A 60,948-nucleotide genomic window follows, 5' to 3' on the forward strand; every position below is an offset into this window, starting at 1 on the left:
GGCTGCAGCCGCTGGCCGGCCAGGCTGCCCACCCGCCAGCAGGGGCTTCTGTCCACGGACCCTGCTGCCTGTGACCTCTGAGCAGAGCCACGTCGCCACGCAGTCGGCTGCGTTAGCCGGCGAGGCCTCTGGCCTCTGCTGGAGTGAGCGGGGCTTGCGAGGCGCCAGCTCGTGTCCGAAACACATCCAATCTGCCTGATTCTGCATTTTGTAATTGGAGTAGCATTCATAGCTATTTGAATGCAGAAATACTCAGAAATGCAGTTTTGAGTGAAGTTTTGTCAAGATATGTCCTCTAACAGCAAAACAATCCTACATGAACCTCAGGATTTTCATCGGCGGGGGTCTTTAAGTTTGAATCACCAAAGACACAATTTAATGCCAGGTGAAAATAGGGCCTGGTGATCGTAGTTGGACACAGTTTGCTCACATTAGAGGGCAAAGGTCACAGGTAGGAGTAGAACAAACGGTGCTCACCAGACCAGCAGACTACTGTGACAAAGAATTATAGTTTCTCCTGGAAAACCGTGGAAAACCAGACTTACTCATCAATGACGAACATCAAACCCAAAGAAAAGAAGACTGACAGGACGCTGTTTGGGAGATTAACTGAGATTGGTGTGTGTGTGTGTGTGTGTGCCTCCGTGTGTGTCTGTCTGTCCCTGTCCTCTTCCATGTGTATGTGCCCCTGTGTGTGTGTGTGTGTGTGTGTGTGTGTGTGTGTGTGTGTGTGTGTGTGTGTGTGTGTGTGTGTGTGTGTGTGTGTGTGTGTGTGTGTGTCTGCCTCACCCGTGTGTGTCCGGATGTGTCCCTGCAGCAGCCAGGGCCTGGAGAAGGCCTTCCCGCAGATCTTGCAGACGCAGGGCAGCGTGTGCGTCCTGATGTGCATCTTGAGCGCTCCCAGACTCACGTACTGCTTGTCGCAGAACTTGCAGCTGAAGTTCTTCCGGGCCTGGTCGCAGTGCAGCTGCTTGTGCTTCAGCAGTCCGGAGTAGGTGGAGTAGGCTTTGCCGCACACGGCGCACTGGAACTTCTCCGCCTCCGCTCCGTGCGCCTCCGCCAGCTTCCCCGGCAGCCGCTCGTCCTCGTCGCTCCGCGGACTCTCCGAGCCGCTGTGGTCCTTGGAGGAAGCGTCGGACAGCGAGGACGGGTATCCGGACACGGGGGACAGCGGCAAGCTGCTGGTGGTCCAGACGGGGATGGGGCTGTAGGCGGCCGGGCTCCGGACCTCCGGCAGCGGCAGCGGCAGGCCGTGATAGATGTGCGGGGAGATGAACACTGAAATGCAGAAACCAGACGCGTTACGACATGCTGGAGAGCCGCGGGGCGTCCTGCGGGGCCGCGCGGTACCTGCGGGGCCCTCCAGCTCGCTGTAGTTGGGCTTCTTGGCCGAGTTGGAGTGTTTCTTCACCAGGAAGGAGCGCGGCATCCTGGAAACTTCAGGACAACTTTCCGTGGAGAGACAGCCCGAGCGGCTCAGCTCGGCTCGGTCCGGTTCAGCTCGGCTCGGTCCGGTTCAGCTCGGCTCGGCTCGGCTCCGTTTCTCCTGGGCTCGTCTCGGCTGTGCGCGGCTCGGCTCGCTCCGGTTCAGGTCCGGTCCGGGGTCATGATGCTCCGCCGCTCCTGGCTAAACTGATGCAGACAGCTGCAGGCGCCTTAAATACTCGCGCTCCGCGGCGGGGGGCGGGGCCAACAGCTGGAATCGAACAGCGACTGACACCACGTCCAATCGGATACCAGCTTTACCGCAGAGCCAAGAAAAACGTGCTCTCAGCCAATCGGGGCAGGGTGGGGGCGGGGCTTAGCTGCGGACCAACAGGTGCTCAAAGGAAGTTCGTGCACGTGTTATTCAGCCCAAACTGTGTTGTCATGAAAGTTCTGCCCGGGATCCAGAAATAAATACTTTAATAAAACAAAGAAAAAAAGAGCACAACAACATGGAACCTCAGAGAACACAGAATGGAACAGAACATTTCATTAATCCTCGGTGAAAATTCTTCAACACAGATTATAGAGCATGTTCTTCCTCTGGCATCCAGATTATGGAGCATCTTTTTCCTGTAACATCCATATTATAGAGCATCTTCCTCCTTTAAAATCCACACTATAGGACATCTCCCTCCTCCAGTATGAAGATGATAGCGCAACTTCCTCCTCTTACATCCAGATTATAGAATATTTTCCTCTTCTATAATCCAGACCATAGAGCATCTTCGTCCTTGAGCATCCAGATTATTGCATCTTCCTCCACAAACACCCAGGGTTATGTTTGATCAGATCAGGTGAGTGACATGCCCCCTGTGAGATGACAGATTAAAGCGATGCATGCTCAAAGATCCATTCATTCACTGAACTGTATTATTTTCACTAACCCGGCTCTCAAAGCTTTGGAAAGTAGAGTAATCAGCGTGTTTTAGGTTCACCCTGGAGCACAGCGAAGAGGATTCGGCCTACCTGACGGACTACATAGATCATTTGACGGGATCGTCATGGGGAAGCCGAACCAAACATCCACCCTCTCTACCGCTTCCTCGTCTAAAGCCAACAGACAACAAAATGATACAGGAGCCATGACCAGGAGCCTGCAGCATGAGGGACAACTTGGTTTTCTCTAGAATCCCAGAACAGATGGAGGAAGACCCCAAGGCGAAGGTGAAAAGTTTCATTAAAATGCACCTGAAGCTCCTGGAGGAAGCGATGAAAAACATCTCCTTCCACAGGGGGAACGTCTGGAAGGTAAAAGACCCGGCGAGCACAGACCCAGACCCATCGAGACTGTTTGTCAACTTTAAACACAAGGAGCAGGTTAAAGTCGGGACTGAAGGGTTCAGATCAACCATCAGTTTTCAAAAAGATCCTGGATCAGAGCAGAGTTCTGTTCCCCATCAGAAAAAAGTCTCTGACGGCTCCCTACTGTTATCACCGTGGATAAATTATTGATCAACGGCCAGCTGTTCCAAGACCTGAACATCACTCTGTGGCTCTACTGATCTCAGCTGCTGAACTCTCACTGTCCATGTGTAAAGATGTTTACTGAACCGCTGGCAGCTGCTAGAAGACATAATGAAGGCACCAGAGGATCCTGACCAACAACAATATAGAACATATAATGAGTTTTTATGCAGATGATGTGTTACTTTTCCTGCAGAACTCTCAAACCTCTGTCTCCCAGACAATCACACTAATTGACAAATTCTCATTAATATCTGACTACTCTATCAATGGCGTAAGACAACAGCCATCCCTATAAACTGTGAGCTACAAAGCATACCCAACATCTCAATACAGTCTGGAAACATTAGATATTTAGGTAGAAACATTTCTCCCAGGGTATCAGAACTTTCAAAACTAAATCATGTTCAGGTATTGAAAACAATGGAGGATGACCTCTTACGGTGGAGATGCTTACGCTTAACGGCTTGGTGGGAATTTCTAAAACTGAGTCTTCACTGATCCCATGTAAATTCACCCCCGTCTGGAACAACCCGGACATCCTGCAAAACAAACAGATGATGAACTTCACTCAGTGGAGAAATAAAAGAATTAGACGGTTTGAAAATATCATTGAAAACAGCAACTTTCTATCATTTAATACTCTCGCCTCACAATATGGAATCAGCAGCACAACATATTTAGAATATCATCAACTTACGGTAACTCTATGATCGGTAAAAAATATACCCTCAACAAGTTCCACTGGCAGCTACGTCTCAGAGTTGAAGAATTCCTAAACCTTGGTTCCCCAGAGTTGTTATCAAATATAGATAGAATATTATGAAAGCCAGAAGATACAATCTTCTTTCCAATTTGAAAATGGGAAGCTGACCTATCCGATGACTTTGTCATTTTAAATGTATTTAAACATATCTTTGACCATGCATTTTGAACAAAGAACTCAAATATACAACTAATACAATTCAAATCTCTGCATAGAATTCATTGTACGGGACAAAGGATGTTGAAGACGGTTCTGTCACAATCTGATATCTGCTCACATTGGAATGATAACATGATTGACAGCTCCCTCCATGCCTTGTGGTCCTGCACACCAGTGAAAAGGTTCTGTCTTCAGGTGTGTGAGGACCTGTCAACATGGTTCACATGCAATATTCCTGCAACTCCCACACTGTGAAATTATCATGACGTTTGGGGTGTGCACTGGCGCATGCGGAGCAGCCGCCCTTGGGGAACTGGTCCTCCTGGGTATGGTCGTGGCCCTCTGCCTGAGGAGGAGGGGTCCGCTCAGCCCACCCTGGGCTCCTGCCGGTTTTCCGTCGTGCAGGAGAAGGCGTTCAGCTGCATCAGCCTAAAGCCCTGGTAGCACAGGATCAGAATGGCCTCAGGACCTCTGATGGTTCGTCATAATTACTGAGGACGTCTGTCACTGTAGTGCCGTCTGAATGCGCCATGTCTGTAATCTTTGGAGTAATAATTCACCAAACACCGACGTCCTGGGATAATAATGCTTCCCAATCATAATATCTAATCAATAAAAAAATCTGTACACACACATATGCATACAATCGAGTCAGTAATGAGTGACTGGTCTGATTTGTGTTCATCTGATTGGTCAAGATTACACTCGCTCTGCCTTCTCTCCTTTTTGACACTCAGGCCAGTAGGAGGGACGGAGGCATTGATGGAGCGAGGGATGGAGGCGTGGATGGAAAGATGGATGGAGGTGTGGATGGAGGGACAGATGAAGGTGTGGATTGAGGGAGGGATGGAGGTGTAGATGGAATGACAGATGGAGTAGAAATGAACAATTCAATGTTCTTGTTTTGATTTTATGACTTTTTTCCCCGATCAATAAATGTGAAATTGTTCTTTAGTTTGGTGCAAAATTAACGGTGTTTACTGAGGCAAATTTTAAAACCACCCCCACTCCATTAATCTTGAGTGTCCTGAAAGTAAAATGTAATACTGAAATCATCGATCAATATGCTGTTTTGTATAGAATTTTAAAGCATCATTTAGATGAATGCGTCTTGTTTTAAAAGACAAAATTAATCATTCATCAACCCATACCTATCTGCCAAAGGATCAGCCTCATAGGATGAAAATAGCAAAAATTTACAGACCTGTCTCACTTCTTCCACAGTTCTCTGAGATTCTTGAAAAATGATTTGACAACAGGTTAGGAAAATTTATCAAAAAATATAACTTACTTAATGACTGCCAGTATGGATTTATGAAAGGAAGGAGAAGAACACTGGCAAAATTAGACTCAACTGAGCACGTCACAAATGCCATCGGAAAAAAAAAAGAAAAAAAAAGCACTGGATTAACTGGGTGAATAACTGGATTATTCGTTGAAAATGCATTTGATACCATAGACCACAAAATAATAATGAAAAAAATGATATGGAATCGGGGATGGGGGTGGGAGGGGGTAGTTCTGGACTGGATTAGCAGCTGTTTGAGTAATAAAAAACAACATGTTGGGGAGACACCAGCTCATCATGTCTGGACATTGTTTGTGGAGTCCCCCAGGGGTCAGTGTTGGGTCCCAAACTATTCATTAAAGCTAGGGTAGGGATGTTGTCCAAAAGCACTTTCTGTCATACTGAGTGAAATGCTCCTCGCCCCCTGGGAGAAGTCAATACATTATATGGACGGAAAAAGGTGCGGAAAAAATCTGACCACTGTAGCGGCCAAAGGACAGCAAAAACTCCGACCAATCGCAAGGCGCGGACCGCTCTTAAGGAACCAATCAAATCCCTTCGCCGTTCTACCAGCCCCCTGCGCGTACATTTCAGTGGCGTGCACTGGCCCTGGTTCAGTGCACGTGCATTGCCCACGGCGCTCGCGGCTCGCGTGAAAAATAGAAGGAAGCGGAGCGGGGGCGCTGCGCTCCTGTGCACGTTGTGTGCAGGCAGTCAGAAAAGGTTAATAACATTGGAGGCCATCACAAACTCTGTGCGCATGGCGCTTCCGCTCGCGCGTGCGCGGCACTTCCGTGTCCAGTGCGTTCGCTCCCAACGGGAGCTCCTCCAATGGGGTGAGAGCTGGGGAGCCATCTTCACATATTGTGACGTCAATATGGGTTAACAGACCGTTTTCACACGGGAGGGGCTGCCTCTCTGAGCAGCAGAAAAACGAGGAAAGCTCAAACACAGCAAAAAAAAAAACGCTTCGGGGTGTTTGTGATGAGAGCATAACAAGGTTAAAACATACAAAAAGTGAATTTTACATGATACAGCCCCTTTAATGATATATGTAATGTTTCTAGAGTTTCAAAACTAGTTTTGTTTGCAGATGATATAGATATATTTTGGTCTCTATATTCAGGTCATGGTCTGAATTAAGTAGTTCAACAGGTTAACTTAGAAATGAATAAATTAAAATTGTGGTCTAATGTGAATAAATTATCATTAGATATGAGCATAACGAAAATTATGCTATTTGGGATCTTTGCTAGTTAATTACCGGGCATGGCGTGGCCGGCGGATGTTCCCGCGGTTGGTTGGGGATTCTGGTCGAATGCATAAACACTGTAAACGTTATTATTGACAAGTAAATGATATGAAAACACAATGGAAGCAGTTCACAGCAGACCTGCATATTATCACTCAACTCCTGGGCTCTCAGTCAGCCCCGCCCCTTGTCGCTGTTCGGCCCCGCCCCCTTGCTGTCTTTTTTTTAGTCTCTGGCTCCATAACTCCATCATGTCAGCCCCAGAGCTTCAGTTTATGATGATAGAAACAAACGGGTGACGTCACGAATGGTTGCCACTTGGTTCAGACTGTCGCCTCAGGCCACGCCCACCTGCTCCTGCAGAGGAAGAAAACTATAAAGTTAGAAGTCGGTCAGTTGGTGGACTGCTTCAGGTTATTGTGTTTAATAATGTGTACACTAAATATTTACAGGACACACACACACACACACACACACACACACACACACACACACACGTCTCTCAGGGATAGAAGTGCTGCAGGTCCTCACAAGGATGTATGTTTGGGTCAGCAGAGATGAAACTGGTGACAGACGGGAAAAAGCAGGACAGGTCTCTTACAGCAGATTCATGGAGCTGAGTTCTGTGGGGCGGGCACGCGGCGGACGGCGGGAGCGCGCATTGAATCAGCAGCCTAACACACACACACACACACACACACACACACACACACACACACACACACACACACACACACACACACACACGGGGTTGGGCGAGGAGCGCGCATTGAATCAGCAGCGTGACACACACACGTACACACACGCGCGCGCGCACACACACACCGGGGGTTGGGCGAGGAGCACGCATTGAATCAGCAACGTGACACACACACTCAGACACACACAGACACACACACACACACACACGCGCACCGAGGAAGGGGGGGCAGGGGGGGTGGCGCAGCTGCCGCTGCTGCTGCTGGGATGGATCCGTGAAAACGCAGAGCCGCTTCGGCTCGTTCCCGTCGGTGGAGCTTTTTTCTGCTCGTGGAGGTTTATACCGAGCCCCGGATAAGGGGTAACCGGAGCGTCGGAGACTCGATCCCCGATCCCCGGATCGTCGGAGCCGCGGTGCAGGACGCCGAATGGCCGAAGCTGCAGCCATGAGGGGAGCGTTGTGATCGGAGCCGCAGCTTGGATCACAAACGGAGGACAGACTGCAGCTGCTCCTCCACACCTGGATCAGACTGTCCTGGACCACAGGTAGGACCCATACTGCCCCTCATCCAGCATCCAACATCCTGAACCACATCCAGCATCCAACACCCTGTACCACATCCAGCACCCAGCTCCACATCCAGCACCCAGCATCCAACATCCTGTACCACATCCAGTATCCAACATCCTGTACCACATCCAGCACCCAGCTCCACATCCAGCACCCAGCATCCAACATTCTGTACCACATCCAGCACCCAGCTCCTCATCCATCATCCAGCTCTTCATCCAGCATCCAACATTCTGTAACACATCCAGCATCCAGCTCCACATTCAGCATCTAGCATCCAACACCCAGCTCCAAATCTAGCATCCCTCTCGACATCCATCATCCAGGTGCACATCCAGCATCCAGCATCAAACATCCTGTACCATATCCGGCATCCAGCTCCAAGTCCAGCATCCAACTACCTATCCAGCATCCAACATCTTGTACCACTACCAGCATCCAACTCCATATCCAGCATCCAGCTCAACATCCAGCATCCAGCATCCAGCATTCTCTACCACATCCACCATCCAACATCCTGTACCACATCCAGCACCCAGCTCCACATCCAGCATCCAACATCTTGTACCACTACCAAAATCCAACTCCATATCCAGCATCCAGCTCAACATCCAGCATCCAACATCCTGTACCACATTCAACATCCAGCTCCTCACTCAGCATCCAGCATCCAGCTCCAAATCTAAAATCCAGATCATCCAACATCCAGCATCCAGCTCCACATCCAGCATCCAAGTCCTCATCCAACATCCTGTATGACATCCAGCCTCCAGCATCAAGGTTCTCAGCCAACATCCACCGTGCAGCTTCACATTCCAGAATCCAGCGCCACATCCAACATCCAGGTCCACATCCAACAGCCGGTCCTCATTCATCATCCAGTTCCACATCCAGTATCCAGCTCCTCATCCAACAGCCGGTCCTCATTCATCATCCAGTTCCACATCCAGTATCCAGCTCCTCATCCAACAGCCGGTCCTCATCCATCATCCAGTTCCACATCCAGCATCCAGCAACACATCCAGTATCCAGCTGCAGATCCAACATCCAACATCCTGTACTACATTGAGCAACCAGGTCCACATCCAGCATCAAGGCCCTCATACAAAATCCAGCATCCAGCTTGAAATTGCAGCTTCCATTTCCACATGCAACATCAAGCTCCGCATCCATCATCTAGCTCCACATCCAGCATCAAGCATCAAGCTCCACATCCAACATCCAACATCCTGTACCACATGCAACATCCAGCTCCACATTCAACATCCATGTCCATATCTGACAACTAGCACCACATTCAGCATCGAGCAACTCATCCAACATCCAGCTCAACATCTAGCATCTAGCACTAAATCCAGCATCCGACACCACATTACGCATCCAACATCCTGTACCGCATCCAGCATCCAGCTCCACATTCAACATCCAGGTCCAGATCTAGCAACTAGTACCACATCAGCATCCAGCTTCACCTCCGGCATCCAACATTCTGTTCCACATCCAGCATCCAACATCCCGCTACTCATCCAGCATCCAACATCTGAGTCCAAATCCTGCATCCAGGTCCTCATCCAACATCCAGCTCCTCATTCAGCATCCAAAATCCTGTACCACATCCAACATCAAACTCCAAATCCAGCATCCAGCTTCCAGTTTCTCATCCAACATCTAGCATCAAACATCCAGGTCCTCATCCAACATCCAGCTCCACTTTCCGCATCCAGCTCTACATCTAGCGTCCAACATCCTGTACCACATCCAGTATCCAGCTCCACATCCAACATCCAGCTCTCTGTCCCTCTGCCTGACCTTATGGCAGGTCCAGCTCCTCATTTTTCTCTTCCTGTTCATCCCCTCCTTCTCCATCTGCTCTTCCTACCTCTTTCACCTCCTCCTCCCCCTTTCCCTCCTCCTCTACCCCCTGAATCCAAATGCAGAATATGAAGAATGATCAAAGATTAACATAATCACACAAATATCACCTCTGATCTCTAAGAAGACCAGAATGTATGAATATATAGTTGATTGGACTTTGCAGTCCTTGTCCTAAGGAGAACATGAGGCTGGTTTGATGCATGGAGTTCAGAGGTCACTTCCAGTCTCATTGATGGTTGTCTGAAGGTCTGGTTGAGATTCATCCATCATTTGATTCCCCACCTTCTGAGCTCCGAAGACATGTGTGTTTTAACACTTTAATGGGGTTCGTCAGCAGACATCAGTCTGTGTCACTTTGTGTGAGTTTGTGTCATAATGTGTCAGTTCATGTCACTCCATGTGACTCTGTGTCCCTCTGTGTGAATTTGTGCGAATTTGTCAGTATGTGTCATCTGTGTCACTCTGTATAAGTCTGTGTGACAAAGTGTCAGATTGCGTCACACACTGTCAGTTTGTATCACTCTGTGTCACACTGTGTAAGTTTGTGTCACAATGTGTCAGTTTGTTTCACTCTGAGTCAGTTTGTGTCATAATGTATCAGTTTGTGTCACATTGTGTCAGTTTTTGTTACACTCTGTCAGTTTGTGTCACACTGTGTTAATCTCTTTGGCTCAGGGTTAAAGGTTAAAAGTTACAGGAATCCAGGATCCATCAGTTAGTTTCAAACCAACAAACATTTTTTTGTCTTTAAAAGAAATTGGACTTGAAACACATGTATGATCTGAGAGATGATCTCTGTCATGTGTCCATGGGCCAAACTCATGAACACATGAAGGAATAGGCTTTTTCTCTTCTTCATTTGTTTCACAGCATGGACATTTATCCTCTGAATTAGAAATGGAATCATCCAGTCTGAAATCGTTGAAAAACCTGAACGTTCTCAGATAATTCTCCTGCTCGGATGTTTGACTCCTGGCTGGCTGCATTGGACGACCAGTTTGAAACGAGTTGGATAAAAAGTTGTAAAATGTCTTGAGGACGAAAACCGGCTTCTGCAGCTCGACACTGTCGCGTTTCTTTTCAAATCCTTTAATGTCCGAAACATCCACGCTGGATAATCTGTCCCGAGGCATCTCTGCAAGCGTGCACGCACACACACACTAATGTAGCTGCAGGTCTTTTGCTGCAACAGTTACGTCAGTATGAACAGTCACAACAGCGTTAACACCTCTCCAGTAACGGCACCGTTTCCAGGGACGTCAGCAGTGACAGCAACATCTGGAGCATGAACAGTAACAAGAACAACAATGACAGTCATCATGTCACCATTCTCATCTTCAGTCAGTGAAATCTCTGAAGATTCCAACTTCACTGCCATTTCCTGTTTGGTGGAGGAGTTACCTCAACAGTCACTGCCAGTAAAAACTAACGGGTTACTTTATAAAGCTCCCATGGTAATAACTTTGATAGGAATGTATTAATAAAGCAATGGAATTAGCATTATCAGTCCTGTTTGGGTCAGTCTACTAATTCAATCATTCAAATCAGCTGAAGTTACATCCGTTAGAGGAGGAAGATGCTCTGTAATGATGAAACTGGTTTACGCTGATTTTCAGCTTAACTTTTAGCTCAGACTGGTTTAAAATGGTTTTGCGTGCGAGCGTGGTTTGACTGTGAGACCGGTGACCGAGTTGTTCATTCTGGAGTACTGTTCCAGGTCATCCACCCTCCGCTCCACATCAGCAATCCATTTATCTCTAGCTCCGTTCTGGAGGCGCAGCTGTTTCACCGCCTCCGTTAAGGTCTCCCTTCTCTTCTTCTGGCTGTTGGCTCTTTAGTGACCCATTTCATCAGATGAGGCCAGTTACCTCACTCCGGCTCCTCGCTGTAGTGGCCAGATGTCTCCTGCTGCTAGCAGCTAGCCGTCATCTCAGTGCTGCGCTCCGTCCCAGTTTCAGTAGCCAGCCGCGGTAGCTCGGGAAGCTGGATTGCTGGTGGTTGTTGATTGCCCTGGGCTGCGGAAAACGACCCACCCGGGCTGCAGCGCACTCGCCAAGCGGGTGATGGCGGCTCTGCTCTGCTTCCAGTCAACTCTGCTTGATGCTGGAGACAAATGAAGCAAAGAAAAGCCTACAGCAGTGTTCATTTCAGTTTTCCTGAGCCCAGAGCCGTATTTTACTCAGCTGTTTGCACTTTATGATACATTTATCGGTTTTGTTGATGCCTGAAAAGAGTGAAATACGTTTTCAAGTATTTGTTGATATTTTGTATTTTTACAATTGCGTAGTATTTATTCATAGTGCATCGTTTTTTGTGCAATTTCACAATGTACAGATCCAGATGTTAACGGCCAGGGTTCTGCCTTCGTTTTATTCTACACCATCACATTAAAAAATGACAGAAAAGCTCCTACAAGGTGCAAAGTTAACTAAAAGTTGAATGAACTATCATCTTAAAAGTCTTAATTTTTAATTTTAGATACCGTAAACGATTCAAGCTGGAAGCATTATAATGATGGCGATATAAGAGCAGCTGCAGGACGGTGCAATAAGCTGCAGCTTACTGATAATCTGATCAGTTGATTAATGGCAAAAATAATTGGTGACTAGCCCTAAGTGATGGTGTTATTTTTATTTTTAGAAACAACAACAAAATGTGCCTCCATTACACTGCCAGAAATGGTACAGAACGCTTCCGATCATTAAATATGCACTATGGTACGCACAGAGGCTACACCAAAGCCCAGGAAAGTCGCGGCTCTATGTGGCTCAACAATTTCTTGAAGGCGGAGCCACGGTGGCTGTGCCTTAGTCTTCACGTGCAAACACAGTGTAGAACACAAGAGCAGAGACACGCAGAGACCGGAGCCCAGGCAGGGACACAGGGAGGAAAGGCAGACGAAGGGGATCATGGGAACCAGAACTAGGAAGCACAGCGACTCTGGACGGGCCAGACTGAGGACAGTGAACCTGGGAGACTCTGGATGCAGAGAAAGAGGGGGAGACAAGTCCAGTCTTTTTGATTCTGCATTTTCTGGTCGGATTATCGCTTGCAGTCATTTGAATGCAGGAATACTTAGAAATGCAATTTTGAGTGTAGTTTTCTCAACAAAAGCCATGTAGCATCAGAAAAAATGCCACATTAACATGAATTAACAGAAACAGGATTTTCATTGGAGTGGGTCTTTAAACTGATTTTTTTAGCCTGTTTTCGGACTGGTTTAAATTGGTTTTCGAGGTTGTTTTCAGGCTTGTTTTACCTGGTACCCCAGGTTGGTTTGTGACTGTTTTTTTTTTTCTTTTAACTTCTTTTGAGACTGCTGTCAAGTGGTTTTATGGGTTTGCTTTCAGACTTGTTTAACTTGGTATTCCAGGTTGTTTTCTTACAGTTTTTCTCCATTGGTTTGGCTCATTTCTTGAAACATAAACTACATTCTCAAAACAACGTGGACAAACTGCCAAACGACTTGGCAGTTGCTCACAATAGAACGGTTTTTGTCATTCACGTCATCAAATTGTAAATATCTTCGTCCATGTCTCGATGTCTCAGAACATTTTTGCAGCTGATGAAGCACAATAAGGAAAGATTTCGCACCATTTTCAAGTGAATATGTCATGTTGATCTAAACTGATTGTTCTCTCCACAGCATGTCAGCATCATTTCATTGTTTCAGTCACCTCAGGCAAAATCATCAGTTCAACTGTCAAAATTAGTCAAGAACACACTTCAGTGCCATGAACACCAGACATGGATCTGTGTATAATGAGGGCGAGGAGCCCGATCAGGGGGGTGAGGAGGACAGTCAGGGGAGGGGGAGGAGGGGGAGGAGCTTCATTTACAGCACTGTGGGCTACATACATTTATCCTTTTTGTTTGTCGCAGTATCGCAGTACGTTGAACTCTGATGGATGGAAGTTACTTTGTGTGTGAATGAAAATGATCGTTTCCTTGGTTTTTTTTTTTTTACTGTAAAATGTTTTTTTTCTCCTTCAGCTTCTTATACAATATGCATTCTGTTAGCTGAACAACTAAAAAATAAAGCTAGCACAGTTACCATTGTGAATGAAGGACTGGGCTCAGACAGAGAGACGGACTTTAGGGAAATGTCAGTGTTCCTACTAACTAAACATTTTGACTGTCAGCCACACGATGCCAAAGAGACTAAACATTTTGAGGGCCTTGACCATTTGTTTGAGAAAGAAATGTAGTGTTGTGACCTGAGTGAACTGTTTTGGAAGAGATCCGGTCTTTGACAGGTGGACCGTGGTTCTGCTGAACCGACCAGGTCGTTTCTGACAAGGGAACCAAGAGAATTGAGAAAGTTCAGTCTGTTTGGAGAAATACGCCAAAGCAACTGAGAAGAAGCATTTTGGTGCCACTGACTGTTTGTATGGGAAATAAATGTCACTGAAACATGAGTGAACAGTTTTGGGAGCGAGATGAGCTTCAGCAGGTGAACTGTGGTGTTGTGCTGAAATGTGAGACCGTTTTGCCAAATGATCTTAGTTTTGAAAATTGAACTTCTGTTTCAAGAAATGAGACAAACCAATGGACAGAAACTGTAATGGTTTAAACTGGTTCTTGAACTTGTTTTCTGACTGGCTTAAACATGTGATTTTGGGGCCGTGAGGACTTCCCGCCATTCTCCTGCAGGTCAGAAACAACCCGGTTTGTTCTCAGTTCACAGAGGTCTTGATTTACATGCAGAGCGGACCCCGGTCCATCTGATTCGAGGCTCTGAGACACAGTGGCTTACTGAGAGGAACCGGGGGCCGCTGGCGTCCTCACGCATTCACAGCACGACTTCCAAGGAGGAAACACTCTCTGGAGGATCCCTGGAGGTTTTCACCAGAACACCCGCTGGATCAGACCAGGGACTTCTCTGACACTTCTATCTTTAGTTTTGGGAGCCTTCACACTGGACTCTGAATTTGATCCTTTGTTTAGTTTGAGCTGCAGTTGGTCAGTTTCTCACACTTCTTTGATGCTTTGTGAATCTTTGTCCGTTTTTGAGCTGAGGTTCCCTCTGTGTGAAGTCAAATGTCTGAACTCCCTCCTCCACACAGTTTAGGATTAGAATTTGACTTCATATTGAGATGAATTCTGGGTTTTGCCTCATTTTCTGAATTCCTGAGCTGAGTGGAGCTGGATGGACCAGAGTCAGCTCTGAGGCTCAACCAGCAGTTGCAGGCTGGAGTGTCTCTCAGGGACAAGTCCTCCGCTTCAGGTTTCCTCTTCATAGTCTTTTCTGTGAATTTGTGTTTGTTTTTTTCTCCTGTTTGCATATTTTCAGGAGATATGAAGAATACAGTACGGTGTTTTAGTTTCTCTACTTTAATCTTGTGTTGATAAAAGGCTCAAGGAGTGACATCACGACACGAAGCAGTGAAATATCACTGTCTCTCTCTGTATCACACGTCACACATCCTTCACACATGTCTCCACCAGATGTCGCTCCATGAACCAGTCTTCTGCATGAGCATGAACCGTAGCCGGAGTCCGTCCTGGACCAGACCCCTTCTGATCAGCTCTCCTGACCCGTTTCTGCTTGCAGCATGAAGATGAGCCTGTAACTGCACCACAGCTCCCCCACAGCGCCCCCAGCAGCTCGGAGGAGGGACTCCGCCCTGCTGTGGCTCCGACCGCTTGATGGCTGACGAAGGACGGCGCCGAGGGCCTTTCTGCTGAGGTGCTGACGGACGTGTAGCTCCTCACACAGCTGAGCAGCGCTGATAAATGACTCAGTCACTTCATGAAGCCTCGGCACGCTCTGATTTGATCACAGGTGAAAAAGTTGTAGAGCTGCTGTCTCCCTCCATTCTGCTGAGTGGTCCACTGTGATTTTAAACTGATCTGAAGCTTCACTTTGAACCTGAATCACCCATCAGTCTCCTGTTTACTGCAGGTGGAGCTTCATTAGTCTGAACAGACTCATTCCTCCTGACAGCGCCAGCAAACAAGTCCCACTGCAAGACGCATGAGCGTGAGCCTGTATCCAAGGGAGCTGGGATTAGCATTAGCAGTTAGCTTCTCTTTCTACAACTGTCTGCATGTTAGAAGATTATCTGAGCTGGTTTGATAATGCATCTTCATGTGACTGGTTCATCAACCAGCTTCTTTAAAAAGAGATAAACTCCAGATTACAGAGCATCTCCCTCCTCAAACACCTGACTCTGACCTGTCTGTCCTGTTTCTGTCCGCAGTCCTCCTCACGGTGTAGCAGCACATGGAGTTCAAGACTTCAAATGAAGAGGTTGGTGGAACACAGTGAATCTGACCAGAGCCGCCTCGCGAGAGAGTTATTGCAATGACGTAACAGGCGCCGTTTTTTTTGTCAAACAAATGTTAAGTTGCATCTGTTTCAAGCCTGATATCACAAGTTCAGAATGTTATTTGAGGTTAAAATGTTGCTCTAAAAGCTTGTTTTATAAGTTAAACATGGCTCTATGGCATGATAGGAGAGCGTCCCACTCCCGTTTCCTTTTTTTCCGCTCGTTAGACAAAGCTTTTTTTCTGTCTTTTTGGTTCTGCCATCCGTGAGCACCTAAGGACGGCGTTGCTAACGCTGGCGAGGGTTTCGTGTTTGTTTTACGCGCTTTTGTTAAATCTTCTGCAGCGGCAGTTCTTCGCGCTGCCCGGGAACTTCCTGCGGTTGCTAGACATGCCTGCCTCGCACACTCAAACAAACACAACAAAAAAACAAACACTTCTATAGCGAACTCACTCGCGCTCACTTCTACGAGAGGAGGTGGCACTCCTCTTTATTTTTCAGTTACCAAACGGAAATTAGAACCAATCAACACATCATGCAAAGATCGTCTATTGCAACACAATGACAGATATCGCACTCCAACAGCTTTTATACTTGTAATTCCGTAGGAGCGCCGTGAAGCAGGTTTGTTCTCGCGAGATGTAGTCGGGTCGCTCCTCTGAAATTGCAAGCGCTGTTTTCAGGACACAGACCCCGGGGGGAGTGGAGGGACCGGCGAATCACCGTGACAAGTCTTTGTTTACCCCCACAGGGATTCTGAAACACATTTATTGCGGCAAAAAAAGTTGCAAAGTTCTGCTTTAAGATGCGCTAGAATAGCATCATACAGACATTTTTTTTTTTTTTGCCTGCAACAGATAAAATCAATCACATCATTAATAACTCCCCCCGAACAACATGCCTGGATGTTGCCTCACTTCCACGTTTTGGTGGCACTGATGTGTTAACACCACTGACTGTTTTTAAAAATGGACCAAAGTTATGTGACGTCTCCCACAGCGAAACCCACAACAAACAAAGCCTGACGTGGCTGGGTTAGAGGGGGAGGGGGGAGGGAGGGGTCACACAGCTTCTCTGTCCTCCGGTCACGTGCTCATCATGTGTTAAAGGGCAGAAGCTATTTTGAAACGCTTCAAATGAAAGTGGAACACCAAAAGGCAGACTTTATCAGCCTGCCTGCTCGTAACGTCACACTTCAAAAGAAATCAGTCTTTATCGATAACGCACTTTTCACATTGAAAAGGCAACTCAAAGTGTGTTACAGTATTAAAATAATAAAACAAAAATCAATATATAATAAAAAAAAAAGCAGCGACACCTTCACCAAAATTGCACGTGCACTCACACACACACACACACACACACACACACACACACACAGACACACACAGACACACACACTCCGTCCCACTCTCGTCACATGCATTTGTAAGACATGGCATGGCACTGAGCATCACTGGAAACACCCCCAATGGGGCCGTCCGCACCGAGAGAAGTCATGGGCCAAGGCTGCTGGGACTCCGGCACCCGGCCCCCCCACCCCACCAGACCGGGACCCCACCCCCAGACCAAGGTGTGGAGCCCCCCAGCCAGACTTGCACACAGGATCCCCCACAGTCAACCAGATCAAAGTCCCAGTGTGAAGGACCCCCCAGTGTGAAGGACCCCCCAGTGTGAAGGACCCCCTCGGGAAGTTAAACAAGTAAAAACTTATCAGCTAAATTAGAAGGAGTAAAAATGTTAAGACATTTAAAAACTAATGACAGAACCTTAAAACGCATCCTGACGCGGACAGGAAGCCAATGCAGCGTCTTTAAACCTGGTGTAATGTGGCCCCGCCCCCGGTCCTCGTGAGCACCCGTGCAGCTGAATTTTGTAATAATTGGAGGTTTGAAACACTCTTTTTGGGAAGACCAGAGAGCAAGGCATTACAGTAATCTAACTGACAGGAGATAAAGCTGAATTAGCGCCTCCTGCTGGCCTGAGAGAGAAACAGGCAGCTCTGGCTATACTCTTAAGGTGATAAAATCCAATCTTAGCTATACTTTTAATATGCGGGATAAAATTCAGCTGAAAGTCAAAAATCAAACTCAGGTTTTTAACCGATTGTGCTGGTTTAAAATCTAGTTTTGTTTAAAGTTTCTCCCTCTGGCCTTCGGGACCGATAACTAAAACCTCAGTCTTGTCCTGGTTGAGCTGCAGAAAATTCACTGCCATCCCTGACTTGATGTCTGAAATACAGTTAAAAGGGTTTCTATTGGCCCTGAGTCATCAGGAGACACGGCGATGTGACCCTGAGTATCGTCAGCGTAACCATGGAAACTGATGCCTGTCTCCTGATGACGTCCCCAAGAGGAAGCATGAAGAGGTTAAAATGAATGGGACCTGAAACTGGGCAACAATACCAGAGAGGCCCACCAGGTGTCTCAGTCTGTTTATTATGTGATGGTCGACTACTGGGTCAAAAGCAGCACTCAGGTCCAGTAGAACCAACACTGTGAGTTGGTTATTACTACAAATATGACATTTGACACAAAACACCTAAAGTGAATAAATACAGTGGAACACAGTTCAGTTCTTTCTTCTTTGAATGTTTGAATGTTTTTTTAGTCATTTTTCTCTTCCTTCCTGTTTGAATCTTGTGGAAAAGATTAATTTCCTGTGAGAGACTGTACTGAACAAAGTGTGTGTGTGTGTGTGTGTGTGTGTGTGTGTGTGTGTGTGTGTGTGTGTGTGTGTGTGTGTGTGTGTGTGTGTGTGTGTGTTCACAGATAAAGACTGGGATTTATCTGATGCAGGAAGGTAATGAGGAGCCCTTTAATGTTCGACTCCACCTGGCCAAAGATATTCTGACCATTCAGGAACAAGACGTCATCTGTGTGTCAGGAGAGCCTTTCTACTCCAGTGTAAGTCTCACACACACACACACACACACACACACACACACACACACACACACACACACACACACACACACACACACACACACACACACAGCTTGAAGGCTTCAGTCTCACTCGGGTTCACATCTTACAGCTTTCTCCTTCATGAATAAATTCTTCTTCTGAACTGCATCTTTCACGAAATGTTTAAAGGGGGGCGGGGGTGGCAGACTGCTGGACAGATGCTATTCAATATTTCAGTTGTGCTGTATTTGTGTCACGGTTGTAGTTCCAGCTGCAGTTGCCGCTGTAGTTAGAGTGTGGTTGTCAGTGTGGTATGGTTGTCCTTTTAACTGTGATGTGTTGTTATAGTTGTGGTCGCAGTGTGACTGTAGTCACGACTGTCACTGCACGTTGGTTGTTAGTTGCGACTAGTTGCTGTTGTAGTTATGCATGTAGTTACTGTCTGGCTGTTAATTCAGTCACAATTATCGTTGCAGTATGACTGTAGTTGTGGTGTGTTTGCTGTGGTGTGTTTGCTGTAGTGTGTTTGCTGTGGTGTGTTTGCTGTAGCTTTTGTTATAGTATGGTTGGCGCTGTAGCTGTAGTTGCAGTATAGTTGTTCAATTCATTTCAGTTCAGCTTTATTTGTGTTGTGCCAAATACAACACAGTCATTTCTGGACACTTTTCGAGAGAAAACCCAACAGATCCACATGAGCAAGCATAGGCCACTGTGGAAAGGAAAAACTCTCTTTTAAAAGGAAGAAACCTGCAGAACCAGGCTCAGAGGAGGAGAAACCAGCAGAACCAGGCTCAGAGGAGGAGAACCCTGCAGAACCAGGCTCAGAGGAGGAGAACCCTGCAGAACCAGGCTCAGAGGAGGAGAACCCTGCAGAACCAGGCTCAGAGGAGGAGAAACCTGCAGAACCAGGCTCAGAGGAGGAGAACCCTGCAGAACCAGGCTCAGAGGAGGAGAACCCTGCAGAACCAGGCTCAGAGGAGGAGAAACCTGCAGAACCAGGCTCAGAGGAGGAGAACCCTGCAGAACCAGGCTCAGAGGTGGCAGCTTTCTGCTATTCTGGTTGAGGTGTGGGGACAGAGAAAGAGATAGGACAGACAGATACATTTCTTGTATCAGTTCAGCAATGCTCCACTCAAGCAGGTGGATCAAGATCATGACGGTTCATAGACTACAACAGAAACAACGGTTAATCACACATAGTCATGAAGCATTGCTAGAAAGAAAGGTGAGAAGTGAAGTGAAACTGGGTAGGAGCCGGGGTTCAGTAAATGTCTTGCACCCACTGTAGGGCTGAACGATATATCATTATCATATCGATATCGCGATATGAACATTCTGGACATTAGTTTCTCAAAATCAGCGATATCAAGATTTCCCCTGCTTGCCCTGCATGTAAGCTTGCCCATGCACAGGTAAGGCCAGCCAACCACAAACCTCGTTTACTGGCTGACAGCTGATGGCAGAGGGCGGTTGCAGAATCTGCACAAACGAGTTTGGTGGTAGTGGCAGTGAGTTCTCATAAATAAAACTGCATTTTTTTTAACATCCTTTTGTATTATGATGTTTATATTTTTCTGAAAAATGCTTAACTTTCGCTGAATCCATTGTAATTTATCGTATCGATATCGAGATGTCTGGCATGGATATCGAGATATGAAATTTTGCCCATATCGTTCAGCCGTAACCCGCTGGGTCTAGCTTGTCTCATTAGATCAATGGATCAGCCGCGATTGATGTTCTGTTCGTGATCCCTCAATCATGGCTAAGGACATGATTGAGTTGTTGTTTTTATCTTCAGAGGAACAATCGAATCAAGCTGTCGTTGCAGTTGCAGTGTGGTTGTCGCCCTTGCAGCTGTAGTTGTGCTGTGGTTGTTGGTGTAGCTTTGGTTGTAGTATGGTTGCCGCTGTGTAGTTGTCATTACAGTTGCAATATGGTTGTCGTAGCTGTAATGTGGTTGTCGTCGTTGCAGCTTTAGGTGCAGTGCGATTTTCATTGCAACGGTAGTTGCGGTGTGGTTGTCATTGTAGCTTTAGTTGTAGTGTGGTTGTCATTGCAGCTGTAGTCGCAGCTTTAGTCGCAGTGTGGCTCTCATCACAGTTGCAGTGTGGATGTCATTGTTGTAGCTATAGTTGCAGTGTATCTGTCATCGCAGTTGCAGTGTGGTTGTCATTGCAGCTGTAATTGCCATGTGGCTGTCATCATAGTTGCAGTGTGGTTGCCGTGGTTGTCATAGCTTTAGTTGCAGTATATTTGTTGTTACAGTTGCAATATGGTTGTCGTTGTAGCAGCAGTACAGTTATCGTAGCAGACCTGTCTACCTGTACACATTTTGTGTAACAGGTATGCAATTTGACATCAAACTACGCTTGTATCTCTGTGAACTATACAAAAAGCAACAATCCTGGCAATGCGCGATATCTCACCCATGCACGCCGCATGCCACAATGGCAGAGCGCAAGACGCAAGACACAGGCGGTGCTCCGTGACCCGCAGGTTTGATGTCCCATAACTGTCCAAAAACAAGTAAACTCTTTCAAAGTGGCAATCTGCGCCGTGCTCTCTGCCGTCACGCAGTTCTTCATGTGTAGTTGCAGTATGGTTTTCATTGTAGTTGCAGTATTGTTTTTGTAGTAGCAGTGTAGTTGTAGTTGCAATGTGGTTGTAGATGTAGTTGCCGTCTAGTTGTAGTTGCAGTGTGGTTAATAATAATACACTGGTTTAATATAGTGCTTTATTAGACACTCAAAGACGCTTTACATTGCATTATTCATTCTCTCCATACTGGGTGGTGGTAAGCTTTTACGAGGGTGGACCCAAAAGTCCCCGGACTGTGGTTATAACTTTTTATTTTTTAATCTTCGCAATTATTTGAAACTGTCACCTCCAAAATACTCTCCTTTGGCTTGAATACAACGCTGCACCGGAGATTTTCACTGTTCGGAAGAGTCGCCATGACCGCGCGTAACTGTGCCGATAAGATAGAACTTCGATTTTCCCTCCCCCGCCTGTATGCCTGTCTTACCTTTCCGCTGCCGCTCCAGTTTCATCTTTGACAACAAAAAGCAGTCGCCTGGGGCCAGATCAGGGGAATATGGCGGGGGGGAGGCTGGCTGGTCACGGTTTTAGTCCAAAAATATGCTTTACGCACAACATTTGGTGCTGTTTCTGTGCGTAACGGGGCGTCCTGTGGTCTGCTGTCTGTTATGATGCGGCCATTTCCGGGAGCCTTCGTCTCACTGCTTCTAATAACTGCCTGAGGATTATCTGTCTGGATCTCTACAATACTCCCATCAGTTCTGCAATGTCATCAAAAGTCCTGCGTGGATCTACCATGATGTCTTCTTCAGTTTTTGTGACGTTTTCCTCTGTTCTGGAAGTGGATTGTTGTCCTCTGCGTGCCTGGTCTTCGTGATGTAATCTGATTACTCTTAAAGGGCCCAAACCACTCAGACACCCTAAGAATCCTTCTTAAAGAATGTCTGCAACATGGTGAGTGTTTCTGCCGCTGGTTTTCCCAATAAAAAACAAAATGTTTTGACAGAGCGCATATCCGTGGATATCCGCCATCTTGAAAAATCGAAGAGCGGGGTGTCACTCTGTCAACACAAACAGTGACTGTCAGCTGACCGCATCACGGGGGAAGACCAAACCTGGCGCAGTTATGCATGAGGTTATCCTGTAGCAACATCTAGCGGCCAAAGTCGGAAATTCATTGTATTTTTTTATTAATAGAATCAGTCCGGAAACTTTTGGGTCCCCCCTCTTATTGTAGCTACAGCTGCCCTGGGGCAGACTGACGGAGGCGAGGCTGCCAGTCTGCGCCTCCGACCACCACCACTCTCACACTACTTTCATACTGGTAAGGTGAGTGAAGTGTCTTGCCCAACGACACAACAACAGTTTTATGCCTGCAGGAGCGGGGATCAAACCGCCAACCTTCCGGTTATAAGACGACCCGCTCTACCAACTGAGCTACAGTCGCCCCGGTTGTCATTGTAGTTGCAGTGTAGTTGTTGTGTCAGTTTCAATGTGGCTTTTTTCATTGTAGTTTCAGTGTGGTTGACATAGTTGCAGTGTGGCTGTAGTTGTAGTTGTAGTGTGGTTGTCATTGCAGTTGCAGCAATAGTTATAGAGGTAGTTGCAGTATGGTTGTAAATGCAGGTGCAGTATCATTGTAGTTGTAGTTGCAGTGTGGTTGTCATTGTAGTTACAGTAGCATTGCGCTGCCACTGTTGTCACGGTGTGATCATATTGTAGTTGCAGTGTAGTTGTGATTTCCTTTGCCTGCTTGTCTCCAGGAGCGGACTGTGACCATCCGCAGACAGACGATTGGAGGCTTCGGTCTGAGCATCAAGGTAATCAGTCAGCGACTCGGTCGTCTTCACCAGCTGCAGCTTTGTGATCTGTTTGGTCCGGGTGTGTGTTTCAGGGAGGAGCGGAGCACAAAATCCCCGTCGTCATTTCCAAAATATCCAAAGAACAAAAAGGTATGGCTGTGATGTCACGAGGCGGTGTTCTAGTGCCGCCACCTGCTCCTCTCATTCCCGAAAACTAAAACGACTGTTTTCCGTGCAGCTGAACTCTCGGGACTGCTCTTCATCGGGGACAGCATCCTTCAGGTACGATCAGAGCCGTCTCTCTCTCTCATGGTTCCTCTGCCACATGTTCAAGGACTGAGTGACAATGTGAGAATATCAGTCCCCCCAACACTCATCTGATGAGGAATTGTGTGGAATGCTGTGGAACACTGCAATGCGGTGGAGCGCTCTGGCCTCACAGAAAGAACGTCCTAGGATTCAAATACCGGCCGGGGCCTGGGGCCTTTCAGTGTGAGGTTTGCATGTTCTCCCTGTGTGTGTGTGTGTGTGTGTGTGTGTGTGTGTGTGGGTTCCCTCCAGGTACCCCGGCTTCCTCCCACGGTCCAAAATCATGCATGTGAGGTTAACTGGTAACTCTAAATTGCCCCTCGGTGTGAATGTGAGAGTGAATGGCTGTTTGTCTGTTCGTGTTGGCCCTGTGACAGACTGGTGATCCGTCCAGAGGAGGACGTCTGGGTGGAGGTCTGGGTGGAGATGTGGATGGAGCCCTGAGTGGAGGTTTCACCAAAGACTCGTGTCTCCTTATGGTGAATGAGTCATGGATCTTTTGGACCGTTGAATTCTTTTGGACTGGAGCAGTCAGCTGAGAGGAAAACCCAGCGACGCAGTGGAGGCGTGTGCTTCTCTGTCAGTCGAAGGGACCGTTAGAAAGCATGCTGAGCCCCCGTCTGTCCGTCGTGGAGTTCCAGGTGTTGAGCCATCGCAGCCTCACAGCTGATCGCAGACGTCTCTCAGATTCAGGGTCACTGCAAGCTAAATTAGACTTTTACGACTCATGATGATATGTTATGTTCCACTGAAGAGCTCCGGGATCTGCGTCATGGTTCTCCCCGTGTTTTCCTTGGTCACGGCAGCGTCGTTCTTCCGGCTTTCAGACACATGAATATGGAGCAGAGCGCTGAAGAGCTGATCTGAAGATTCATCTTATATCCCATTCTGTGTGGACTCTGTGTGGACTGTGATCCCCAGAATAAGACCTGGACCACAACAGAACCAGAGGGTCTGGGTCAGGGGGTGGGCCTCCAGACCTCTCTGTTCTACCATGTTCTCTACCTTGTTTGTAATTCGAGAGCCTTATTTTCTTTCAGATGTGTTTTTCTGCTCTTCATAAATCTCCCTCTGCTCATTTTTAAAGTGTAGCTTAATTGACAGATGGATTGAGTGATTGACGGTTGCTTGATGATTGACTGATGACTGATTGGATTTATATTTGATTGGATTGATGATTGCTTGTTGATTGATTGGTTTGGTGATTGGATTGATGAATGTTTGACAATTGAATGGATTGGCTGATGGATTGATTGGCTGAGTGATCCATTTTGGGAGGCTGCCAGTGCATTCCCTCTGACTGAGTATCTTGTTTGCAGATCAATGGAATAAACGTGAGGAGCTATCGACACGAGGAGGTGGTAAGAAAATCAACTAGTCTCCTCACTTTATTTAGAGAACATAGCTAGTGGTTATTTGGGACGTGAAGCTGAGGATCCATGTGTCAAATTACAAAGCAGGGCATCAGGAGAGATCTAATCCAGATAGCCAATTAGTCTAACCCACCACAAGACAACAAGGCGACCCAGTCCACATGCAGAATATGAAAAGTGATTAAAGATCAGCGTGATCATGACCTCTGACCTTAGGGAAGAGCAGAAGCAGGTCAGAGAGGCCCTCAGGGCCCAGACAACTGGGGCAATCCCAGACCCCAGACCCAGGCCGCCTCCTGGGAAGACGTCCAATGCTACCCACCCCAGGACAGCCCCTCCCCCAAGCACTCCAGCTGTGTATTCCAGAGCCCAGGGTATCACCACCACCACCAACCATCTCCACTCTCCCCTCCAGCCCACCTCCGCCGCCACATCACACCACCAATCATCGACTTTAACTCAGACACCTGCACATTCCTGTACCATTCACCTGCACCCGCCATGTCCTGTGAGAGACCCCCCCGGAAGGCAAGGCAACAGTGAATGAACCCCACATCCAGACCCCCAACACCACCCACAACCACCGCCCCACATCCATGTAGGATTATTGCATGTAATGTAAACCATGTTGACAGGTCTCCACACTCCTTTTTAGTTTATTTATTTATTTTTTTTATTAGAGATCGGATCCCATTAGTTGTCACCATTAGTGTGTGTGTGTGTGTGTGTGTGTGTGTGTGTGTGTGTGTGTGTGTGTGTGTGTGTGTGTGTGTGTGTGTGTGTGTGTGTGTGTGTGTGTGTGTGTGTGTGTGTGTGTGTGTGCCAGCAGGTTGAACCTTTTTCTCTTGTCTTACAGGTTCAAGTTCTTAGAAACGCTGGAGAGGAAGTCACTCTGACTGTGTCCTTCCTGAAGAAGACTCCAGCCTTTCTCAAACTGCCACTGTGTGAAGACTGCGCATGTAAGACACACACACACACACACACACACACACACACACACACACACACACACTGGACAAAACCCACCTGCCTTTCGAAGAGACCGAAACAGGACCCAACAAAGAGACCAACCCAGAAACTGACCCAGAGGCCAGCCCAGAGTCCGGCTCAAAGATGGACCCTGAGCCGGACCCAGAGGCCGGCCCAGAGCGCAATTCAAAGCCTGACAAAAAAGAGCAACCCACTGAGCGACTAAGAGAACACCTGAGAATCCGATCAGGAACCCAACAAAGATATCGACCCAGAGCCCGACCCAGAGACTAACCCAGGGACTGGCCAACCAAGAGGCTGACTCAAAGAATGAGCAGCAGATAGAGTCAGAGGTCGACCCAGATACCAACCTAGAGCCCTATTCAAAGCCCAACTCAGACATCAGCCAAGAGGCTAACCCAGAGACCGACCTTAGAGACCAACTGTAAGGCCTATCCAAACATCCACCCAGAGACCAACCCTGAACCTGACAAAGATACGGACCCAGAGACCAACTCAGAGACCAAAACAGAGGCCAATCCAGAGGGCAACACATAGATTGACCCAGAGGGTGACCCTGAGGCCGATTCACAGCTTGACAAATAGACCAACTCACATGCCAACCCAGAGACCAACCCAGAGACCAACCCACAGGCTGACCCAGTGGGGAACCCAGTATTTAACCCTGCTCGGACTCTCCATGGATGTATCTCTTTCTGCTGTAACGATCAGGGTTCTCTTATGGATGTATCTCTATTGCTTTATTGCACCAACCTGGTTCCTTCTTTCTGAATACAGACCTTCTGCTCCGCTCTCAACTGGACTCCAGAAGACAAACCTGCTGAAAGCGGTGAAATATAGTGATGAAAAGGCGCAGCATGACTTTGTATAAAAAGGACTCAAAAAGCTCGAAACTCCAAGTGTAGGACCTGGAACTCGTCTTGGGGATGCACTTGGAACTGATCTTGGGGACTGGTCTTGGGACTGGACTTGGAACTGGTTTTGGAACTACTCTTGGGATCGGAATTGTAACTGGTCTTGGGACTGGTCTTAGGACTGGCCTTGGGACTGATCTTGGGACTGGTCTTGAGACTGGTCTTCGGATGGTGACTTGACTCCTCGTCTGTTCCTCACTGGTTCTGCAGGAGGAAACAGTCTGAAGCTTTGATCTTCTTCTTGTTCTCAGGCGTTCCCAGTGATCAGAGCAGCGGGACGTCGTCTCCACTGTGTGACAGTGGCCTGCACCTCAACTTCCACCCCAACAACACAGTAAGGCCCAACTTCCTGCTCGTCTCATAAGATGACTTTTGGAGAATAACTACAGTTCATTTTTTTTTTACATGAACTTTCTATGATTCTGTCATCTATACGGTAGCAGGATTACAATAGCATTAGCATCATTAGCAGCAGCAGTGGTGGCATTAGCATTAGCATCATTCGTAGCAACAGTAGCATTAGCAGCAGCATTACCTATAGCATCAGTAGCAGCAGCAGTGGTAGCATTAAAATTAGCATCGCTAGCAGCAGCTGAGCTGAATGTGTCTACCCGTGCGTCCCTGTCCAGGACACGTTGTCCTGCTCGTCCTGGCCCACGTCTCCAGGTCTGCGCTGGGAGAAGAGATGGGTGGACCTGCGCCTCCTCCCCCTGCTGCACTCGCGCCTGTCGCAGTACATGCCGGGGTCCGACACCTGCCGGTGAGTCCCGGCTAACGGCGGCCACTTCGCTGCTCACCTGGTGACGCTTCATCTGTGACGGTGTGGCCGTCCAGAGAGAACAGGAAGATCAGCGGAGGCTCACTTTCAACATTTGTGCAAAGTTTCAGTTTAAAAATTGGATTAGAGCAAAATATCAAAATATAAGCTCAATGCTAATAGTAGCCACCAGCTATGTCATGTGATCATGTTCAGAAAACCCCAAAAAGGAAACCAACCCAGCCTCTTCAACTGCAAAAATACCCAGAGATTCTTAAAAACACCAATGGAACGGAATGAATGGATTGATAAATAAGCAATCTCTTTGAGGACGGGGTGCTTATGAGCTTTGACGAGATAATACAAAGATATGGAGTGGAAAAGAGGGGTAACTCTGGAGGTGTTTAAGGGACTGCATCACCAAAGGAAACAAATTTTCAGAGGACTTCTGTGAATTACAGCATGGAGCACAAAGGGCAGCTGGAGTATAAGAACTGCTGAATGATTTAATAAAGGGCATATGTGAAACATAAGAACTATTTGGCAAAAGGATCTGAAATGGATTCAATGGAATGTATTCAATGTATTCAGTATAAACCAATAGATGGCATCAACCTCCCTCCATACTCAACAGAATGGGAACGGTGGCTGCTGGGAACATCACTCAGCCACTAAACGTTTCTGCTTTCTGCTATCTGGGAAAGGAAAGAGTGTTCGATCACACAGGGGCATGGGCTGTACCTAAGTTACCGAGGCTATGTCTGCTGGGGGTGTCAGTAATGCTGGATATGCAAATATATGGTTGTAAAAGGGGGGTGTTTACGGCAGCACGGGTCAGAACCTTTCTCCTCCTCAGTTTAATAGAATGTGTTGAAAATTGTGACATGAATATTTCTGAATTTAGCAGTGTGTTATACAGTTGTTCTGCACTTTGGTTGTTTTACTATCATCTGTTTTCGGCAGAACCTGAGCCGCCAGTGTTCTCCTTTCTGATTTGACTGCTGGATTTCCTCTGTGGTTTCAGGAGGAACGCCTTCCAGGTGGTCGCCGTGGACGGAGTGTGTAGCGGAGTGATCCAGTTTCCTGCTGCTGAGGACTGTTTGGACTGGCTTCAGGCCGTCGCCGCCAACATTTCCAGCCTCACCAAGCACAATGTGAGCGCTACACGGCAGGGCGGGACGCTTCACGTGCACACTTCACGTTCGCTCGGCCGGTCCACTGGCGGTCTGTCCCGTTCCTCTGGTACCTGCTCAGCTCCACTCGGTTCGGAGGCCTTTCCTTTACGTGTTAGTACCAGGTTCGTCATACTTCCTCCATACTGGCTCGGCTGCTGTTCCAAACGAGCTGAGCTGAAAATGTGACGTCGGCAGGTGGACAGCCACCGGTTGGTCACTAGATGAGTCAGGAGAACGACTCGCACATTAGCGAAACCCGCCATTTTCAAAAAACACCCTCTAAAAGAGAAGGATCGTGGAACCAAGTCGATCTGAGCTGAGAGGAACCCAGCTGAGTGGAGTCGAGCCAGGTTCAGCCAAATCGTACCGAACTGAGTTAAGCCGAAGTTCAGTCGAGCTGAGCCGAGTAGAGCAGAACCGTGTGGAACCGTGTGGAACCGTGTGGAACCGTGTGGAACCGTGTGGAACCGTGTGGAACCGTGTGGAACCGGCTTCAGCCAAGTTCTGCTGAGCCGAAGTCGAGTTAAAACCCTCTGCTGGTCCAGGGTCTTGTGGTTTCTCAGCTGAATGTCTGTCAGGTGCTGTTTGGTCTAGTCGACTCCACTGACCTCAATCCATCCATCCATCCATCCATCCATCCATCCATCCATCCATCCATCCATCCATCCATCCATCCATCCATCCATCCATCCATCCATCCATCCATCCATCCATCAGCCTAACTTTATTTCTAGAGCACTTTTCAGATTAATAAAAACAACACAAAGTGCTTTACAATAAATAATACAATAAAACACATAATTTAGTAAAACACACACCTTTAGCACAATCACACACACACTACCACTCTCACTGCTTACATGGGAGACATGGCATGGCACTAAGCATCATGGGAAACGCTATCATTGGGTTCATCCACACTGGAAGAAGTCATAGGTCAGGACTGCCGGGGCACCGGAAACCGCCCCCCACCCTGACACATACTCTTCTGAGTACATGCAGGAACAGCCCCTTCCAGCTGTTCTGTTTCTGCTGGACATTCAGCTGTCAGTGACACTTTCTTTTCTTGTTCCAGGTGAAGAAGATTAACAGGAACTTCCCAGTGAACCAGCAGGTGAGAGCCGCTCAGTGTTCCACTGCAGAACCCGAAGTGACCCGAAGTGACCCTGTAACGCTCCGTCCTCACCTGTCTCTGTAGATTATCTACATGGGCTGGGTGGATGAGAAGGAGCAGGACTCCGTCCAGGACCGAATGTACTCGCCAAAGTTCCTGGCTCTCAGAGGCTCCTCCCTCTTCAAGTTCTGTGCTCCTCCTGTGAGTGTTTGTCTCTCGCTCTTCTCCACCGGCTCTGCTCCTGATGCTCGAAATGAGGGAACAGCTCACTCATCTCCATTCCCACTGCATCGATCGGCCTCCTGATTGATGACCATCATTAAGTCTGTTTACATTCTGCAGCCACTCTGGTGATCATGACAGGAGGGAAAAGCCGATTGATGGCAGAGGGGAAGTGCCTGTTCTCCCAGAGTCTCCAGCTCTAACAGAGCCTCCTTCCTGTCACGTTTCCAGGTCACCACTTGGGACTGGACCAGAGCGGAGAAAAGCTTCACTGTGTATGAGATCATGTGCAAGATTTTAAAGGTGAGGCAACTTCAAGCATCACAGCACACACACACACACACACACACTTGGCTGTGTGAAGGGATCCCTTCGTGTCTTTTCTCAGGGTTGTTTTATGAGCTTTATTGCCCTTGACCTCATTAAATCCTTTTTATTTCCCAGTGAAGTACTTCCAAGTCTTCAGTTCAGTTAAAGGCCCAAATGTTTGAACATCTGTCTTCATGTCACACAAGTGAATAACTCCGTACTGCTCCAGGAGGCCTTTCTGTGGAAACACCTTGATGCTCAGCTCTGAAGAGACCATGAATGCCATGCTGTGTGTGTGTGTGTGTGCAGGATAACGACCTGCTGGATCAGCGGCGGCACTGCTTCAGTGTGCAGACGGAGAGCGGGGAGGACCTGTTCTTCAGCGTGGAGCTGGAGGAGGAGCTGCTGATGTGGGAGAAGGCCTTTCAGATGGCCACGTTCCTGGAGGTGGAGAGGATCCAGGTACCCCTCTGTTCCAGGTTCAGTCCTCTGTTCCAGGTTCAGTTGCTTTCCGCGTCAGCATGTCTCGCGTCCGCATGCGCTTCCTCTCATGCTACAGTTTCGACTCACGCAGTGCACGTTCCATGCATGTGCACTGATCCATGTATCCTCGGGGTGACTTTTCCAGCCCTTCAAGCTGTTTTCTGCAATTTTATTGATCAGATTATAGAGCGTCTTCCTCCTCTGACATCAGAGTATAGAGCATATTCCTGTCAGATTATAATCTCTGTGCTGTACTAACCACTCCTCTGTCCTGCAGAGTAAGACATACGCCTGCATCATGGAGAGTCACCTGATGGGACTCACCATCGACTTCACCTCTGGGTTCGTTTGTTTCGACGCTGCCTCTAAGGTGAGGAAGAGGAAGATTCAGCTGCCTCTCTTTCACTTCTACGCATGTAGAGTGACAGCTATACACACATGTTCACTGGCAGCACTTCAGTTCCAGTGGCACCCCGGACAGTCCAGGTTAGAGCTCTAACAAGATGCTAATCTCACGGGAGGATTGGTTCTGGACTTGATGTGGGTCGAGTCTGCTGCTGACAAACACTGCTGTGTGTCTTGCTGTTGATGACAGCTGGAACTCATCTGCTCTGAGCAGTTACACAGATATACAGACGTTTCTAATGTGGGCTGCAGGCCTCAGTCCGCTGAGTTACCCAGAATCAGGGTCAGGTGTCCTCCAGGAACCTGGAGAACCTCAGAGTCTGGTCAGACTGCTGTTGAATTCTGTTCACACCAAGCACTCTGCGGCTGTCTCATTGACAACAGAACAGGAAGCGTGTCTTTGGGAGGGGAGCACTGATCATGGATCAATAAGACTGCAGGTTTAATCAGTCAACTTGTTGGAATTGTTCAACACAAAACCAAGAAGCATTAAGTTGAATATTGACTAAGATGTCATGAACAAACTTCACTGAAGTCCCTCTTCACCCTGCAGGCGGTTCTGTGGAGATACAAGTTCTCTCAGCTCAAAGGCTCCTCTGACGACGGAAAGAGCAAAATCAAGTTTCTCTTCCAAAATCAAGATTCCAAATCCATCGAAGCAAAGGTGAGTCAGCCCAGTCAGAAAGAAACGAGCGCTCCCGACTGTCCTCGTTCTGCAGGTCAGTTAGCAGGCTAATGCTAACAGCAGACTACACTAAGCTCAGCACAGCAGACGGTTAATGCGACCCGACTGAACTCCAGCTGCGTTCTGATTTGTGTTATGGGGGAGATGGAGACAGAATCTTTGCAGGTGCTTTGTTATTGGGGAACAGTGGATCTGTCCAATGGAGTCATGTTGGAGTCATTTAACTGATGCTGTTGTGAACCAATCAAACCAGTCAGAGTCTTGATATGAGCCAGTCAGAAAAAGAAGAGGTGGGTCCGTCTATCCTCCTGAACGGCGAGTCTTATGACCGATGTGTTCAGCCTCCAGGAGATGCAAAGGATGTGAGCGATGAGCACAAAAATTCACAAACATCAAACCACTGAGAAATATTTATACATTATTATTTCAATTAGTTTTTTTAATATAGTACAAAAACAAATGTAGATTTGCACAGCAGTGCATTTTTGTCAATTAGCAGGAAACTCACAGCAAGAGTTTCCTCTGCCTAACGAAGGCTCATAATGAACCTACACACACTAGATATTCAGTTGCAGTAAACTGATCATCTGCTGCACCGGTTCAGTAACGCTGGTTGTGTGGCCATCGTCGCCACGTTGTGTTGATTAATTAATTATTAATATAGGCAGCATCATTAGCTTGTCGCGCTGCAGAGGCAGACCAGGCGCCAACCTCCGCTGGTAAAACATGAAGATAATGCTGAAGTGCAGAAAAGCTGTAATACCAGGGAAATTCCAGCAGGGGGCGATGGTGTTGGTTTCAAAAAGAGCCCAGGTGTCATTGGAACCCATTTGAAAATGCGACTTTGAGAGTGCAAATGAACATATAAAGCTTCAGAGACATGTTTCATCCAGTGTCACTGGTTTCTTCATCTGTGTAGAAACTACAAGGGGCAGGTGCTCTGGCGCCGCCTGGTGTCTGTCTGTGCACGCCACTGGTCATCCCACTGTGTTCCTCGGTGCTTCTCTTTCAGGAGCTGGAGTTCTCCAACCTCTTCGCCGTTCTTCACTGCATCCACGCTTTCTTCGCTGCCAAAGTGGCGTGTCTGGACCCCATGTTCCTGGACAGCGGCGCCACCAGCGCCGCCGCGGCCGGGATCCCGTCGCTCTCCGGCCTCTCCTGTAACTCGCAGACCCCTAAACTAAAGTACGTGACCTGACGGGCGGCGCCACCGCAGTGGAGGTGGAGCTCTGCGAGCGGTGCAGGGAGATGAACCGAAGCTGCTCTGGACTCCTCAGATCCCCGGCTCCTCACACCTCGGCCCTGGACCTGCAGTCCGACGAAGCTCCACCTGAAGACACATCCGCTTCTCTGTGGTGAGAAGGAAGACTCCAGAGTCCTCCAGTCCTCGTCACTCAGTGCTTCTTCTTCCATCGTATCTCCAACTTTGGCCTCATAATCTGGCAGAAACGAAGGCCTCGTCAGGAACTAAAGCATCGAAGTACTCAGAGTACTTTTTTTTGGAATGATGCCTGATTGAGCTGTGAGAGAACTGAAAGGAATTGTGAGGAAACTAAAACTTAAGTATTTGGAGGGATCGTTCTGGTGTTATGAGGGAACTAACATTTGACATAAACAATGCGAGCGTTAGAACCACTTTGAACTGACTTTCAGGGAACTTTGGGTAAAATTACATAGCTGGAGATTCTGAGAACATCCTGGGGAACTTCAAGGTTTTGTAGGAAAATCAAAACATTAGAAACATGAATATTTCAGGCTTAAAAAAACAAGAGAAAAGGGGTCATAGTGGGAGCAGGAACACTGCAGGGAACACAGAAGTACAACCGTGAAACCAAGTTTTGGGAGCAAACTTCCAGTTTTTCTGGAAAACATGAAAATAACATGAAGAAAAGTCCAAAAAACTCAAAGGGAACAAGAAGATAATGTGAGGGAACATGAAGCTAATGCAGTGGAACATGAAAATAGCGTGAGGGAACACAAAGATAAAGTGAGCGAACTTGAAGATAATGCGAACGCACGTAAAGACAATGTTACTGAACATGAAGCTAATACATAGGAACATGAAGATAGTATGTGGGTAAATGAGGGTATTGTGAGGGAACATGAAGCTAACGCAAGGGAACCTGAGGACAATGTCAGGGAACATGAGAATACTGTGAGACGACAAGAAGATAATGTGATGGAACATGAGAATAACATGAAGGACCCTGAAGATAGTTTGAGGGAACATGAAGAAAAAGTGATGTGACTGAAATGTGAAAACATGGATGAACACGCTGGGACTTTTGGGAACTGCTGCTCTTTTTCTTCAGACCGGACTCTGGAAATGAAGTCCCAAAGCTAAGACTTGCGATTTGTGATTTAAAGCAGATACCTTTACCGACCAATCAGAAGGCCACACGTCTGACCTTTTCACAGCTTGTAAATAAAATCCAGAAGATTTCTGCCGATAAATGAGTCAATAGAAATATGTAGCACGGGGACCTTGGCGAGGCTCCCCTGCGCTGTGGTTGTGAACCTGAGGGGGAGGGGGGCACATCCAGAACCTGTCCCAAGGTGAGGGTGGGCGTGTCCCATGCTTTGACCAATCAGAGATGAGAGGAGGGCCTGTTGGGAACCACAGCTCCAGAGGGTGCTGGGGTCACAGGGTCACGTCTGCGTAATGCAGACTGATAAACTATGAAGGGGGTGTGGTCTATGCAAAGAGCGATGGATGCTTGGTGCGGTGGAAGAAACCTTCCAGAAGGAAGTGGAGAACCAGGAGGTTTTATTTTTGCTGAAGTTTTATTAACAAAGACGCTGTGTGAACAAATAAAGGATTCTTTTTCTATCAATCGGACTTCACTGTTTTCTTCCTCACTTGGAGCGGGAGCTGCTATTGCTCTGGAGCTCTCTGGGGCTCAGAAGGCAGCAGGTCAGACCGAACGCTTCTCCGCTGTTGAAGGGGATTTCTTTGTGTCTGAAGCTCCTAGCCTCTGATGACCTCCGGATGACCTTCAGGCAAATTGCCAGACAACACACACACTGTGATTGTGTCTTTTTATTTTGTGAGAACATTTACAGAGCAACAACACATTTTCAGAGAGAATCGCACACGGGACGAGGAACCGGCGAAGCCGCACGCCCTGATGGCGCCGCCCTTAGAGCACCTCCCTCACCGCCTCACCCTGACAGCGCTGCCCTCACCACCTCACCCTCACAGCACCTCCCTCACCGCCTCACCCTGACAGCGCTGCCTTCACCACCTCACCCTCACGGCACCTCCTTCAGCGCCTCACCCTCACAGCACCTCCCTCACCGCCTCACCCTCACGGCACCATGATGCTTCAATGGGTCCAATTAAAGGGACGTGTGGGTGTCACGACACACTGGAGAATCATTTCATTATTGCTTTGTTGCAAAGTTCCGCAATAAATGTTAAAAAAAAAACAAACAACAAACTAAAAACTTCCAGAAAAAAAAATGTTTACACACAAAAACCCACTAAACACAGTTCTCCTCATTTCAAAGTAAAATGTTTCATTACAGCAGAATAAAGTGAAGAGCTGAAGCACTACAGAAGCAGACAGCAGTGGAGTCAGACACAGTACAGTCAGCGGTCACCACGGCAACTAAACCACCTGCCATAACAGAAAAAGAACAACATTCAGCTCTGAATGTGAAGACCAATGAAAACGTTCCATTCAAAGGGGGGCGGAGCCAACTCAGAGAAACTGGTGTCTTGTCTGGTCTCGTTAAGATTCTTTCTTCTGGAATGTTTAGTTCTTCAGCTGGTTGACCGCCGTCCGAGTGGGCGGAGCCTAACAGCTGAGCGCCTCAAAAGTCCAGGATGTGATGTTCTCCAAAAAAACCCAGCGAGAGCCGACGGCGGATGGTGCTCCTCCACCTAATCCTGTCACCCGCTGCTCACAGCCGGCCTCTCGGTCTTCCGCCTGTCCACATCAGGAACCCTGTCAGTGAAGGTCAGAGCCGGGTGGAGGACAGGGTGGGGGACAGGGTGGGGGTCAGAGTGGGGACAAAGTGGGGGACAGGGTGGGGGATAGGGGGAAGAACAGGTCGGGAGTTTCTGTCGACAACAGTCTTTAAGGTTCCGTGAAGAACATGGTGAACCCCGACAGGTGGCGAAGCGCTGCTCTTCATCGTTAAGGTGCTTCAGCGGACATTTTAATCCAAAGATCAAACAGAAGTCACAACTGTTGGTTGGAGTCACCCACTTCTGAAAACAGGAAGTGCAGACTTTCATTCTGAAGGACGCTGCTCTGATTCTTCACTGTCTGTCTGAAGAGGAGGAGCACTTACAGCTCCATCAGCTGGAACACCACCTCCACCCTCCATCAAGGAAAACACGGAGTGTGGAGCAGGCGCACCCATACAGAAGGAGACGCTCTGCTGTCCAGGAGGAGGAGGAGCAGGAGTCCGTGCTCCGCCCATCGGTTCCTCCTCAGCGTCGCTTAAAGCTTCTGGAAAAAAAGGTGCGATAAAAGGTCTTTGTACAGAAAGCTACAGGACAGAGTCCAGGACCCTGAATGCAGCACCACACCACCACTCCATCCAGGACCCTGAACGCAGCAGCACACTGCTGCGCCTCAGCATCAGCCAATCAGCTTCCAGATCAACCAGCGACATCATTTTGACTGGGCCAATGAGTGATGGTGATTCCATCAACCAGCATCCACATCGACTCATCCAGACCGGACCCCCCCCCCCCCACTGTGATGTGGACTACACAAGGTTCCAGACCTCGCTGTCGCCCTCAGTGATCTGGTTCCAGTTTGTTTTTTAGGCACTTTGATCTAACAGGTTGTTCTCTGACTGACAGACAGGCGGCGCCCTCCACCGGCTGGTTGTGAGGAGGCTGCTCACGCTGTACCTGCACACAGCTGACAGCAGGAAGTGAAGCCGGAAGCTGATTGGTTCAGACTGTCAGGCCATGTGACCGTGCCGTTAGCCTAGCATTAGCTTCCCACTGCTAAAAGCTTCAGAAAGCAGGGGGCTTCAGGTAAATGACAGGCCCGTCTGAAAACATGACCTGCTAAAGAGATACCAGGGATATTTCTACTCTACTGAGACACGTTTCATCATGTTTCTGTTCACCAGTTGAAGAAAACATCTGATATTTAAAGACACAGTCACTTTGATTTTCTTCCCTCAAAACAGTTCAGGTGTCAAATAACATTTGGAAAAATAAGTGAAGTCTCACTTTTCTTTGAATTATGAAAAAGATGAATTTTCACGATGTGTCCTACTTTTTCTGTTCAATCCAACCATTCAAGACCGGGTGAACCAGGAGGATGCTGCATTCAGGGTCAGCTCAGACATGTGAGCTCTCTGCAGCCCGGGGCTCTCGTCTGCAGCGTCTAGAGCGCCATGACAGGAGGAGGGTGGAGGGTGGAGGGTGTGACGGACGGAGCGCCGTGTCAGGAGGGTGGAGGGTGTGACGGACGGAGCGCCGTGTCAGGAGGAGGGTGGAGGAGGGGGGAGGAGGCGTGGCTCCGTCACTTCTCTCGGTAGTACAGCAGGTAGGCCTTGAGCGCTTCGGGCAGCGGCAGACTCATGATCTGCTCCCTCAGAACGTTCACCTGCTTGAGGATTTCAATGTCTCCGATGTCCCTGTCCTCCTCCTCCTCCACCTCCTCCACCTCCTTCTGCTCCTCTTCCGTGTGCTCCTCCTCCTCGCTCTCCACCATCTGTGGGATGAGCTGGTTTCCCACGAACACGTAGGTGTTGATGCGGCGCCGCCGGCAGCGTCTCCGTTTGCGCTTCTGGGGGACGCGCTGCAGCGAGCCCCGCCCCCCCTCCTCGCCCGCCAGGCTGCGCAGCGTGCGGCGGATGTAGATCCGGGACAGATCCTGAAGGCTGCGCACCGTCACCGGGGCTAAGGGCACACACACACACACACACACACGCACACACACACAAACAAACTCAGCCAGCAGGAAAGAAACCTCTGTGTGTGCGTGTGTGTGTGTGTGCGTGTGTGTGTGTGTGTGTGTGTGTGTTTGTGTGTGTGTGTGTCACTCACGTAGATGAACAGTGTCAGGCTTCTCGCCGTCGGCTCGGTTCTGTTGTGCCAGAGAAGCAAAGGAAACCGCCAAGATGTTCTTGCTCTCCCAGGTACTCTGACCGGTTCTGATGATCTGAGTCAGCTGGACGACAACAAGACAATGAGACAGACAATGAGACAGACAATGAGACAGACAGGCAGACAATGGGACACACAGACAGCAACGCAGACAATGAGGCAGACAGAAAATGAGAGTCAGAGGCTGTGCTCACACCGAAGCATTTGGCTCGACCTAACGAGGTCGAGCCGGGAGCCACAGTGTGACACGTTTTTCACGTTGGGTCGACCTACTTTTGGGACGAGCCTGGGCCGCTTCAAGGAGGAGGGCCGAGGTCGACCCCAGCTCGATCTACATGCGGTGAGACCACGGTCGCTCCCTGGGTCGAGCCAACTTTCCTCCACCCCCCACCCCCCCACCGCCCAACCCCCCCGTAAAAAATACGAAACCCGTTTAACTCAATGGAAAGCAGCCCAAACCGCCATCTCGGTTGAAAATGCAAGTTAAATACTGCATTTGTCATCATTTCATCAACCCGTCCAACGTGTTCAAAAAAGAAGCTTGATTTGGCGGAAACCCGCCCAATCTGGCAACCCAAGGCCCCTCCGGTCAGAGAGCTGTTTTGTGCAATGTTGGAGTTGTTTGACTTTCCTGCAGTAACAAAGTACAAAAGCGTTCATTCTTCTAAAGCGTATAATGACCACATCACGTTGTTTGTTCTGTATTCTACCAAAAGAAGTAAAAAAATAGAATATTAAGCCAAAAACACGACACAGATTTTATTTTGAAATCATTTATTTTGGAACAAGTATCGCGTTTCCTTCCGGCACCCGACTTGCTTTTGTTTGGCTTGACACCATTTTGGATCGACGGTGAGAACACGATTCAGTTATTTATGAGGAGGCGGATTTACAAATTCACACTTCCCAATAGGGGTCCTGGCTCGAGCCAAGTCGGTGTGAACATGCCCAGAGAGACAGACAGACAATGAGACAGAAAAAGGAATGCTAACTGTGTGTGTGTGTGTGTGTGTGTGTGTGCTCACCTGGTCTTCGATGGGCATCACCAGGATCCCTCCGACCTTCAGCAGGACCTTCATGTAGTTCTCCTGCTCCTTCTGCACGCCGGCGCCGCAGTAAATCCTATCGTACTGATGACTGTCGGTGGAAATCTCCAGACAGTTTCCCACCACGAAGACAGGCTCGCAGAACTCGAACCTGCGCAACACCAACACAACAGTCAACACTGCAATCCACAAATACAACCAGCATCGACACAACAATTGAAAAGTACAATCATCGTCAACAGGATGTAATTCCTGAAACAAGTCCATCAGGTCAACATGCAACTTGTGCTTTTATTGGTTGATACTGTTGCTCAGGTCTGAGCCCAGGTTCAGTGATAAAGTCATTTTATTTTGAAAACCAGCTTCTTGTCTGGTTGGATGTTTGTGCTGCTGTAGTTGGAAACTTGTTCTTTTACCTGTCAGTCGGTTCTCTGCTTTATTTCCTGACTGAAGTTTCTGACAAAGTGATCGGTTGAAAACCTTTTTTTAAATATCCCAGAATGCAAAGAGAAGGACCGATTTCACAGTTGCTTTTTTTCATGTTCAGCGTCTTCACTGTTTGTTTTAAGATACTCTGTTGAACCAAAATTAAACGCTCCTGATGTATTTCGAACCGCTGCTCATCTGAGCAGGTTGCTGAAAACGATTTGAAAACACTCAATATACGTATTTCAGTCATGACGTTTTAAATTGTGAAATCTCCCGTGTTTTGTGTCTGTGGTCTCATTCGAACCACAGTCTGGGGCGTGAACTCACTTATCGAAGCTGTCACTGTTCTTGATGAACTCGTCCAGCTTCTCGCGGGCGTACTCCACCACGTCCGTGTGCAGCTCCACGCCGTGGTTCACACCGAACGGACCTGAGGAGACACAAGGCGCAGCCAGCTCAGTGCAGGACGGCTGCTGCACCACCTGACGGAGGAACGACAGCCTGAAGCTCTTCTCAGATGTGACCTTCGGGGAGCGGCGGCGACGTGCGAACTTACCAATGATGAGTCCCACCATGGTGCTCAAGTAGCCGGTGCCGCTGCCCAGGTTGAGGAAGGAGAGACCCGGCTGCAGCTTGAGCGCCTCCATCACCTCCGAGTAGATGCATGGTGCCGACAGGTGGATGTTCCCGTGTTTCCAGGCCAGGTCTTTGTAGGCGCTGTCCCGGTATCCGTCCAGGTAGTAGTCCCCGCGGTCGATGGCCCGGAAGGCCTGCTCCACCTTCTCCGTGCGGATGTACTGCGCCTCCTTCAGGTTGTCGATCAGGTCGTCGTTGTCCTCGCCGGCGCTCACAGCTCCACCCATGATGGCAAACGCTGGAGAGTCGTGTGGGATGGGAGGAGGAGGTCAGGAGGAGGAGCTCCTCCTGGGGGGTGGAGGTGTGGCCTGCAGGAGGGGCTCCTCTTAGGGGGTGGAGGTGTGGCCTGCAGGAGTCGGTCAGGAGGAGCTCATGTCGCTGCAGCCTGGAGCAGCAGATCATCACAGACAGGATCATTAATCCAGCTTAGAAACAATGATGATGCAGAAAAACATTGAATTAAAAACAGTTTTCACACACACACACACACACACACACACACACACACACACACACACACACACACACACACACACACACACACACACACACACACACACACACACACACACAGAATTAGTTTTGTGGTGTCATAACTATTGTAGTTACAGTGTAGGAAAAAAGAGCCCGGTATTCGGGATATTTCTGAACAACTTTCTGGGGAATTCTGTGTGGGAGCCACGTTAAGTAAATGACAGTTTAAGTGACTAAATAAGCACAATTTGCATTTTCGTTTGAGAGTTCGTTTCCATCGAATAAATAATTTCAGAGAAAATTGTTAAATGCTGGTTATAATTGATTTGGTTGAATTCACGTTTATTTGAAAGCTAATGAGATTAAAAGAGTGCTTTGTTGCTGTATTTTGCTGTAGTAAAACACTGTGCTTCCACAGCTATTGAACCATGCAAGTCATCGCCAACATATATGAGGGCCATATGCTGTAAAAATACATCTTGGCTGGACCATCAATGGACTTCTCCATGAAGATGTTTCCCACAGCACAAGTGGACTGACGCAAGTATTGGCAAATCGCATATCGGTCAGCAGACTGGATGAACTCTAGAGTCAGCAGTTTTAGAGTGACTTTCCAGAATACGACCAAGACGAGAGACTGGAGATGTCAAGGACAGACCTTCAATTCATACACATGGTTTCAAAAGCAGCAAAGTTTGTGGATGGATATTACAGCATTGCCCTGACTCTGAGAAACAGGGATGTGAAGATGCCCAACAATCGCAAAGTAGCCGAACAACGTGCTTTGAACTAAAGGCGGAAGTTGATGAAAAATCCAACCTTCCACACAGAATACTCAGACATTAAAGTTGGCATCATCGAAAGGGGCTATACAGCGAAAGCACCCAATAAAGGCTTCAACCGTGATGAGGGTAAAGTTTGGTACCTGCCACACCATGGAGTTTATCATCCTAAGAAGCACAAACTCCGAGTGGTTTTTGACTGTGGCACATCATACAAAATGGTGGTTCATTTGTCTGGTGCGATATAATCACCAAGCTGTGCCAGCTTTGCCTTGCGCAAGTGTGCCAAAGGCAACAGAGATGAGTGCAACAACCAAGCAGTCGAAACAGTGCTCAACAATTTCTAAGTGGACGACTGTTTAAGATCAGTACACACAGAAAAAGCGTCTGTGCAGTTTTACCACACCTTGCGAGCTGTATGTGAAGAAGGTGGATTCAGACTTACCAAATGGATAAGCAATAGAATAGCTTTGCTGTCTATTATCCCAGAAAAACAGAGGGCAACAGAGTTTAAAAACTTTGACTTGGATTGGGACGTTCTTCCAACATAGAGAGTTTGCTGGTTTATCCAATGTGACAGTATCAGGTTCAAAATCATCATGTCAAATAAGACTCCAATAAGACTCCAACCAGGAGAAACATTCCGTCCATTGTAAGCTCTGTTTATAACCTACTGGGTGTTTTGGCCCCAGTCACACTCACAGCAAAGAAAATCCTGCAAGAGCTTTGTCGAATGAAGTTACGCTGGGACACCCTCATACCTGATAAACTCGCTCGTGAGTGGTCCATGTGGATAACTCAAGTGTACCAGTTGGAGAACATCAGTGTCCCAAGATGCTTCAAGTCTAAAGGCTTCGGTGAGTGAGTCTTCAACCAACTTCACCATTTCGCAGATGCTGGCGAATATGGTTATAATACTTAGCTACCTGGCACAAAAAGCAGCAACAATGATCCAATGTGGGAAATCGAAGGTGGCTCCACTCAAGCACATGACAGTCCCTCGACTGGAGGTCACTGCAGCTACCATGGGTGCTCGCATGGATAAAACACTGAGATCGGAACTGTAACTTCAAGTACAGGAATCAGTGTTTTGATCAGACAGTGTAATTGTGCTGAAATATTTTCAAAACAGAACAAGAAGATTTCACGCTTTAGTTGCTAATCGTGTGGACACGATCCTGAAAATCTCATAGTCACAAGAGGACTGGATGCAAAGAAATTCAACCAAAGCCACACTTGGTTACAGGAGCTGGACTTTCCCTCTATTCCCATGGAAGACTGGCCTGAAAACCTGGAACATCCTGGGTACCTAACCATCGAGGACCCAGAGGTAAGGAACACCATGGTCTGTGCTGCTGCTGCTGCTGAAGATCAATGAGATGCAGCAAAAGAGCTCATGCAGTACTTCTCGTTTTGGATATGCCTCGAGAAAGCAGTTGCCTGGTTCATGAAAGTAAAGAATATTTTGTTAAGACTGAGTCAAAAGAGGAGAGAACTGAGTGCAACCAAAGGTACACCAGAAGCTGAGATTAAAATGAGGACCTTCAAGTCAGATGTCTTGTGTGCTGACACTCAGAGACTCACTATGGAACATCTTACAGAAGCTGAACAGAAAATCATGAATGCTCAAACAAACGTCGACGAGTCAGCCAAGGGTATGGGATGCTCAACTCGCTATATTATGCTTTACTTTAGTACTTTATTTCCAAGATGTTAGACAGTTTTTGGTATTTTGTCACCTTTTGCTGCAACTTTACAACATGCTTTGCATGTCTGGTATCTATCTGCAACAACACCTTGGCATGTCCTTCACTTTCTTTTATCCACAAGGGGGCGCAGGAAACCATAGGAGCCCATACAGTGAATCTAAAACTAGCAAGCTGATCATGCACGCTGTACATGCACCCCAATGAAACGACCTGGGCACTTGCCTACATTGTCCATAGCAAACACCCCCCCTGTCTTTTAAGAGGGGGGAGGGGTCCCAAACAGCACACTTTAATCACTTTTTGGGTGGATGTAACTGGGGGAGCTATTCGTTCTGCCATCCTGGCCCAACACCCTGTACACACACACACACACACACACACACACACACACACACACACACACACACACACACACACACACACACACACACACACACACACACACACACACACACACACACACACAACCCCTCTTCTTATGTTCTCCTGGCTAATAACCTTCCTAGTGTTCTCGTCATTCTCGTGCTGCACCTGTGTCTCCCCTATTTAGGCCCTGATCTCCTATTGTGTCTTTGTCGGCTCCTCGTGGGTCTGTCAACCTGTTCTGTCCCTCATGTCGACTCGTCCCAGTGTTCCTTGTGTCATGAGATAAGGAGTTGAAACCCATTTTATGCTGCCTGCATAAAATGGGTTTTATGCAGGCAGCACCAGGGGGAGGGGCTACATCACCAGGGAGGAGGAGCTAAGCCATTAGGGAGGAGGAGCAACATCACCAATGAGGAGAAGCTACACCAGGGGGAGGGGCTACATCAACAGAGGAGGAGCTATGCCACCAGGGACAGGAGCTCCGACTAGAGCCGCTGCTCCTCCACATCCTGAGGAGCCAGTTGAGGTGGCTTGGTCTTCTGTTTAGGATGGACCCCTCCCTGGGTTGTGGGCATGTCCCACGGGGAGGCCCCTGGGAAGACCTAAGACACTCTGGAGGTACTACGTCTCTCAGCTGAATTGGGAACGCCTCTGAATCCTGTAGGAAGAGCTGGAGGACAGGAAGTTTGGGGAGAGGGACATCTGGGGATAGAGTGTCTGGACACAGGAAGTAAAGTGGAAATCTCGTCTCATTTCGTGATTGTGAACCCAATATCGTGTCTTGTTTCGTCTCGTGAGCTGAGTGTCTCGTCACACCCCTAGCAGAAAGTGATGATGATGAGTCATGTTCATCATGAAAATGACGAGTGACCTGCAGGAGGCGCCATCGCACTGAATGGCTAATTTGAGGAGAACAGAGGAGCTGACAGATGTTCTGCAGGTGTGAGGAGGAAAACAGAGGAGTTCCTCCAGATGTTCTCCAGATGTGGGGATGACAACAGGAGTTCCTACAGATGCTCTACAGATGTGAGGAGGGGAACACAGGAGTTGACAAATGTTCTCCAGGTGTGAGGGGGGGTTAGTGTTATAGGGTTAGAGGAGCTGTGTCTCTTCTCTCAAGCAGGAATGTTGATGATCAGTTCTGTGTTTCTCAACTTTATGTCTGGTGATGCTTCTGTCCACTAGGGGGCGTGTCCTCCTGCTCTGAGCTGATACCTCAGCCGGTAAATCAGCACTGCAGCCGGGGTCACATGCTGCAGTTGCCACACAGACCGTGAGGCTGTCAGCCAATCAGACAGCAGGAAGAGCACAGTATGCAGCACATGAGACAGAGGAGCAAAACAGCAACAAAGGAGGAGGAGGAAGAGGAGGAGGAAGATGAGGAGGACCAGGTGGAGGATGAGGAGGACCAGGGGGGAGGGAGTAGAGGAGGAAGCACAGGGTTGGAACCCTTCATCCTCCACTGCGTTTAAAGGTCAGTTAAGGTTAAAAATAATTTCTATTTTTCATTTAGTCACTGTAGAAAATGAACAACCTGCATCTTCTTCATTAATGTCTTAGTCAAACTGGGAACTACAGTGGGTGGGGCTAGCCTGTCACTACTTCCTGGTTTAGAGCCAATCAGATGTGAGTTCCCCAGGTTACCAAACAAGCAGCGCAGCATTCTGGACTCTCTGCTCCGCCCTCAACGGGCAACATTATGCTACACTGGGCAACACTGGGTGACATTCTGAAGGGGGATGGGGTTTGTGTGTGTGTGTGTGTGTGTGTGTGTGTGTGTGTGTGTGTGTGTGTGTGTGTGTGTGTGTGTGTGTGTGTGTGTGTGCATTTGGGGGGTTACGTCCCTGATTGCACCTGTCACCCAGTTACACACACACACACACACACACACACACACACACACACACACACACACACACACACACACACACACACTCTGAAAACACAAAAACATTAACACACACTGAACACAAACAATAACGGACCATTAACACACACACACACACACACACACACACACACACACACAATAAAAAACACACTAAACATATACACTAACACTAGCACACACTGAACACACAAAAATAATAACACACACCAACACGATAATAGACACTGAACACAAACAATAAAAAACACATGCAAATAAAACACACTGAATACACACAAACTATAACAAACACACACACTGAACACACACACAAACAATAACACACACTAAACACAAAAATCAATTACACACACTGACAAAAACAAACAATAGCACACACCCAACACACACAAACTATAACAGACTAAACACACATTTAACACAAAAATATTAACACACACTGAACACACAGACACACAAACAATAAACACACTAAACACACATTTAACTCACAAAACAATAACATACACTGAACACACACACAATAACAAACATACTGAACACACATTTAACTCACAAAAACATTAACACACACTGAACAAATATACAAACAATAACAAACACACTAAACACACATTTAACTCACAAAAACAATAACACACTGAACACACACAAACAATAAAAACACACACTAAACATACATACAAACAATAACAACCACTAAACACAAAAACAATAGCAAATACTGAACTAATACAGACTATAACAAACACGAACTGAACACACACACACACACACACAAACAATAACACACACTAAACACCCAGAAAAAAACAACACACTCTGAACACTTACACACTAAACACATACAAACAATAACACACTGAACACATAAACTCTCACACACACAAACAGTAATACAGCCATAACACACAAAAACATTAACACACCCTGAACATAGAGAAAGAATAACACACAACGAACACACAACAATAACGATAACAAACACACGCCTGACACAAAGTGTACAATAACAAACACAGGCTTAAGACACACCGAAAGCATACAATAACAAATAGAAGCGTGTTTCATGGTCTTATGAGGACCTCGTTCTCTTCAGCTGAACGACGAGTTACCAGCACGAACCTCAACCAGTCAAACCCAGAAACGGTCCAAACAGGGTCCTCCATGTTTGTTTCCATGGTGACACGAGCCCCAGTAGTGCGAAACAACACACACACACACACACACACACACACACACACACACACACACACACAGACACACACACACACACACACAAACATAAACACACAGTTCCTCCTCCGAGCCTCAGCAGCAGCACGGAGCACGAGCTGCTAACGCTAGCTCTGTGCGGGCCTCAGTGCGCCATCAGCGCACACAAAGCAGGTTAGGTAACACACACACACACACACACACACACACACACACACACACACACACACACACACACACACACACACACACACACAATAAAAACACTCACCGAGCTGCACCGCTTCCTTTTTTTTCCCGTCCTCGTTAGTTTAACGCACGCGCGCGCTCTTCGACTTTGTTAGACCGTGCACGAGCAGCGTAAAGGACTAGTTAAGCTCGGTAACCAGCTAGTTAGAGCGCAGCAGACGGGGAGCTGAGACGAGGTCGGAGTGAAGGAGGAGGAAGAAACAGCTGAGAGGAGGATGTAAACACAGGTCACGTGGTGCTCTGCGTCAGGACGCGGAAGTCCCCGCTGTGGCTCCTCCCACTTCACTCTGTTCTCCTCTCGCTGGCCCAGTTTAGGAGTGTTTATCAGTCCTATTGAGAACGATCGTATTAAAATCAATCTGTATACATGGACGCCTTATAAAGCCATCCGGGTTCAGTCCTGGTCCTCATGAACCCCAGGTGAAGCAAATTGTTCAGTATCTGAGGCATGAGCGAAACGTCTCTCGCCACTCTCCAGGTTCTTATCTTTAGCTTTGCAGTCAGCAGTCTTCAGCCCTGAGCAAACTATTCTTTATCTGCTGGATATCTGCTCAAATAGTGTTCTAACATCTCCATGGTACGCTCAATGGCGAGTGCTCTGCCTGACGGCCTCCGCTCCACTCCGGGCTCCAGCTCTTTGACAAACTCGCTGTGTCTATCTCGCCTCTCAAGTGTTGCTCTCTCAGGGTTTATATCAAATCGAATCAAAGTTTATTTACAAAGCGCTTTTCATATTTAAAAAAAAACAACACAAAGTGCTTTAACAGCATTTAAAACAAAAATCAGTATATATTAAAACAAAAAACACAGCCACACTTTCACCATAATCACTCACAAACCCACTTTAATCATTTACAGTAAGGAGACATTTCATGGCACCGAGCATCATGGGAAATGACACCACTGGGACTGTCCACACCGGGAGAAGTCAGAGGTTCCCCAGTGGTCCCCCCCCCCCAGATCAATAGCCAGTGGAGGAGACGTTCACCAGTAAGGTTGGCCTGAAGGTGGCGCCACAGCTGCTCGAAGAACCAGTCAGTGCCAGGTGCGTGTGAAGGATCAATAATGTGCACATCTTCATTGATCTCTGGTGGCCACGGCGTGTCCCAGAGGTGGAGGTTCGATTTCACATCAGCATGTTGTGGACAGAGAATGTGTGTGACATGGTGATCTTGATGATCTTGTGACTCCATGTGAAGTGAGAAAAAAGGTGTGAGGACAGAAGTGAGTGCTGAGGAAGCAGAGAGTGGTCTGCAGCACCTCACGTCCTTACAAGACCTGCTGGAGGGACCCAGCAAGTCTTTTAAGGACATGAGTGATGTGTCCAGCAGATCAGCAGGTTTCTTGAGGACACTGAGCCTGAGCTCAACACCTGAGACACGTCCAGACTGCTGCTGACTGACCTGGAAGAGCCCAGAGGAAGAGCTCAGGGCCCTCAGCCATCTGTGAAGCACACCACTTACTGCTGCTACTGCTGCTGCTGATAATACTGCTGCTACTACTGCTACTGCTACTACTACTGCTGCTGATAATACTGCTGCTACTACTGCTAATACTACTGCTGCTGATAATACTGCTGCTACTACTGCTAATACTACTGCTGCTGATAATACTGCTGCTACTACTGCTACTGCTACTACTACTGCTGCTGATAATACTGCTGCTACTACTGCTACTGCTACTACTACTGCTGCTGATAATACTGCTGCTACTACTGCTAATACTACTGCTGCTACTGCTGCTGCTGATAATACTGCTGCTACTGCTGCTACTACTGCTAATACTACTGCTAATACTACTGCTACTACTGCTACTGCTACTACTGCTGCTACTACTGCTAATACTACTGCTACTACTACTGCTACTACTGCTACTGCTACTGCTACTACTGCTGCTACTGCTGCTACTACTGCTACTGCTACTACTGCTGATAATACTGCTGCTACTACTGCTACTGCTGCTACTACTGCTACTACTGCTAATACTACTGCTGCTGATAATACTGCTGCTACTACTGCTACTGCTGCTACTACTGCTACTACTGCTAATACTACTGCTACTACTACTGCTACTACTGCTACTGCTGCTACTGCTGCTACTACTGCTAATACTACTGCTACTACTACTGCTACTGCTGCTACTGCTGCTACTACTGCTACTACTACTGCTACTACTGCTACTGCTACTACTGCTGCTACTACTGCTAATACTACTGCTACTACTACTGCTACTACTGCTACTGCTACTGCTACTACTGCTGCTACTGCTGCTACTACTGCTAATACTACTGCTGCTGATAATACTGCTGCTACTACTGCTACTGCTGCTACTACTGCTAATACTACTGCTGCTGATAATACTGCTGCTACTACTGCTACTGCTGCTAATACTACTGCTACTACTACTGCTACTACTGCTACTGCTACTGCTACTGCTAATACGACTGCTACTACTACTGCTACTACTGCTACTGCTACTACTGCTGCTGCTACTGCTACTAATACTGCTTCTACTTCTAATACTACTGCTACTACTGCTGCTGATAATACTGCTGCTACTACTGTTACTGCTGCTACTGCTGCTAATACTACTGCTACTACTACTGCTACTACTGCTACTGCTAATGCTACTGCTAATACTACTGCTACTACTACTGCTACTACTGCTACTGCTACTAATACTGCTGCTACTGCTAACACTACTGCTACTACTGCTGCTGATAATACTGCTGCTTCTACTGCTAATACTACTGCTACTACTACTGCTGCTACTGCTAATACTACTGCTACTACTGCTAATACTGCTAATACTACTGCTGCTACTGCTACTACTGCTGCTGCTACTGCTACTAATACTGCTGCTACTGCTACTACTGCTGCTACTAATACTGCTGCTACTGCTAATACTACTGCTACTACTGCTGCTGCTACTGCTACTAATACTGCTGCTACTGCTACTACTGCTGCTACTAATACTGCTGCTACTGCTACTACTACTGCTGCTGCTACTGCTACTGCTAATACGACTGCTACTACTACTGCTACTACTGCTACTGCTACTACTACTGCTGCTACTGCTAATACTACTGCTACTACTACTGCTACTACTGCTACTGCTACTGCTACTGCTAATACGACTGCTACTACTACTGCTACTACTGCTACTGCTACTACTGCTGCTGCTACTGCTACTAATACTGCTTCTACTTCTAATACTACTGCTACTACTGCTGCTGATAATACTGCTGCTACTACTGTTACTGCTGCTACTGCTGCTAATACTACTGCTACTACTACTGCTACTACTGCTACTGCTAATGCTACTGCTAATACTACTGCTACTACTACTGCTACTACTGCTACTGCTACTAATACTGCTGCTACTGCTAACACTACTGCTACTACTGCTGCTGATAATACTGCTGCTTCTACTGCTAATACTACTGCTACTACTACTGCTGCTACTGCTAATACTACTGCTACTACTGCTAATACTGCTAATACTACTGCTGCTACTGCTACTACTGCTGCTGCTACTGCTACTAATACTGCTGCTACTGCTACTACTGCTGCTACTAATACTGCTGCTACTGCTAATACTACTGCTACTACTGCTGCTGCTACTGCTACTAATACTGCTGCTACTGCTACTACTGCTGCTACTAATACTGCTGCTACTGCTACTACTACTGCTGCTGCTACTGCTACTGCTAATACTACTGCCACTACTGCTACTACTGCTAATACTACTGCTGCTACTGCTACTACTGCTGCTGCTACTGCTACTAATACTGCTGCTACTGCTACTACTGCTGCTACTAATACTGCTGCTACTGCTAATACTACTGCTAATACTACTGCTACTACTGCTGCTGCTACTGCTACTAATACTGCTGCTACTGCTACTACTGCTGCTACTAATACTGCTGCTACGTCCACCACTACTGCTGCTGCTGCTGCTGCTGCTGCTGTTGATGCTGTCATGTCTTTGCTGCCTTCATTTGCATTACATTTTATCCACTGCAATTGTTGCCATGTTTTGTTGATGCTTAAGGTGAGTGTGTGCATGTGTGCTTGTGTGAGAAAGAGAGACCCAAGTTGACTCCGGTTGGACCCTGTGACACACTCAGGTCCACTGAGGTGAACTCTGTGTTTTCCAGCACTGCACACACACAACAGCTTGTGTGATATGAGTGTGCACTAAAAGAAAAAGTTCACCAGGATGCACAGCCATTGTTTTTGTATTTCTGAGTAATGGAGAGTGAGAGTAAGTGAGTGAGAAAGAGTGTGAGAGTGAGTGAGAGAGAGTGAGAGAGAGCATGAGAGTGAGAGTGAGTGACTTAGAGTGTGAGAGTGAGCGAGAGAGAGGGTGAGTGAGAATAAGTGAGTGAGGGAGAGTGAGTGAGAGTGTCTGTCACGTGGGGTAACTCAGCTGCTGTGACTGATGAATCGTCCTTTTTTAGCAATGAAGTTGGTTTGTGAGACACACACACACACACACACACACACACACACACCGTGTCTAAATATAGGATGTGTGCAGACAGATTTCACATTGCAGCAGCAATGAGTCTGACTCCCAGTTTTAATCTTTTATCTTTTCTTCTTGTTCCTTATGAACTCTGATTTACAGTCAGATTACAGCAGGACAACAGTCAGAGGTTACAGTAATACGACAGTCACAGATTAAAGCATGACGACGTTCACATGAGGAAGACAGAGATTTCAACAAGATGACAGCCAGTTAACAGCAGAATGAAAGGTTACAACACAATGAGTGTCAGATTAAGGCAGGGCAACAGTCATAGATTATGTCTGGCCGACAGTCAGATTACGGCAGGAAGACCATGTTATTTTCTTTCTTTCTTTATTTTTGACTCTTCGGTCCTTAAAAAGAACAACAGAGAAAAAGAAAAGAAAAAAAACAGTAAACAGAAAGAAGCAGACAATGAAGCAGAATGTCACTGACCATCTCAGCACTGCCTCCAGAAGAGGATCTGATCCTGCTCTCTTTAGGGCTGATCAAAGTCTTTATCATTTCATTATTGGACTTCTCCAGCCTGTTCACAGATCTATATACAATATTTCTGATGAGAGCACTGGCAGTGAACAAACAGCTGACTGGCTCTGCTCCATCTGGAGCCTTCCATGATAAACCCAGTGCTTCATTATATGAAACCTGCAGCTTCTGAAATCACACCACCAGGGGGCAGTGTTCAGTGGCATAAAGCAGCCTTAAAATAAAATTATTTTTACCCTGTCAGTACACTTGCTGAATATACATGCCAGCATGTTAGTTTAATAATAATAATAATAATAGATTTTATTTGTAATACACTTTACATTTAAAATCAAATCTCAAAGTGCGACATGAGACACAGGATTTAAAAACAAGCGCAGGGTAAAAACATTGCAATACAGCACACTTTAAGCAACATTATTGTTGGTATGCCTTTCTGAAAAGGAAGGTCTTCAGTCCTTTTTTGAAAGTGCCCACCGTCTGTGGGGCCCTAAGGTGGTCTGGGAGCGCGTTCCACAGACGGGGAGCTGCGGCTTCAAAGGCCCGGTCCCCCATGGTTTTGAGCCGTGTCCTGGGCTGAACCAGACGATGCAGTTGGCCTGACCGGGTCCGGGCAGAGGTGTGTGGTGTGAGCAGTTCAGTGAGGTAGGTGGGGGCCGCACCGTGCAGACAGTGATGGGTGTGTAGGAGGATTTTGTACTCTATACGGGCCTGAATGGGAAGCATAGCAATGGAAGTTTATTGCATGCTTGTTGACGACACAACCAAGGGGAAGCATGTATATGGTAAAGAGGGAAGGACCGAGTACGGAGCCCTGGGGGACCCCACAAGTGACAGTGTGAGGCCTGGATTTTGCCTCCCCCAGAGCCACGTACTCGGTCCTATTGGTGAGGTAGGAGTGAAACCAGTGAAGGGCAGGACCAGTGAGACCGATGTAATGCTGGAGACGGTGAAGGAGGATGTTGTGGTCAACTGTATCAAACGCAGCAGAGAGGTCGAGGAGGATGAGGAGAGAAGTGGAACCAGAATCAGAGGCCATCATCAGGTCGTTTGTAACTGTGATGAGTGCAGTTTCTGTACTGTGGGAGGGGCGAAAACCAGATTGAAATTTTTCATAGAGATTATTGCTTTTGAGATGATGATGTAGCTGGGAGGAAACAACTTTTTCTAGGAGTTTGGAAATGAATGGAAGGTTTGAGACTGGTCTGTAGTTTGACAGGGGCTCAGGGTCTAATGTGGGTTTTTTGAGAAGAGGTTTTATGACGGCCGTTTTGAGTGTGGGTGGGACAATTCCTTTTGCCAATGAGTCATTTATGATTTTCGTTATGAGATGGCTGATGGATTGATTGTAAACTTTGAGCAGAGGGGATGAGAGAGGATCAAGGGAGCAGGTGGAGGATTTGGATTTGCAGATGATTTCCTCGACCTCCTGCTGCGTTGAAGGCGTAAAGTGTGATAAGTGTTGTGTAACTGGTGTTGAAGGAACGTCAATGGAGGAGCTGTTTGAAGGTGAAAGAGAGGAGCGGATGTCGGCAATTTTTGTGGGGAAGAAGTCAAGAAACTGGTTGCAGTTTGCATCTGTGTGCTTGTGATAAGGAGTGATTTGCGGTTTGAGAATATGGCTGATTGTGGAAAAGAGTTGTTTGGAGTTACCTGGGCTATTGTTGATGAGAGCGGAGTAGTGGTCTGACCTGGCCTTGGAGAGGGCTTTTGCATATGATCTGTGATATTCCCGGTAAGCCAACTTATGCACTGTCAGGCCAGATTTTCTGTAGGCACGCTCCAGGACACGGCCGGATCTCTTCATTAGTCTCAGCTCATTTGTGAACCAAGGAGCAGAGCGGGAGAAGGTTACTGTCCGTGTTTTGAGCGGGGCATGAGTGTCCAGGATAGAGGTGAAAGATGAATTGTAGAAGTCCATTAAGTTACTGACAGTTGAAAATGAAGAGGGGGAAAGCTGTTGTAGATGAGAACAGAAGGAAGTGGAATCAATGCTTTTAATGTTTCTGAAGGTGATCTGGTGCCTGGGTTTAGTGAGAAATGATCTTTTGAGGAATCTGAAAGTAACAGCTGAGTGATCAGAAACACCAATATCATAGACCTCAAGATCTGTGAGTGGGAGGGAGTCGGTGATGACGAAGTCTAATGTGTGCCCCCTCCTGTGAGTGGGACCTGTTACGAGCTGTTGAAGATTGAGACAGTCCAAAACCTGTTTGAAATCAGCTGCTAGTCGGCAAGTGTGAGAGTCCATGTGGATGTTAAAATCACCGGTAACAAGAATGTTAGAATATGTTGTGCAAAGTGAGATTAGAAACTCATGAATGTCAGAAATAAATGTTGGTTGCGGTTTGGGGGGGCGGTAAATGAGAGCTACTATTGCAGAGAAGGGATGGGTACATTTGAATACTAGGCTCTCAAAGGAGCTAGCACTTGGGATAGACACAGGGGACAATACCATGTAGCTGCGTTAGAAAACAGCAAGGCCACCACCACGGCCGGTTGTGCGGGCCTTATTTAGGTATTTATACCCTGGTGGACAAGCCTCATTGAGTGATGAGTATTCCTCAGGCGGTTGCCAAGTCTCTGTGAGGCAGAGAATGTCTATCCCTTTGTCCAAGATGTGTTGGTGAATGAGACCAGATTTCTTTGTCAGTGACTGTACATTCAGTTGCTCCAGTGACATATTGGGATTTGAATCCAGTTTGTTAAGGGGTCGAAGCACAGTGCAATCCACTCCAGGTCTTCCAATGCGCCGCTCAGCCATATCAGTGACTGGGGTAGCGGCGCTCCGATGACGTAGTTGGTGACGCAGCAGTGGCGCGACCGGCTTATCTAACTTCCGTCCTATCTCTCACCTGCCTTTTTTGTCCAAACTGATGGAGAAGCTTGTTTTTTCGCAGCTTCTCTCTCACTTTAATTCTAATGGCATTACGGACAAATTTCAATCAGGCTTCAGGTCGAGACATAGCACCGAGTCTGCGCTGTTGAGGGTCCATAATGATATATTGACAGCTCTAGACAACAGAAGTTCTGTTGTCTTGGTGTTATTAGATCTAACCGCTGCCTTTGATACCGTGGATCATTCCATCCTCATTTCCAGACTTCAACACACTGTAGGCCTGCAGGGTCCGGTTCTCAACTGGTTTTCCTCTTATCTCTCAACAGATCTTTCACAGTACATATAAATGAGTTTGCGTCTTCTGTTGCTCCTCTCTCGTCTGGAGTGCCTCAAGGCTCTATTCTTGGTCCCATTCTGTTTTCATTATATATGCTACCGCTTGGTCGACTTATCTCCAGTCACAACATCCAATTTCACTTTTATGCAGACGATCTGCAGATTTATCTTCCAGTTATCTATAATGATCGCTCTGCGTTAGATCCCCTCAATAACTGTCTCCACACCATCAAACAGTGGTTGTCACAGAATTTCCTTCATTTGAATGGGGAAAAGACTGAATATATCCACTTCAGTTCTGACCCAACCCACAGTTCCCCAGATTTTGGTTCATCCACCCCACAATTTGCTTCTGCTGTTAGGAATCTGGGTGTGATTTTTGACAATGGACTTAACTTTGAAAAGCAGATCAGTTCTGTTGTGAGGGCGGGCTTTTTCCAACTAAGGCTTCTGAGCAGAGTTAAGCCATTCTTGTCTCGGGCAGACTTAGAGAAGGCTGCTCATGCTCTCATCAGCTCAAGACTTGACTATTGTAACGCCCTTTACGCTGGACTGAATCTCTCACTCCTCCATAAACTTCAGTTGGTTCAGAACGCAACAGCTTGTCTCATCTCCAACTCCTCAAAATACTCAGGCATTACTCCGGTCCTTCAAGCTCTCCACTGGCTTCCGGTGCGGTTCCGAGTCCAATACAAGATTCTGGTGTTTGTGTTTATGGTTACTAATGGGTATGCCCCCCCTTACATCTCAGAGCTGTTGCAAATTTATCAACCTGCCAGGACTCTACGCTCGTCAAGCCACACCTCCTTGGTTGTCCCCAGGGCAAGATATAGAAAGTTTGGTGACCGCTCTTTTGCTGTTCTTGGCCCGAAGCTCTGGAACTCTTTTCCTCTGCATTTAAATTCTATCACTGCAATTTATGTTTTTAAATGTCATCTGAAAATGCACCTTTTTCATTTAGCATTTGATGTTTAGCCCCTTTTAATACTTTGTTTCTTAAAGTGTTTTTACTTATTTATTTTGTTTTACTCTGTCAAGCGCCTTGTGCTCCGTTTGGCAGTTGGAAGGCGCTTTAGAAATAAAATTTGATTGATTGATTGATTGATTTGAGATGCAGACCACAGCAGTTTGAGCATATTATTTACAATCATGCCTTTGGATGTGATCATCGTCAGATTATTCCTGACCACATGACCGAGACCACATGACTCTGTCGGCAGAGTGGAGGAAACGCAGTCTTGTGGTCCTCTTTTGTTCTCAGAATCATTACCACACTCTTTTTGGAGTTGAACTTGATTCCATATTGTCTCCATATTCTGAGCAGACTCCCAGTGTTGCTGTCATGGAGCAGAATATGGTGTCTTAATGACCAGATCATCTGCGTACAGGATATGGTTGAGGAGACGCTCACCCACCATGCAGCCCGTCTTGAACATCCATGTAGAGATTAAACAGCATAGGGGCAGAACACCACCCTTTCTGACTCCATCTGTCAAAGTAAAGGTTCCAGAAGTTACATTTCCCTGTGGAACTCATACAGTTCGGTTTGGATGCCAGACTGCAGTGTCCATATCAGATAAGGAGAATACATAATCCAAGATGGCGCCACGGATGGCAACCTTGGTATTTCGCTCACTCCTAATTTGCGTGTTTTTTGCATTTTGTCAAGCTTTTTGCAATCCATCTCTGATCAACTTCAACAGGGAAGAACTCATAAACATAGGAAAGGCCACTCTTGAAACTTTTACCCCAGTTTTGCAGAGCGGTGGCACTCAAAGGGATTTACCGGAGACGCAGGCAGGGAAGATGCTCCGGAGCGCTCGTAAAGCTGAGACAGCAGGGTTTACGCACTTTGCTCCCCTCGATACATCTGGCAAACGTCCGCTCTCTGGTGAATAAAATGGATGAACTGCTCCTGAACACACACACACACACACACACACACACACACACACACACACACACACACACACACACACACACACACACACACACACACGCACACACACACACAAAAACTCAAAATCATGCAGCCATCATCTGGAGACTTTTTTCATACACTGCAAACCATTCTACTCGCCACGGGAGTTTGCTTCATTTGTACTGGTCGCCGCCTACATCGCACCTCAGGCCTGTGTAACAGAGGTGTTACAACATCTGGCCGACCAGATAACTGAAGCCGAGAAAAATCAGCCAGACTCTCTCATTATTCTGGGGGATTCTAACAGAGCAAACCTCACCCACCAGCTCCCGAGACACAGACAGCATGTGAAGTGTCCCAATAAGAGACACAAACACACTGGACCACTGATACACGGTCCTGAGAGATGCCTATTGCTCTTTGCTGCACCAATCCAAGTAGGAGGCCTCCAGGAGTGGAGATAAAGTCCTGTTCAGGCAGGCCAGAAACAGGCTAACTAAAGAGATCAGACTGGCCAAGAGGAGTTACAGCTTCAGGCTGAAAGACAAAAGCTAGGTTTACACTTGAACGATTCTGTGGCATGCATTGGCACAAATCGAGTCGCAAACTACTTGTAAAGTGGCGTGAAGTGTGTGTAAGTGTGCATAAACCTGTCGTGACTTCGTGCCATGTTGGGACAAGAATTTTGAAATGTTCAAAATTTTGGTCACGACAAAATATCGCGAACGGGCCGTGAACTAAGCGCCAACTGTCCGTGAACTCCTCGTGAACGCGTCGGGACAATGCGGAAGGATGCGTGCCAGTCGTGGCCACTGGCGAGTACCCGGAAAAGGGCCCCATGGGGGGGGGGGATTTTCGACACACTGTCGTTGCAGCATCAAGTGTAGCGCCTTTAATTTGTCATTGAAATTGACCGATGTCAGCCGTCTGTCGGGGCCCCCTTCAGCTCGGGGCCCTATGCATCGCCTTCTCTGCTGCTCTTCAACACAGAGCAGCTGTCAGGTACAGGCATCTTCTCTTCTCCGCAATGATGGTGTCTCTGGCATTCAGCATGTTGTCTGTTCCACAGCAAATCCTTTAAAGTTAAAATTTGAGTTAAAAATGACCCGGGGTAGGGGAAGCCCCCTTTTTATATGACATGTGTAATTGTGCGCGCAACCACGTCGTGCCAATGCGGGAAGCTCGTAAACTATGCGCAAATGCATCGTGAATGTGTCGTGCCAGTTCGCGACACTGACGGGTGCATTCGTGAACTATTCATGAACTGTGCATGAACTAGTCGTGAACAGTGCGAGAGCCTGCCGATTCGTGACTCCAGATTGGCACGCCTTGCCTCGACAACATTGTGGCAAAAAAATCGTGCTAGTGTAAACCTAGCTAAACTCTCAGCCAACCACCCTGCATCAGTCTGAAGAGGCCTGCAGCATATCACCAACTGCAGGAGATCAGCCCCGCACCCTGCTGAGACACTCAGAATTGCAAATGACCTGAACAGCTTCTACTGCAGGTTTGATGAGGAGCCCTTCACACCTTCCTCCCACCCTGCAACACCCTCGCCTCCCCCCTCAGTCCCCTTGCCTACACTCTGAAGAGGAGGTGCCACGACTCCAGAGACAAAAGATCAGGAAGCACCGGGACCCGACGGTGTGTCTCTCTCCTGCCTAACAGCTCTTTCACACCAGCCCTGTAAAATCCAGATTTTAGACCAAATCAGGACTTTCTGGGAAAATCCTCATTTATGCATGTTTGAATGGCTCCCTAAACTCAGATCCGGACCTTTCAGGTGAACCCTGGAACCCCAAGATCAGCGGGTCTCCATCCAGACCTAAAGACTATCCAACCACTGCAGTGAGAGGACATCATGTGGAGCTCATAGATTGTAAATAAAGGGATAGACCTTTCGAGACGTCACCCATTGCGTTCCAAAGTCTTCTGAAGACTTCAGCAAGTCCAGCAGGATGTCTCCATATTGAACATTTGAAATCGGATGTAAATGTGATCGGTCCCGCCCGTCACGTGACCGCATCATGTGGACAGAGGAGGCGCTGTGATAGGGCGATTTATGCAAAACTTTTAACTCGTAATATAAAATCAACAGATGATTTATCTTAAAATCAGAGTCTGGTGAAGCAGCACGGTTGTAGAAACTAGTGATAGAGACCAAAACATGTTCTGAAACCGGGCGCTTTATATGTTTATTTGCACTCTGAAAATCGGCATTTTTTAATGGGTTCCAATGAGGAAGAAGGCTCTTTTTGAAACCAGTATCATCGCCCCCTGCTTTTCTCTGGAATTACAGGTTTTTTGCACTTCCTCATTATCTTCATGTTTTATGAGTGGAGGTTGGCGCTTGGTGGAGCTCAATGCATTTGAATAGCAGAATAAACAAAACCAACGGCGCTAGTCAGAAGAAGCAGACACACAAACAGAAACTGTCTTGTGGGCAGGGGTCAGACATGGAGTGGTTAGGAAGTGTAGACACTTACTGATAGATCATTAAAAGACTATAAATCATGTTATAAATCTTGTTTGGGGTTAGCTGTTAGCCGCTAACCGCCAGGTGGTGTGGGACTTCTGGTTTCAGTCCACACAAATTAAATAGGTTTAATAATTTCTTCTTCTGCCTGTCTAGTCCGTGTTCAGTTCGACCGACAGCACCCCCTGCAGTTTGCCTACAGGACAACCAGGTCGGCGGATGATGCAGTCAATATGGGCCTTCACTGCATCCTGCATCATCTTGACTCTCCAGGGATGTACGCAAGAATCCTGTTGATGGGCTACAGCTCAACGTTCAACACGGTCATTCATGACAGTGGACTTTAGGAAAAATCCCTCTACACCGGCTCCCCTCATCGTCTTCAACAACACAGTACCTACTGCGGACACCTTCAGGTTCTCTCGCGGTCTAAAGTGGACCCCCACATAGACTCTGTCAGAAAAAAGGCCCAGCAGAGGTTGTACTTCCTGCGACAGCTCAGGAAGTTCAACCTGCCACAGGAGCTTCTACACGGCCATCATGGAGTCTGTCCTGTGCAGCTCCATCACTGTCTGGTTTTGATCGGCCACCAAACAGGACAGGTTCAGGCTGCTATAGTTTTTCCTGTAGTTTCCCATGATTGATTGGGGATCAAAGGCTTTGAAGGCGTCCAAACTTCTAAAAGCAAACTGCTCTTCCGTGGCATTGGCGTGCCACTGAAATCTGTCTTATCTAGGATCTTATCAGGGCCACAAGATTTATTCAAAAACCATTTCTTTCTAGCAGCAGTTCCCTCCTCCACGCCCACTCTCACAGCATTACAGCAGGAACACAGTCAGAGGTTACAACTGGACGACAGTCATGGAATACAGCAGGATGACAGAGACAAATTACTACTGGACAACAGTCACAGATTACAGCAGGAGGACAGTCTGATTAAAGCAAGAGGACAGACAAAGATTATGGCTGGAGAACAGTCAGATTACAGCAGGACGACAGTCAAATGACAGCAGGAAAACAGAGGTCACGACAGGACGACTGTCAGATTAAAGCAGGATGACATATTATGGCTGGACAACAGTCACAGATTACGGCAGGACGACAAGCACAAATGAAATCTTAACAAAGGTCAGAATTCAGCAGGACCACAGTCAGATTCTAGCAGGTTGACAGTCACAAATTACGACAGGATGACAGTCTGTATTTCTCCTGCTCCGCCAGCTCCACCCTTCCTTCTTCCTTTATGTTCACTTTAACAAAATATACAAAGTCCTCTACATCTGGAAAGTCTTCCACTTTCACACCTTTTTATTCTTGGTTCTTTCCAAGAATAATTTCATTTCTATTGTCCCACAAACACCAGTCTGGACCTCCTCGACTGAGTCCCAGCTAGATTCTCCACCCTCCTCCAGAGAGTCTCTGGTCCCTCCTCCACCCTCTTCAGCTGAACTCTGGTCAGTCTCAGTCTCCTGGGAACTCAACAACTTCCTTTTATTTGATTTGACTCTCTTTCCTTTTGCTCCGCCCACTTCTTCGTGTTTCCTTTTATCTCACAGCACCATCCTGCTACTCCTCCATCTCCACATCCACCCTCACTCTTTCAGTCACAGGTTGCTCTGACTCCTCCTGGCCTCCAGTCAGAACTCCACCTCCCTGAGAGTCC

At 47.4% G+C, this 60,948-nt stretch overlaps 3 protein-coding genes across 3 annotated transcripts in view; 1 reads left to right on the top strand and 2 right to left on the bottom strand.

Moving 5' to 3' along the window:
* Positions 1-1,742, bottom strand: part of snai2 (snail family zinc finger 2) — a 3,940-nt gene extending 2,198 nt beyond the window's left edge. The window contains exons 1-2 of the mRNA XM_030115232.1: positions 1,351-1,742; positions 790-1,278 (exon numbers count right to left, since the gene is read on the bottom strand). Coding sequence (XP_029971092.1) covers positions 790-1,278; positions 1,351-1,429 — 568 coding nt within the window. The 5' untranslated portion in view covers positions 1,430-1,742. The remainder of the gene's footprint in view (positions 1-789; positions 1,279-1,350) is intronic.
* Positions 1,743-15,788: 14,046 nt separating this feature from the next.
* sntg1 (syntrophin, gamma 1) lies at positions 15,789-33,013 on the top strand. Its single transcript, XM_030114725.1, has 17 exons — positions 15,789-15,815; positions 18,605-18,739; positions 23,041-23,097; positions 23,172-23,229; positions 23,318-23,361; positions 24,708-24,749; positions 25,618-25,720; positions 26,917-26,999; positions 27,295-27,425; positions 28,447-28,576; positions 29,673-29,711; positions 29,796-29,912; positions 30,165-30,236; positions 30,552-30,698; positions 30,997-31,095; positions 31,684-31,794; positions 32,828-33,013. Exons 1-17 carry the CDS (start codon positions 15,789-15,791, stop codon positions 33,011-33,013), a joined length of 1,581 nt encoding a protein of 526 aa, XP_029970585.1.
* Positions 33,014-34,593: 1,580 nt separating this feature from the next.
* On the bottom strand, positions 34,594-46,887 carry pcmtd1 (protein-L-isoaspartate (D-aspartate) O-methyltransferase domain containing 1). The gene is made up of 6 exons (XM_030114729.1): positions 46,717-46,887; positions 39,929-40,393; positions 39,700-39,802; positions 38,923-39,094; positions 37,838-37,961; positions 34,594-37,690 (listed from the first exon to the last, which is right to left on the bottom strand). The coding sequence occupies exons 2-6, from the start codon at positions 40,233-40,235 to the stop codon at positions 37,311-37,313; spliced, it is 1,086 nt and encodes a 361-aa protein (XP_029970589.1). The 5' UTR covers positions 40,236-40,393; positions 46,717-46,887; the 3' UTR covers positions 34,594-37,310.
* Between the last annotated feature and the right edge of the window lie 14,061 nt (positions 46,888-60,948).

The sequence above is a fragment of the Salarias fasciatus genome, chromosome 18 (genome assembly GCF_902148845.1).
Source record: "Salarias fasciatus chromosome 18, fSalaFa1.1, whole genome shotgun sequence".
Classification (NCBI taxonomy): domain Eukaryota; kingdom Metazoa; phylum Chordata; class Actinopteri; order Blenniiformes; family Blenniidae; genus Salarias; species Salarias fasciatus.

Bases quoted from the DNA above. Each gene is read 5' to 3' on its own strand.
- sntg1 (XM_030114725.1), top strand. From the start codon at position 15,789: ATGGAGTTCAAGACTTCAAATGAAGAG. The intron at 23,362-24,707 runs GTACGATCAGAG...TCTTGTTTGCAG, and splicing joins TCGGGGACAGCATCCTTCAG to ATCAATGGAATAAACGTGAG. The intron at 30,237-30,551 runs GTGAGGCAACTT...GTGTGTGTGCAG, and splicing joins TCATGTGCAAGATTTTAAAG to GATAACGACCTGCTGGATCA.
- pcmtd1 (XM_030114729.1), bottom strand. From the start codon at position 40,235: ATGGGTGGAGCTGTGAGCGCCGGCGAGGACAACGACGACCTGATCGAC. The intron at 39,095-39,699 runs GTGAGTTCACGC...GGTGTTGCGCAG, and splicing joins AACAGTGACAGCTTCGATAA to GTTCGAGTTCTGCGAGCCTG. The intron at 37,691-37,837 runs GTGAGTGACACA...GTGTGCCCTTAG, and splicing joins GCCTGACACTGTTCATCTAC to CCCCGGTGACGGTGCGCAGC.